The 68,230-nt window shown below is 38.1% G+C and overlaps 3 protein-coding genes across 4 annotated transcripts; all 3 read left to right on the forward strand.

Moving 5' to 3' along the window:
- Positions 1 to 27,362: 27,362 nt before the first annotated feature.
- On the forward strand, positions 27,363 to 33,252 carry zgc:113276 (uncharacterized protein LOC553748 homolog). The gene is made up of 10 exons (XM_056251351.1): positions 27,363 to 27,406; positions 27,541 to 27,717; positions 27,827 to 27,996; positions 28,317 to 28,532; positions 28,805 to 29,099; positions 29,218 to 29,351; positions 31,397 to 31,636; positions 31,815 to 31,976; positions 32,677 to 32,766; positions 32,957 to 33,252. The coding sequence occupies exons 2-10, from the start codon at positions 27,543 to 27,545 to the stop codon at positions 33,122 to 33,124; spliced, it is 1,650 nt and encodes a 549-aa protein (XP_056107326.1). The 5' UTR covers positions 27,363 to 27,406; positions 27,541 to 27,542; the 3' UTR covers positions 33,125 to 33,252.
- Positions 33,253 to 33,418: 166 nt separating this feature from the next.
- On the forward strand, positions 33,419 to 45,827 carry pir (pirin). The gene is made up of 9 exons (XM_056251352.1): positions 33,419 to 33,718; positions 33,803 to 33,895; positions 37,021 to 37,101; positions 38,918 to 39,124; positions 40,542 to 40,626; positions 41,490 to 41,534; positions 44,705 to 44,787; positions 44,889 to 44,955; positions 45,385 to 45,827. Exons 1-9 carry the CDS (start codon positions 33,626 to 33,628, stop codon positions 45,501 to 45,503), a joined length of 873 nt encoding a protein of 290 aa, XP_056107327.1. The 5' UTR covers positions 33,419 to 33,625; the 3' UTR covers positions 45,504 to 45,827.
- Positions 45,828 to 46,608: 781 nt separating this feature from the next.
- Positions 46,609 to 59,466, forward strand: vegfd (vascular endothelial growth factor D). Of its 2 annotated transcripts, XM_056251353.1 has the most exons (7): positions 46,609 to 47,063; positions 52,085 to 52,283; positions 52,420 to 52,610; positions 53,762 to 53,898; positions 54,263 to 54,366; positions 54,593 to 54,714; positions 59,340 to 59,466. In XM_056251353.1, the coding sequence occupies exons 1-6, from the start codon at positions 46,974 to 46,976 to the stop codon at positions 54,688 to 54,690; spliced, it is 819 nt and encodes a 272-aa protein (XP_056107328.1). In that variant the 5' UTR covers positions 46,609 to 46,973; the 3' UTR covers positions 54,691 to 54,714; positions 59,340 to 59,466. The 2 variants fall into 2 exon arrangements, with proteins under 2 accessions (XP_056107328.1, XP_056107330.1); XM_056251355.1 differs by lacking the exon at positions 54,593 to 54,714.
- The last annotated feature ends 8,764 nt before the right edge of the window (positions 59,467 to 68,230 follow it).

Raw genomic sequence — 68,230 nt, forward strand, 5'->3', positions numbered from 1 at the left:
AACAGAAGTAATAGAAGTAACAGGTGAAAAACCTTTAAATACAAAAATAAGCATTTTGAATAAACAGGTATTATTCACAGTTACAGTAAACACATGTCAAGGTAAGTATTTCAACAATGTAAAATATTTTTAGATGAAGTATAATGTCCCACAAACAATTATATTTTAACAGCATTTACTAATATGTATTTTAAGCATTAACAAGTCTATTTAAGTATTTACTCACAAATATAAGGTAAGAAGCCCACATTTAACCATATACATCCAAGCATTTGGTTTTAGATTTATTTCTTTAACTATGCAATGACAACTCTTAACTCACACCCACATTAACACATTAGCTTATTAAATACATTTCTGCACCTAAACAGACAAAGATCTAAATGACAGTCCATGAGCTTACCGATAGCCCGTCACAATCAAAAGTCTCATTCCTCACAGTGGATGCACAATGCTTCTGCCGTCCTCTCAGTCCATTTCATTACAACCAAATGATTGCATTGTGTATATGTGCTCCCGCTCATTGAACTGAGCGCGAGCTTCTGATTACCCCAATTTAATTCACCTGGTCGCGAGTGCCAAGGCGCGCACAGTCACGTGCGCGCTACCAATGCAGAGCGGCACGCAGATAAGACGTAATGGAGGAGGAGGAGGAGAAGAGACAGGCTCACGGGAGACAGACACACAGCGCGACAGTTAAATAGTTATAAGTAATTATTGATGAATAAGTAATTATTTACATAAATGAGATGCTTAAGTTATCCGAGTTTCACTCTACACTAGGCTACATGCAAAATAGTTAATTTTACAACATTTTAAATCACATGATTTTAAACCTAAATTTGATAGATTAATAGCATGTCCTCACCGCAAGTATTTTTTTTTTTTATGCGTGTATATAGAACATTTTAAAACAAAGCCCATTTTATTTTATTCAGGTCATATTTGCTGTTGAGTGGAAGCAAAAACGAGTCAAGTAGCCAATTGTCTTTGTAATTTTAAAGGTACAATACAATAAGGTCTGTAAACATCTTAAAATACCAGCACACATTCAATGGAAAATGCAAAAATAATAACAGCATCAAGAAAAAAAAACTTGTCAGATGTAAAAAAAAAAAAAAAAAAAAAAGTGCTTATTTGCCTGGTAAGAGTTCCTTCTTTAATGGCTATACTAATTTTTCCACAGTGATCTGTAGCATAAGGTTCCTCTTAATTTGCTGTTCAGTGTCTGCAAGACATGTCTATGGTATGGAAGCTTGTTTTCGCCACAGAGTGAGAAATAAAAAAGGTAATGGCGACTTTATCTCACTATTCTGACTTTTTATCTCAGAATTTATATAAAGTCGCAATTGCATGTTATAAAGTCAGAATTGCATGATATAAAGTCAGAATTGCGTGTTATAAAGTCAGAATTGTGAGATATTAAAATGTTCTGAGGTAAAAAAAAAGTCATTTTTTCCCTTAGAATTTGACTTTATAACTCGCAATTGCGAGTTTATATCTCACAATTCTGAGAAATAAAGTCAGTATGCGAGATGTAAACTCACAATTGTGAGAAAAGGTCGAAATTATTTTTTTAAATGTTTTATTCTGTGGCGGAAAAGAGCTTCCATACTCAAGTGACCATTTATATTTAACTTTATTCTTCTTGGAAGATCAAAGCACGTGCGATTGTTCACCAACTCTCCTCTCAACTCTCTACTCTCTAACTCTCTACACCTACTCTAACTATAGAATAAATTCTTAATGCGCATGTGAAAGCCATCAGGGTTTATCACAGGTTATCGTTTAAAGTCTGTTTAGAGAGAACGGTGTCGTCTTAGCGGCCCCTAATTTAACAATAAATGATAATTTCGACGGAAGTGAATCAACCAAAACTAACTTTAGCTGGAAAATAACATTATTCAAGAACCGCTATAAAGCCAAAACAATCTTTGTTACCTTAAATTATATGTTTATCTCTGTAAAGCTGCTTTGAAACAATCTACATTGTTAAAAGCGCTATGTAAATGAAGATGACTTGACTATATAGTGCGCATGCATATATGACGTCACCAAAACACACCACCGCGCATGCACGTAACAGCGTCCACTACGTATTGGACCATCCAGCTACGTCATCTTGCTACAGGCTGCAGCGAGGACCTCTTGGAAAATTCAGTCAATGTTGCAGTAAAAAGTAGAAAGAAAGAGATTAGAAACTCATGAAAAACTTATGCTAATTATCTGGGAAACATTCTCTAACAGCAGTCAATTGTCATTGTTTGTGTCCATCAAGTTGGGAATTTGTTGTAACATTAAAACAGGAGATAATGACTTACTCTGTGCTCAAGAAGTGATGCTCGGAGCTCCGGTGGTTTCCTCTGTGGGTGAACGAAACTTTCGGAAGATGTTGTAGCAGAATCACGCGAACAATTCCAGGAAATACTTTTTTCTTTTCTTTGGTTGTTGCGTTAAATCTTACCCAGATACAATAGTGCTATTTTCTGATTGGCTATTGTGTAGCCCCTTTGTTGGCTGATAAGTGTCAGGAGACGCACTTGATTCCTGCCGGTTCCATATGAGAGTGGCGCGGCCAGAGAAATTTGGGCCGCTGCGGCATATTAAATATAAATAGTTTTTCCGCGTGAGAAATACAATGTGTGGCGGGAGTGCGTGACAAAAGACCGAAAATGAGTGACACTTGGGAGCCTAGTTCTTGGAGCAGATACAGTCTAAAATTTGGACTCAGAAGAAGAAGAACAATAAGTACAATATCAGTAAGTTGGGTTTTCCAAGCCAACTTATGACAGGTCTGAAAGTAAAGTTTGTATGACATTTTGATTCTGTGGTTTCCTGCCAACAAGACACCAGACAGTTTTACTCTATTCCACCACACTCACACACACACACACAGACACACAGACACACACACACACAGTGGAAAAAATAGAGCCTACATGGCCCTCTGAGTCTGACTCAAACCAGAAAGTAAAAACTCAAACCTCAAAACCTTTAGACAGACTAAAGGTAATACATTGGAAGAGCTAACAGCCACATTTTTGAAGTTGACAGAACTTGACACACATACACAAAAACATACTCACTCATGTTTGGCACATCAAAATAGAGGTTCCTCTCTGAATTGATGATCATGTAGTCCATACATGATACATCTGTACAAAACAAACAGATAGATACATATTTTTTATTTTTTTTCAAAGACAAATGCTATTGCTTGTACAGAGATTGTTTTCTTTACATTTTCAATCCCTCCCCAACCAACCCAAAACAACCTGCCTTAGTTTTATTATAACCTGTTAATTAAACAGTAATAGTACAAAAGATGATGAAGATGATAAATAATAATAATAATAATAACAATATTAAAATAAATAAAATAATAAAAATATGCAACCGTTAAAGCTGCAGTCCGTAGCTTTTTTGGGGTTAAAAATTATCCAAAATACATATTTGAGAAAATATATAACCAGCCAGTGTTCAAAACTATCTGCTTGCCTTAGCTCGATTCAAAGAGGTAAGCTTGTAATAATGTTTTTAATTCCAGTGGTACTGGTGGATTTCCGTGGGAGATTCGAGCATGTCTTTGTGTCATTACGTCACATCTGTACACATAAAGAAGGAGTCTCGGCTAGTATAAGCTATATTGCATGTGACGATGTTGGAGGTGGAGATTTATAGCCTTTTCTCACTGCACTTGATATAATTAAACTTATCAATTTGATGGCGGATCCAGAAAGGTTCAAACGACAATCACCAGTGACAACAGATTCACCCGCTCTAAAATGCAAAAGACTTCATTCGGACTTCGGAGTGGCTACAGAAAAAAAGAGACTGCAACCGGACCCATGCGGAAACAAGAATACATATCAGAAGGACATTACATGTAGTCACGCAATGCTTGCTTACGTTGTTAACATTAACAATTTGAGAACAAAGTATAATTTGCACGGTTTTGCTTGATATGATAACTTATAAGCGATTGTTTTAATCAGCTTGATTTACTGCAATGTCAGAACCAGAACAAAAGTGGATGTTTCTTACTAGTTCAGATGACATTTTCCGGTGAAAATACTTATGTTGGTCATACTTCCAAAAAGAATAATCTGTGATTCTGAATGGCAGTATCCACACCGCCGCGGTGACTGACGGCTGCACAGCACACTCTCCTCAAACACTGTGTTCATCCGCACGGTGCCGTGTCGAGGGTGTTGAAGTATAACTCACGTAAAGTTGATAATTCCACGAATGACTGCAATTGCAGATTTCGAACAGAGATGGCGACAAAGAGGAAAAACGCCGGACTGCAGCTTTAAACAATGGCAATGTTTATATATACAATAAATACATTTAAATAAAAAGAAGAGAGAGAAAAACAGTTGGACACCACAATCAAAGGTGTAACAATGATACATCAATAAACACAAGCCCTACATATTTACACATGTAAATACCTGGAAAAACACCTGGAGCACATGTACCTGAGCATCACGAGATTGTCATATAGTGAGGTTTTTGTAAAGGAAAAAGTTACAATACCAATGTAAATCCCACTACTCCCCAGGAAGTACATTTATGGCAGAGAAATAGGATCATAATTGAATTGAATTGAAATTTCTTTAATGTCCCCTAGGGGCAATTTAGTTCACAGCTGATAGCCAACATATACACATTCACACACAAACAGATAAAAACATGAGATAATAAATAGATAAAAACATAAGGACATATACCTATAGGTTGTTGAGAAACCCAACAGCTAATGGTACAAATGATTTTAAATATCTTAAAATATATTTTAAATAAGGGTTGTCAGCAGGGCTTGACATTAACACTCGCCATTTGCGGGTGGATTTCAGCAGTGGCGTGTAATGCAGTCACTCCTGCCACGTTGGCGGGCTGAATTTTAGGCCTAATATAAATTTTTCAATTGTAGTCTTTTAAAAAGGCATCCGAAATAATAAACTAAGTGCAATCTAGTGTTGTCAAAAATATAGATTTTTCGATACATATCGATACTGAACTATCTGAAACTCTTCCACAGAATGCACCAGCAACGCGCTCCGCAGTGAAAATGCGGAGTGGCTAGTAACGTTGAAAAACCACTAGCCACAGTGGCTGGTGAGCAAAAAAGTTAATGTCAAGCCCTGGTTGCCAGACATAAGAGAATTTATGGGAACCTCTAAATTGAAGCTGTAATAACACCCATCTGCGAGCCAATAAGGATGCAAAAGCAATAATGTTTAGTTGTCTTTGAGTCAGATTCGATTCATCACCTGGAGCACCAAATATAGCAAATTCAGCACATGGCTTCAGTTGTACTTTACATACAGTGTATCAAATATGGTTGACCAGTAAACAATAAGTGTGGGGCACGTCCAACACATGTGAGTCAGATCCGCTTCTCCAGTGTGACATCTTACAGGTCTTTTCAAAAGTAGGATTAAAAGAAGCAATCCATGTTCTGCTTAGGTGCACACGGTGCAAAACCTTAAACTGTAGAAGACTCAATCGGGCACAAGAGGTACTACCATTCACTCTATGGAGGGCATTGCTCCAGAATTCCTCTGAAAATACTGTTCCAAGCTCTTTCTCCCATCCACTTTTAACTTTATCTGTTCCTACACTTTTTAAAGACATGAAAATTATGTATTCTTGAAATGAAACCTTGTAGATTGAGGGAAGCTTCAAACAGAGAGTCTGCAGGAGACTTAGATGGAATATGTGGAAATGATGGGCTTTGCGCATTCACAAAATGTCATATCTGAAAATAACGAAAAAAGGTCAGCTTGATTAAGATTGAATTTGGAACGCAAATCATTAAAACTAGCAAAAAGACCGTCAATATAAAGATCACCAAATTAAACAATGCCCTTATCTTGCCATTGTTTAAATGCTGAGTTTGGCAGGGAGGAATGCATGATTAGTACATATTGGGCTCTGAAGCAGAAGTGCTTGTCTTAACTGCAAATGTTGGCGTAGCTGAGTCCATATTTTAAGAGCAGAATGAACAACCGGATTTGATGTATAGGCCTAATCTGCTATTTTAATAGGTAGGCTAGATGTTACTAGAGCTTGTAAAGAGGTTGCTGTGCAGGATTTAGATTCTGTTTCACACCAATCAGTGGTGCCTGATGAGTGTATCAGTAGACTATCTTTTGAACTTGAGCTGCCCAATAATAATATAAGAAATTAGGGAGAGCTAAACCTCCATCACTCCTATTTTTCTGGAGAAACTCTTTCCGAATCCTAGGGGTTTTCCCATCCCATATAAAACTGGAAATACGTTTGTCTAATCTGTTGAAAAATTTTTTGGATAAGAAGGGAAGGCATTAATAAATATAAGAATCTCGGAAGAACTGTCATTTTAACAGAGTTCACCCTACCAGGCAGGGTTAGATGAAGAATCCTCCATTTTTGAAGATCAGATTTGAGTTTAATCAAAAGAGGAGTACAATTATTTTCATAAAGTCCCTTAAAGTTATGTGCAATATTGATATCCAGATATTTAAACCCATATCTTGCCAAGAGAAAGGGGAACACAGAATCAGGCATATGCCTGGCAAGTGTGTTTACAAGCATATATTCACTTTTAGAGATATTCAATTTATAGCCTGAGAAAGTTCCAAAATTGTGCAAGATTTTGATATCATTGATACATGATAAAGCATCTGAGATGTAAAGAAGCAAGTCATCAGCGTATAATGAGAGCTTATGTTCACAGCGAGCAAACAGTCGTCTATAATACGTCTAAAAGACGTAATTGTTAGACATCCAAAAGACGTCCTCACAGGAGCCAGAATGAAAGTTTTTTATACGTCTTTTCAGGACGTTGTTTAGACGTCAATTAAAGACGTGCTACAGACGTAATTTTTAAACATCCAGAAGACGTCTTCACAGGAGCCAGAATGAAAGTTTTTTATACGTCTTTTCTGGACATTGTATAGACGTAAATTAAAGACGTGCTACAGACGTAATTGTTAGACATCCAGAAGACGTCTTCACAGGAGCCAGAATGAAAGGTTTTTATACGTCTTTTCTGGACATTGTATAGAGGTAAATTAAAGACGTGCTACAGACGTAATTGTTAGACATCCAGAAGACGTCTTCACAGGAGCCAGAATGAAAGGTTTTTATACGTCTTTTCTGGACATTGTATAGAGGTAAATTAAAGACGTGCTACAGACGTAATTGTTAGACATCCAGAAGACGTCTTCACAGGAGCCAGAATGAAAGTTTTTTATACGTCTTTTCTGGACATTGTATAGACGTAAATTAAAGACGTGCTACAGACGTAATTGTTAGACATCCAGAAGACGTCTTCACAGGAGCCAGAATGAAAGGTTTTTATACGTCTTTTCAGGACATTGTTTAGACGTAAATTAAAGACGTGCTACAGACGTAATTGTTAGACATCCAGAAGACGTCTTCACAGGAGCCAGAATGAACGTTTTTTATAAGTTTTTTTGGACATTGTTTAGACGTCAATTAAAGACATGCTACAGACGTAATTGTTAGACATCTAAAGGCAGCCAGAATAAAAGTTGTATTAGTCACGTTTTCTGTAGTAGAAATGTCAAAGAAGACTGTTAAAGACCCATATTGAAACGGAAATCCCATTTGTGCATTTTGCAAGGATCCAACTTTAAAAAATCTTTACTTCAAAACAGTGGCAGTGAGTTAGTTCTCACTGAGAAAAACCCAGTTACTCATTGTTAATGGTTGTCGTGTCATGAAACTGCAGACACACAGACCTAAATAAGATTTGAAAGAATTTTAATAATATTGAATACTCAATTGAATACGGGAACTGTGTAGTGTATATACAAGTCTTGCATTTGTATGTTTTATCAATATAATTGTAATAAACTGCTTACCATTTGCCTGTAAACCAAACTGATCACTCCAAGAAATCAACTATTTAAATCTCAAAATATATATTTTATTACTATTTTGTTCTACTGGACCAAAACTTAAAAGCCAGAACAGTAAAGTTATAAATTAGCGCAATTTCCCTTTAAATAATCTATAAAATGTTGTTAAAACAGTATAACATATCAATTAACAAAATGTGGCTGCTATAAGCTTCAAAAGCTTCATTTATAGCGGCAAGCCCCGACTCTCCCGGGGGCATGTTTCAGATGATCGGCTGCAGACTTTATTTGGGCCTCTGTTGCAGCTGGGTCCCATTTCATGACAGCAGCTACAATCAAAGCAAAAAAATACACATGTAAAATAAATAAATACAAACGCCACTGTTGTGGTTTAGCTTGCAGCAGAGATGCATAGAAAATTTTAGTACTCGAATCAATGAAATGAAATAGTTATTAAATCACAAATCAAGTAAAATTACATCAAGCCTGATATAAAGCATTCCACACACACATACATATATATACACACACACATATACATATTCGTATTGAACCGTTCGGTACGAGGCTTTCGGTTCAGTGTGCATTACAAACCGAACGGTTTGTTGGACCATTTTTCCTGCTGACCAAAATTTCGTTATTTAAAATGTAGGGGCATGGCAAGCGTGCTCATAATGTAAGAGACGCTGCCGCGACCACAACATTGCCCAACATCAAATAGCAAACGTAATGTAAGCGGAACGAAACTGCAGCTGCGCTACTCGTTATTGTGTGGTTGACGGATCGTTTATCAGTTTGGACCAATCCAGCGTCTTGATCAAGCAACACTGTTATTACACAGCACTAAGAGATCCAGTAAAGAAAGCAGTTGAATTTGCCACTGAAGTAATAATATCGCAGCGAGATCTAGTGAGAAACATTCACATTTCTCCGTTATTAACGGATCAAACAGCGCTGACGTGGAAAACAGGAATAAACATTGTGCCATGACTGAACTATCCAGTGCAGATCAGCAACATTCACCATGGATTTACTGTAGTAACACTACTAACTGTAACCATGGAAGTTTGGCAGGAATGGTAGGCTATAATGCTTTCAAGTAACGTTACGTCGGTTTTATTTCGACATTATGAATAAAATTGCTGCCCTCAAATGTTAATCTGAAATAAAATAAACCTTTGTTTATAACTACTACAATATTACAATTAATTTTTTTCAAGGAGCAAGGAGCTGTTTTTGTTTTATATGCTCCTAAGAAGAGTCAAGTGTAGCTCCATCACTGCTCAAAGTAAAAAATTATCTTACTTTATGATGAAAAATTATTAAAAAAATTAAATCAAGGAAATTTCTCTGGCTTTTCTTTCTTTTTGCTGTATCAAAAACGTACCGAACCGTGAATTTTGTGAACCGTCACACCCCTAACATATATATTTATTTACATTTGAATACAGTTATTAAAGACCTGTTTGTGAAAGGTTTTTTTTATTTGTATTATTGTTTATGTTAAAACTAGGGGTGTGACGGTTATTATATAACCGTGAGACCGACGGTTATAGTTGAACACAGTCATTCGAACTCTATAACCGCCAAAACCGTGTTATTAAAATATATTTCAGATAAGGTTATACTAATATCAGTGTTGGGGAGTAACGGAATACATATACCAGTGTTACGTATTCAGAATACAAATTATGAGTAGGCCTAACTGTAGTCTCCACAGAACAAAAAAAATTGTAAAAAAAAAATTTTGTGTTCGCATTTATGAGGAAAAAACAATGTTACGGACATGAGCGCTCTGAACGCGGCACTAAAAGATGCTTTAAAAATTTCACAGACACATCAAACAGAAAGCACAAAACCTTTCTTTAAAGTGCATTTAGTTTTGTATTAATTGTATCTTAATTTTAATCAATGTTTCATCAACCAATTGCCTGGATTTAATAAATAAGAAGTAAATATAGCAGACGATAAACACGGAGGCGCCGGCGCGTGAACTGGAGCTCATCTCATAAATGAACCGAAACTCAGCATATAAGGTAGCCTACTTGCCTCACAGACAGGTCTACTTTTAAACAGAACAATTCAAAACGTAAGAAAACAGACTGCAGACTGCTCTCTGCTTATGTAATAAGCAGATAATCCGTATGAATTGTGTATTTCTCTCTGGCGCGTTGACTACTGCGAAGATCGCGAGTCAGCATCGTCAACTTCATCTTTGCAGCCGACAGTGGCAAAGAAAACACTTGTTTATTAATAAACAATTAAAATATCTCATTGCTATATTTTACATATTCATAATCATTACTTTTGCCAGTTCTTTGTGACAGATTTTAGGTGCTTATTGGCAGCACCAGCCTTACATGTTACACCACCGCATCACCGCACCCACCAGAATAGGCCTGTTTGATTTTTTTTTTGTTAAGGATTTGTTTACTGTGTGTGATTCATTTAATGGAAAGCTCAAGTCACTGCTAGTTGTCTGGCTGTTAATTTTAAATAAACGTAGAGCAAGTAGCAGTGTCTGCTCGTTTATTCAAACTAAGTTGTCCTATAACAGACGAACGTTGCAACGCTATGTTTTGTTGTTGTTGTGAAAACCAAATCTTTTGTATGTGAAAGAGCCATGCGTTAAAAGTCAGATGGCACAAAATATGAACAAAATAAATAAAAGAATTATATATTGAATTGCATAGCATCATATTTTTCTCCATTGCATCGTATTACATTGAATCGCATCGCGTTGAGTTGAAATCGAATCGCACCGCATCGTAATAATAGTGAATCGCATTGCATTGCATCGGTAGCTGCTTATATGTAGCCTATCTTTAATGTATCGTATCGTTGGCTAAGCATCGACATGCGTATCGCCTCAGTTATGGAGATGCACATCCCTAATACCTACATAGGAAAAGTAACTACATTTACATACTGTGAATGGTTTTTTTTTATCGAGAATCGTTTTTGCATCGAAAATCGCTATTGAATCGAATCTTGAGCCTAAAAATCGGAATCGTGACATTTTCTGAATCGTACACCCCTAATATAAACACACATAGCTGTTTGCTTGGAACACCCCTTTAATTGTAAATTTATTAAATCACATGTAAGGTTTATAAATAGTAGCTAAAGGAGAGTAAACTGATACCCCCTTTATTTTCCCTACCTTATGCCGTCCGAAAGGGTATGTGATTTTCTTTCTTCAGATGAACACATTTTAGAAAAAATAAACTAGACTTTTAGAAAAATTATCCATCTCTTGTGTTTGTGTTAAATACTGCAAGTGAATAGACACCAAAATGCGGAAGGTCGAAAAAGTCCAAGAGCATTGTAAAGCTCACATGATAAATCCAGAAAACATCTTGTGTGAACAACACAGCAGGCTGTACTGTATGAAGTTTCTGGTGCATGCACTTGCATTATATTGGCTTACAATAATGGATAATTTTTCAAAAAATCTTTGTGGAAAGAAAGTCATATACATCTGGAATGGCACGGAAAAAAAGAGATTTTTTATTTTATTTTGGAGTGCACTGTGCCTTTAAAATTGACTATGGTTTTAGATACTGCAGTGGATACTTACTAGTGATGGACTTGTTTCTCTGTTGGTGCCTGTTTATGGGATTAGATTTCGGTCACAATTCTGCGCGCGCAAAATTACATTTTGAGCGCGCAAAAGGGCATTTCGCACGCGCGTGAACTGAGTTTTGCAGAGAAATGTTCGTCTCGCAGATAAGAAAATATTTCGAGCGAACGAAAATCAATTTTGCATTTAAAATAAGTATTTGGATGTGCACAGACGTTCTCTTTCGCATGTGCAAAGTTTCACTTTCTTGCTCCTCTCATACCAGCCATAAGCGCTCTCGAAGCGCAGACGGCTCGCGTGCTCAACACAACCCAGCGTTACAATATGCCATAATTCCAGCCAATCAGAGATGAGGCTGCTAAATTATGATTGGCTGGATTGAAAACCAATCACAAGACTCCCTGCATCACCTACTGTGGACGAGGAAAAATACATGGTGGAATATGTTTATGTTTAGCTTGAACACTTATATTTAAGTTCAATTGTCTACCACTCGATGATCACAGTTTATTTTTTAGCTTATTTTAAGCTAATTTTCTTTAGCTTATTTTTAACCAAAATCAAATCGTACTATTACTGTACATAATGGCATGTCCCAGTGTTTGCTACACCTCAAGAGGTAGTTCTAACTTCTAATGTAATTAACATTAGTGAAATATGAATGTGACCGAGCTGGGGTCTCAAATGTTACACATTTTCAGAAATGAAGAGACTTTTCCCCTTTTAATGAAATAAGTGTGTAAAAACGGTAAATCACTCACATCAGAATAAAAAAAAAGCCATCAAATAAACGTAGAAATGCAATGTAATAACGTTAAAATAATAATCAATCTACTTCATATCCTTGGAATTATTTAAACAAAAACATTCACGTCATGTAAAAACAACTATCATACTAAAAAAAATATACTGTATTTTCTTATATACAATTTTAAGATGTATAGTGTGCACATTGGGATGCAGGCTTGTTCCCCTCACTGCAAAAAAAATAAAAATCTAATTATGCAAGTAATTATATAGAAATCTTGTGGGTCACACATCCAAGATTTTCACTTACAGTTATATTTGCATATATGTTTGCATTTTTACCCACGTCTTTTTTTTTTTTTTTTTTTTGCAGTGAGGGGAACAAGCCTGCATCCCAATGTGCACACTATCCATCCTAAAATAGTATAAAAATACAGTATATTTTTTTAGTAAGATAGTTCTTTTTCCAGAACATCTCTGCTGTTAATGTTTTTGTTTACTTGAACTTAAATTGAAGTGTTCAATCCATTAAACAAATTAAACATAAATATCTTCCACCATGTATTTTTCCTAGTCCACAGCTGCAGGGAGTCTTGTGATTGGTTTTCAAGCCAGCCAATCAGAATTTAGCAGCCTCATCTCTGATTGGCTGGAATTATGGCATATTGTAACGCTGGGTTGTGTTGAGCACGCGAGCCGTCTGCGCTTCGAGAGCGCTTATGGCTGGTATGAGAGGAGCAAGAAAGTGAAACTTTGCACATGCGAAAGAGAACGTCTGCGCACATCCAAATACTTATTTTAAATGCAAAATTGATTTTCGTTCGCTCGAAATATTTTCTTATCTGCGAGATGAACATTTCTCCTCAAAACTCAGTTCACGCGCGTGCGAAATGTCATTTTGCGCGCTCAAAATGTGATCTTGCGCGCGCAGAATTGTGAACGAATTCTTACCCCATACCTGTTCTGCTCCGTAAACATTGTTCCAATGCTTGATCTAAAAAAAAAAAAGTTAAAAAGTGTGTTAATAGATTATTGATCTGGGTGACATAGGACCATTTTGAATGTGTTCCTTGAATAAATTATACAGGTTATGTGTTATATAAATCTGGAGAATCCTTACTAAAATTAACAATGTTTTGTGACACTAACCAAATGGTAATAAATTATTGTAATCAATCCACCATAAAAAACATGGTTTCTACACCTTTACTATAATAAAAACCGTGGTTAATTTAGCAAATGTCCTTAAAAGAACAGCTCATCCAAAAAAAAGAAGAGTTCTCTCATTATTTAGCCTACTCACCCTCATGTTGAAACTGTATGAGTTTCTTATGTAGAACCATAATTAAGATATCTTGAGAAATGCCTTATTTGTTTTTGTTTTTCTCATGCAATGGAACATACAGTTGTTTTATTCCCAACATTCTTGTGTTTCACAAAAGTAAGTTAGACATTTATTTTTGGGTCAGCTAGGCCTGTATAAACTCAAGAAGATAGAAGATAAAACATTGTCTGGAGGGTTTGAACCAGTGTGCCTTTGAGCAGAGTGTACATGTTCTGCCTCTATTTCACGTGTATTTTATGACAATACTCACCATCTGAAGATCGTGTGGCTGGATAATATTTAACGTTACTCCCAAAATGCCTGGATCATGAAGGAAACACACACAGCAATATTAGCTATTTGTTTTTTTACTTAGGCTACTAACAGAGACATTTGCAAAAGCTTGCAAAATTGACTCACCAGCTCCAAGACATATAATAACGTTAGGCCTAACTTTAACGTTAAATCCCGCGATCAACAATTTAAAAGCCTAGTTTGCAGATTCTTCTAGACTCGAGTAAAGGAGTGTGGTTCGAGTTCTTCTGTCTAAGAGACAATGTTCTCAGTTCACTCATTGTAAAGCTCCAATGCTGAGTTTTATTTTATTTTTTATCATAAACTAAGTTAGCTGACAAATACACATGCTAGCTCAGCACATAATTAGCCTAATACATTGGAATACCGTACTAATATCAATATTTCTCTAATCGCGTTTAGATTCTCAATTTAATACACTATGTTTTGATGTATTAGAATTTGTATAAAATAAAAAGTTATTTACGTTACCTTCCGTAGATTGCAATATGTCCGTTGTTCGTTGTCCATATTCCTTGTTTGTTCTTCATTTACATCCCGCAACTCGCTCAAAATAAACATTTAGCAGTCCGATGTAAAATAATCCATGTTTTAAACAATGTAAAAGCCACAAAACCGAAGTAGGTCCCGAGCAGCAGCACACACACCCACTTACTTCAACTGACGTATTCAAACTTGACTCGTAAAGGCGTGCATAGTTGTCATTGGCCAGATTCCTGGATGACAGTCAGAATAACCAATCATGCTCAAAACAACTCGGAGAGACAGCCAATAGTGTGAAAACATTGCAATAACAGGACAATATGAAATGTTTTAAAAGAAAGAATAGGAAAAAAATATACACGTGCTATTTAGTTGTATTTGTAGGCTGGCTGTTATATTTAATCAATTGTTTAAATGTGCTTTCATTGCAGTGCATGATTAAAAATGAAAGATAACAAATGAAAGATAAAAAATGAAAGATAAAAAAATGAAAGATAAAAAACGAAAGATAAAAAATGAAAGATTAAACATACAGTAACTTGTATACCATATATAATAACATTTATTTATCACTGTTCTGATAAACAGCTATTTAATAGAGCAAACAGTATAATTAAACAGAGCAAACACTGCATATCTATTCATATACAATTCTGTATGACGTATGTGAAAAACTAATGGATTGGTATCATGGTGGTGACATTAGAGTTACATTCATGTGACCCATAATGACCCTTTTGCACTTTCACAAATTCTTGACCTTTCCTTTAGAAACACTCTAATGCCTAATAATGTCAAAATGCTTTGTGGTACTGTTACACAACATGTTGGTTTAGGGTTAATCCCTCTGTCCAACGCAACACTTGCTAACATTGGCATAATTAAGTTACAACATAATACCCTGGGTTTCACAGGCAAGGCTTAAGCCTGTAGTCCAGACTAAAATGCACGTTTGAGCTGTATTACCTGAAAGCAACTTGTAGGCTATACTGACATATCTATGTCAGTGCCATTGTTTTGTCTCAAGATGCACACCAGTAATGTTTTTTTCTTCTAAGGTACATTTTTAAAAGCTATAATTGAATGCCCAAATTTAACTAAGGCCTAATCCTGGCTTTATATCTAAACCATGTCTGTGAAACCGGGGGTTAGAAATTAAGGGGTTAACCCTAACCTTAACCCTTGTCTACAGACTTTTATTTAACAGCATGGATACTCCAAGGTGTTGACTGCAGTGTTTAGGTCTTTAGCATTGATAAAGGACAAAGATCTTCTCACTGTGACAGTCTGTAATGTATTTTAGCAATGATTGTTTGTAAGGAGTGTCCCTAAAATAGAGCTATTGATGCATTCAAGACATGTCATAAAGATCGTATTTACGAATTGAACACACATGAACGCCACCACAATGATGAAAATAGGAAGTTATTTACTGTAAAATTAGGATTTTTTTTTTACAGTGCAGTATGAACATCTGTTCTGAACTAGTTCTGGCTGTCAGTGGACGTTTAGATTATGGCCAGATTGGACATCTTTTATTTACGTAATTTATTGACTGTTTCTGGATGTCAACGGACGTCCAGATTATAGTCAGTATGAACGTCTTTTCTTAACTAGTTCTGGCTGTCAGTGGACGTTAAGATAATGGCCAGATTGGACATCTTTATTCACATCATTTATGGACCATTTCTGGATGTCAACGGACGTCCAGATTATAGTCAGTATGAACGTCTTTTCTCAACTAGTTCTGGCTGTCAGTGGACGTTTAGATTATGGCCAGATTGGACATATTTTTTCAAGTCATTCATCGACTAATTCTGGATGTCACCGGACGTCCAGATTATAGCCAGTATGAACGTCTTTTCTCAACTAGTTCTGGCTGTCAGTGGACGTTAAGATAATGGCCAGATTGGACATCTTTATTCAGGTCATTTATGGACCATTTCTGGATGTCAACGGACGTCCAGATCATAGCCAGTATGAACGTCTTTTCTCAACTAGTTCTGGCTGTCAGTGGACGTTAAGATAATGGCCAGATCCCAGCAAACATTTGGACGTGTAATGACCGTTGAAAAGACGTCCGTCCGACACGTCCCGTTATGGTTGAAAAATAGTTCCAAAATGGAAGTTGAACCGACGTCTTTTCTGGCCGTGAATTCCACGTCTTTTCTGGCCGTGAATTCCACGTCTCTTCTGGCCGTAAATTACACGTCTTTTCTGGCCGTGAATTACACGTCTTTTCTGGCCGTGAATTACACGTCTTTTCTGGCCGTGAATTACACGTCTCTTCAGCGCGTCCCTGGACGTCTAAATGCGTCATCATTTGTGTGTTTAAATGTGTTGCTGCATAATTTAAGTGTATATAAGCCTGCATTTAAAATAATCACACACATATTGTGTAACATCGTGAAAGGCAATCAAGTCTTGAGGTTTACACATCTTGACAAAGGTTTTAAAAAGTTCCAAAATTGGTCCAGTCAGACGGACCTGACCGTCAATAAAACGTTTCAATCACGTGTACATCACAAACAAGAACACATTATTTGTGGACATAAGAAAAAAAAGCATGTTCTGATTTAGCAAATTTTATTGATCTTGAACAGCGAAAATGTCTCTTAATATTTTTTCAATGTTTAACATTTGTTAACCAAACTAAAATACCAATTACAAAATACTGAATTATTATATAAAGGGATAGTTCACCCAAAAATGAAAATTCTTTCATTTACTCACCCTCATGTTCCAAACCTGTATGAGTTTATTTCTTCTGCTGAACACAAAAGAAGATATTTTGAAGAATGTTTGTAACCAAGCAAATAGAGCAACCATTGACTACCATTATTTGAGAAAGATTAATGGGAAGCGATATCTTGGTTACAAACATCTTTGTGTTTAGCATAACATAGAAAGGTATACAGGTTTGAAACATGAGGTGGAGTAAATGATGACAATTTTCATTTTTGGGTGAACTATCCCTTTAAACACATTGTTTGGCTCAGTTTTTGTATCCACCAGCTGTTCCTGGAGCGTGTTTCAGGTGTTCTGCCATTGCTGCATCAATTTCAGAGTCTGTAGCATTTGGGCTCCACCTCTTCACAGCATCTAAGGGAAGAGAAATATATATATATTAATATATAATATATATAAATTAATAAATAAAATTATAAATTTGAGGTAAATGATATGCACTTATTTTCAAAATATTTTTATGGTCTACTACAGCTAAATAAAAAAAAAAAAACATGGAACAAGATGAATGAATCATGAATAAAACATTAGAAAAAGGTAATCAACATGCATTACATTTTATTTTATTGTATAAAATATGTTATGCTTTATTTTTAAAGCAGTTACTGGAAACATACATGTTAAAATCCAGCTAAACATTTCATTCCATTTCAGATAATTTACTTTCTGAAAGAAACTCTCAAAAGGCTACATTAATAAGTTACAGTAATAACTTTGACTGTATCATTAAACAATATACTTGGTATACCGTTGTTGTATACGTTCAAAGTTAATATTAGCCTACTGGCTACCCAGCAAACATTTGGACGTGTAATGACCGTTGAAAAGACGTCCGTCCGACACGTCCCGTCATGGTTGAAAAATAGTTCCAAAATGAAAGTTGAACCGACGTCTTTGACGTCATCTGGCCGTGAATTCCACGTCTCTTCTGGCCGTGAATTCCACGTCTCTTCAGCGCGTCCCTGGACGTCTAAATGCGTCGTCATTTGTGTGTTTAAATGTGTTGCTGCATAATTTAAGAGTATATAAGCCTGCATTTAAAATAATCACACACATATTGTGTAACATCGTGAAAGGCAATCAAGTCTTGAAGTTTACACATCTTGACAAAGGTTCTAAAAAGGTCCAAAATTGGTCTAGTCAGACCTGACCGTCAATAAAACGTTTTAATCACGTGTACATCACAAACAAGAACACATTATTTGTGGACATAAGAAAAGAAGCATGTTCTGATTTAGCACATTTTATTGATCTTGAAAAGCCAAAATGTATCTTAATATTTTTTCAATGTTTAACATTTGTTAACCAAACTAAAATACCAATTACAAAATACTGAATTATTATATAAAGGGATAGTTCACCCAAAAATGAAAATTCAATGAAGAAAGGTATACAGGTTTGAAACATGAGGTTGAGTAAATGATGACAATTTTCATTTTTGGGGAAACTATCCGTTTAAAAACACATTGTTTGGCTCAGTTTTTGTATCCACCAGCTGTTCCTGGAGCATGTTTCAGGTGTTCTGCCATTGCTGCATCAATTTCAGAGTCTGTAGCATTTGGGCTCCACCTCTTCACAGCATCTAAGGGAAGAGAATATATATATATATATATTTAAATAAATAAAATTATTAAATTAAAATTTGAGGTAAATGATATGCACTTATTTTCAAAATATTTTTATGGTCTACAGCTAAATAAAAAAAAAAACATGGAACAAGATGAATGTATCATGAATGACACATTAGAAAAAGGTAATCAACATGCATTACATTTTATTTTATTGTATAAAATATGTTCTGCTTTTATTTTTAAAGCAGTTACTGAAAACATACATGTTAAAATCCAGCTAAACATTTCATTCCATTTCAGATAATTTACTTTCTGAAAGAAACTCTCAAAAGGCTACATTAATAAGTTACAGTAATGACTGTATCATTAAACAATATACTTGGTATAACGTTACCGTTGTTGTATACGTTCAAAGTTACTTTTTGCCTACTGGCTAATTTTAGCCAAACTCAGTCAATTTCAGTTGACAATGTGGGCATAATTTCTTTCGGTTCATTCATGTCACACAAGTAAAACTCAAGCACGTTAATCTAATACAAAATGTACTTACCCAACAGTAGATTTTTAAGAATATCGACACAACTCCCTCCTCTCCTCGTGTTTGTTCAAGTTCCAGAATCTATGGGGAGAACGCGTTAACATCTCGCGAGATAATCCCATCGCAGGATTTTGTAATATCGCGAGATCTTTTGTTACATCTTGGCAGCACAGTTTATGGTTTGGGCAGAGGGTTTGGGTAATTACATCCAACTCAGACATAAATGGTGACCGGGTATATTTCTGTTTTACATGTATATACATTCCATAAAAAAATAACAACGAATACATCAGGTACAACAGGTTAAAATAATGACTAAAATGCAGTGGCTTTGCAATCACTTTACTGTGCATTTTGTGATTATAATTTATAAAAACAAGATAAAGTAAATATATATTCATTTGTATATAAATCGTGTATTTTATAAAGAATTATAAATCCTGATCATTTTTTTCTGTCTTGCTAGACTAGACGTGCAAAAGACGCCAGTGGACGTATAGTATTCACAGCCTGACTAGACGTGTAAAGGACGCCAGTGGACGTCTTCTTCACAACCTCTTAAAAACTTCATGGGCAACAACATTAATTATTGCAGTATTAACCATGCGAGGATTAAGCGCAGCTTTTGCATATTTAACAAGGATTTCATAGAGGGTCATGATGGACTATAAATGCACGTGTAAAAGACGTCGCCAGGTGACGTCCTCTCACCCGATAAACTAAACATAACTACACGAGCTAAAAGTTAAAATAACAATTATACATGCAACTGTAGACATGTACAAATGTATCTGAATGCATTTTTAGGAAATGTTCTGTGTTACATTTTTTACCGATTTATGACGTCCTGGCCGCAACTATTTTTGGCCAGGGACACGACGTTGCCGTCGGACCAATGTTTGCTGGGATGCCACTGTAGACATGTACAAATGTATCTGAATGCATTTTTAGGAAATGTTCTGTGTTACATATTTTTACCGATTTATGACGTCTGGCCGCAACTATTTTTGGCCAGGGACACGACGTTGCCGTCGGACCAATGTTTGCTGGGATTGGACATCTTTATTCACGTCATTTATGGACCATTTCTGGATGTCAACGGACGTCCAGATTATAGTCAGTATGAACGTCTTTTCTCAACTAGTTCTGGCTGTCAGTGGACGTTAAGATAATGGCCAGATTGGACATCTTTATTCACGTCATTTATGGACCATTTCTGGATGTCAACGGACGTCCAGATCATAGCCAGTATGAACGTCTTTTCTCAACTAGTTCTGGCTGTCAGTGGACGTTAAGATAATGGCCAGATTGGACATCTTTATTCACGTCATTTATGGACCATTTCTGGATGTCAACGGACGTCCAGATTATAGTCAGTATGAACGTCTTTTCTCAACTAGTTCTGGCTGTCAGTGGACGTTTAGATTATGGCCAGATTGGACATCTTTATTCACGTCATTTATGGACCATTTCTGGATGTCACCGGACGTCCAGATTATAGTCAGTATGAACGTCTTTTCTCAACTAGTTCTGGCTGTCAGTGGACGTTTAGATTATGGCCAGATTGGACATCTTTATTCACGTCATTTATGGACCATTTCTGGATGTCACCGGACGTCCAGATTATAGTCAGTATGAACGTCTTTTCTCAACTAGTTCTGGCTGTCAGTGGACGTTTAGATTATGGCCAGATTGGACATCTTTATTCACGTCATTTATGGACCATTTCTGGATGTCAACGGACGTCCAGATTATAGTCAGTATGAACGTCTTTTCTCAACTAGTTCTGGCTGTCAGTGGACGTTTAGATTATGGCCAGATTGGACATATTTTTTCAAGTCATTCATCGACTAATTCTGGATGTCACCGAACGTCCAGATTATAGCCAGTATGAACGTCTTTTCTCAACTAGTTCTGGCTGTCAGTGGACGTTTAGATTATAGCCAGATTGGACATAATTTCTCATTGTCATTAATCAACTAATTCTGGATGTCAATGGACGTTCAGATTATGGCCTGGACGGACGGACGTGATATCAACCTGTTTTGTATGTCCACAGACGTCGCTTGCTCAGTGGCTGTTTATGCCATGAAAAGAAGGTGTGGATTTTAATACCAGAGAGAGTCAATTGCAATTGTAAACAAAAGGGGGCTTAATGGGCACCCCTGCCGAGTGCCCCTTGATATAGAATTTTTTTTGGATCGCCATTTATTAGTAACCACTGAAGCAACTGGGGAAGTATACAGAAGACGGGTCCACTCTATAAATGTGGGGCCGAATCCGAACCTATCCATATAGCAAAAAAAAGATAGTCCCGACTCCCATTCCACCCGATCAAATGCCTTTTCGGCATCTAGCGAAACTACAATTTCAGGGGGTCCTGGGATGGGGGGGTGTAAAGAACATTCAAAAGTTTTGACATCTGCATTTAGCAGAGATGGGACCAAGTCACACATGTGCAAGTCTCAAGTAAGTCTCAAGTCTTAACCTTCAGGTCTCAAGTAAGTCCCAAGTATTTTTTTCCTGGGCAAGTCAAGTCACAGGCTATGTCAAGTCAAGTCAAGTCAAGTCTTGTAGTAGGTCAAGTCAAGTCACCTTATTATTGTAATTTTACCAGCAGAATTTGATCTATGGGCGTCAGTTTGGTTTGAAATGAACAGAGGCGCATTCGGAAGTGCATTTGGGAACAATGACGCATTCATTCACTTTTCTCTTTCGCGCAGGTCATGTTTTGAAAGATGGTGTCCTGTAGCTTACTAATTTAAAGAAATAAAAATGTATACAAAAATGTGATGTCCGACTTCTTTTATGAAGAAGAAAGCATTAAAGGGGTCATATAATGGTACATGCACTTTTACAAGTTGATTGTACTGAAATGTGTGTTGGCAGTGCCTGTACACAACCATCATATAATGATAAAAATCCATCCAGTGGTTTTGTTTTAATCTCCTTATATGTTTTCCCCTGCCTCAAATCGAGCCGTTCGAGCCTGTGACGTCACAAGCTCGCACGCCCCTCCCACGATTGTTGAATGACAGCCGTGTTTCAACACAGACCCGCCCTCGCTCGTGAGCCAGCTGTCAATCATAGTCTGCGCGGCGCGGACCGGCGCGGTCATTGTTGATCTGCTGGAGCACTGTCTATGAGCAGAATGGCGTCTAAGCGATTGTGGTGTTCTGTTCTTGGGTGTAATAACGAACACAGCAGTCATTTTAATGTTCCTAAATCCGAACCGCTGAAGACGCAGTGGCTGAGTTTGTTTTCGAAGGGAATATTCCCCACGAGCAACGTCAATGCTCTCATGTTTGCGCGAATCATTTCACACACCAGTCTGCTTTATAAATGAGGGTCAGTATAAAGCTGGATTTGCTAAGAAGCTGCTCATGAAAAAAGATCGGTACCAGATATTCGTGTTCCAGCTGAATCTCCAGAAGAACGGAAGTGAGTGTAACGTTTTATTAAACTTTATATTAATATAATAATCTTTGCAAATCGCTAGCTGCACGCTTCACAATGAATGCGTCTAAGGTTTACACTCAGGGTACATTACAGCATGTTTTCTATGTATGACGTTCTCAATATAATTCATAATCCCACGTTTATACTGAACAACGCATTATGGTTATTGTGTTACAAACGGTGTACGCACAGAACAGAGAGGCGGGGTGAGCGAAGCTCATGATCATTTAAAGTCATATGCACTGAAACGGCTTGATGAAAACAGAGCTGTTTTTGACCAAGTAAAATAAGTGTTTTCTTACAATACTAATGAGAATTTTTAATTAAAGTATATTACAAACTTTTAATTTAGACCCTAAAGAATCATATTAGCTTGTATAAAAATGGCATTATATGACCCCTTTAAGTTTTCAAAAAGCATTAGACATATGACCCACTATTCTGCTTCGTGTAAGTTATTTATCAATGAATTCAAACGCGTTGGCTGGCGCTGAGCCAGAGACATACGCTCTCAGTGCTGTCATATATCACAACTGTTCAGTGTTTTCAACCACATCATTTTTATTTTAGGTTTCAGACATTTAAATACACATAACTACTAGCAAAAAAATATATTTGTAGTTTGTAAAATATACACTGATGTCTATGGAAGCGTCAATAATAATCCTTTCCATTATAATAAGACGCACGTTTTATTCATATCAGATACACATTGTGTAAGTAGCTTTACATTTTACCCTATTCTTCTCCCAGTTCACCGGTCACTTACTTTCATGTATTTCGTGAGAAGTTGAGAAATTGACGTGTTGTAAACTAACGTTAACATGGCACCGCCCATTCGCACATATAGCTCAACTAACGCGATCATTATAAAGGTGTTTAAACAACAAAACACATCCACTTGCACATATTTGACAATCGGAATATCAGTGTTGCATGTTATAGCTAATACATTTGTGAACATTTTGAATAAAACAGGAAAAATGACATAAAAGCAGATCATTCATTCAGCGCTGTGTTGTGGTTGCGCTGTGTCACGTGACAAGCAATGACGCGTCACCATGAAACATTAAAGTGAGTGACAGGTTCTAAATAACGGAATCAGTTAGAATAGTTTAAACTTACTTGTGAAAGGGTTAATGGCTACTTTAGCTATTACATTAGCTAACTACCAACTAACATTAACAAATTGACAAGCACTTACTGGGCAGAATGGCTCTTCAAATGACGGACGAAATTGGAGGTTGTCGTCTGGCTGTCCGCAATGTTAATGTTGTATGTCTTGCAAAGCGCTGTTCGTCTTTTGCCATCGTGTGAATAATTCTTGAAGCCGAAAGCAATGACCCTCGGTAGCCCTCCGGCCGACATTTTGATGTGATATCTGATCTAAGTGGGCGTGGTGTGCGTAAGGTAAGAGAGGGTATGACTGATGATGGTGTCGTGATCAACTTTAAAAAAAAAATATTTATATATTTTATATTCAAACTGAAAACATGATGTGATTAACACTCAAGTCATTCAAGTCTTCGTGTCTCAAGTCAAGTCAAGTCCCGAGTCTTTAACTTCCAAGTCCGAGTCAAGTCTCAAGTATTTCATTTTATATCAAGTCAAGTCACAAGTCATAAAAATAGCGACTCGAGTCCAAGTCACCAAGTCACAAGTCCCCATGTCTGGCATTTAGCAAAGAAATTGGTCGATATGAGCTACATTGTGTTGGATCTTTCTCAGGCTTCAATAGAAGTGTAATCAGGGCTTCGGTAAGGGACTTTGGTAAAGTTCCTTGAGACAAAGAATATTTCAAACATATTGAGCAAGAGTGGAGATAATTAAGTAGAAAACTTCTTATAGAATCTGATCGGAAAGCCACCGGGTCCTGGGGTCTTGCCGCTTTGCAACGCTGATATGGCCACAAGTATTTCTTGCAGCTGAAGGGTATGATCTAAGTCCTTTTTATGTTCCTATGAAATAGTGGGGACATTTATGATGTCAAAAAACTCTACCAATTTAGACTGATCCTTAGGGGTTTCTGATTTATTGTAAGGGGATCAATAGTTAAATCCCCAGCATTTTCTGTAATTTGAGAAATATGTTGTGCTGACGACCTGGATTTAAGTTGATGGGCTAAAAGTCGACCAGCCTTATCACCGTGTTCATAAGAAACCTCGCGACCGGAGAATAAGCAGTTCTGCGTGACTTGATGAAATTAAATTATATTGGGTTTGAAGATCAATCCTTTCTTTATAAAGTTCTGGTGTAGGAGAAGTAGAGTATTGACTGTCAGTTTTTTAAAATTGTCAATTTTAAAAGATACATGTTGGCAAAATGAGTCATCTGACAATAGCGATGAATTTAATCGCCATATGTAGTTGGTAAAATTAGATGGAAAGGAGAGATCTAGTAGTAAGGGAGCATGATCAGATTCTACAATAGCAGAATATTCCACTCCCTTTACTGAAGAAAGGAGATTTTTGTCGATAAACAAGTAGTCAATTCTCGAATAGCAATGGTGTACATGTGAAAAAAAAAGAATAAACCTTATTATGGGGGTTGTAGAAGCGCCAGGGGTCTACGCAGACAGTCTCGCTCAAAAAGGCTGAGATTTCATTTGCTATTTTAGAAGGGGCCTGCGGTTTTGGCTTGGAGCGGTCCAAATTTGGGTCCATTACACAGTTAAGATCACCACCTAAAATCAGATAATGTGAATTAAAGCTAGGTAACGCAGCAATCAGCTTATTTACGAAATTCTTATCATCCCAATTAGGGCCGTAAGCATTCACCAGCAAGACCTGGGTATGAAATAGTTTTCCAGACACCATGATATAACGACCTTGAGGGTCAGCAATAACGTATTTTTTTTGTGTGTATTATTATAGCTGCTCCTCTTGCCTTAGCATTAAATTTAGAATGGAAAATGTGTCCCACCCATGGTTTATGCAACATAAGATGATCTGAATTGAGTAAATGTGTATCTTAAGGAAGATTATTTTGGATTTAAGACGTTTAAGATGGGAAAACATTTTTTACCTCTTTATAGTACGATTAAGACCTTTGACATTCCAGAATGTAAACCTAATACACGACTTTCCTGTCATTCCTGTTTAAACATCGGATACAGTTCATATGAAAAGATAAACACTGCACCTGTGGCATAAACAAAGCTGGTACCCAGCTAAATCTCTCACCCCAAATGTGTGTCTGACCTGTTATAGATGACAATTACTGATATTTAATTTGAAGTTGTCTGGAGGCAACACATCTCACACACACCTCTGCCTACATTGCTCAAACCGGAACTCAATACATACATATTTGGCATATACGTCCATATTTTGTGATTTGGCATCACACCTCAATAATCAGAGGTCTGTTCAAGATTAAGTGGCAGGTACTAATTTTTGACTTTCTGTAATTCTCCATAATTTTGTCATGAAATAAAATATAATAACCTTAACATCACTATAATTTCCGAATGACAGAGGAGCAACGTAACTGACGCTACTAGGTCGTGTGATGTGTTGGAATATAGTACGTCCAGATTACATTCAGGCTACACACATGTATATAGGACATACTTTTAGTCATGAAGTAATTACTTATTCAAAATAAGTAGCCTACCTACCTCACAAGAGGATGCGATTTCGGACGCAGCCTAAGTCTATACCTCATAGCCTCATTTGCATCCGTTTTCAATTCAATATGGCATCTAACCTGACTAAGGCCTATAACATAGAAAAAAGCAGGGAACAGTTCTTAAAAGAACCCCCTTTTTTTCTAGTGTTAAGAACATTTTAATAATCTTCTAAAGAACCCTTTTCCACTATAAATAACCTGTTGTACAATGGAAAGGTTCCATGGATGTTAAAGGTTCTTCATGGAACCATCATGCCAATAAAGAATCTAGACTCTAAAGAGTCTAAACTTAAATGAATAGTTGATCAACTACCAACAATATTAAAGGTGCAATTGGTGATCTGGGAAATGCTGACTTTAGCCTGCTAGCATTGAAAGCATACGATGCCACCCTCCCATCAAATCGCCATCCAAAGCCAGGCCTCCTCCAAAACACATGAACACACAGACCAGAAGCGAGACGACCAGAGACAACGTTATTAGATTACATCATGTCATTCACTGGTGAGAAACTTTTCCACTAAAGTGATTAACAGTACTACAATAATGAACGTAAACAACTGTTTGCCTGGCATTCTCGCTCCTGGCATTCTCACTCTCGCTCTCGCTCTGGTTGACTGATAGGGAACACATGGTATCATTTCATATGGACCGAATGCAATGATTGAACAAACATTTTATGGTCCTACACCTTCCACAGACAATATATATTTATACAAATAAATTTAGACCACTTAACATTGCTATCAGGATATGAGGAGACCATTTACCAGCATAACAAAAATAAATTCTGTGGATAATCACCATATTGCACCTTTAATATATATATATTAACAATATTAAAATGTTAAATGGTATTTTTATATTTTGGACAATTTAATAACATTTAATGCAATATATAAAGTTCTTGCTTGTTTAGATAACAGTGAGGAGTGTGAGCTAAAATTAAGCCCCTCTGCTCTAGGACAGAGCTATTCTGAGACCTACTCCCAGCCAATCAGGAGCCAAAGTATCTGGAGTGGACAGCGCACCAGATGCCACACTACAGTATATCCGAACCGAAAACTGTTTGTCCAACGAGACTCTTTGTCAACCAACTGCTCTTCATCTTCAGAAAACAGACCTCATCTGCAAGTACGAGATTTTTCTACTTTCTGTCTTCTAGTAACAGTAAGATGATTCAACTAGAGGTGACATGTATTCTTCCTTGCTATTTGATTCTGCTTGCTTTTAGTATTCCTGTCTCTCTCTCTCTTTTTTTTCTTTAGTTATGTTGGATGTTTTAATAATTGGAGGTGGTCCTCATGCTCTAACCCTGGCTACCCTGCTCTCAAACCCTGACCAACCTCTCTGCCAATCTAGTGCTGACATTCTTCAGGGAATTCAGCTGAGCAAAACTAAAGCTAAAAGTGTACGCTACAAAAATAAAAAGAGACAACCCACCAGTAAGTTCAAGCAGTTTGTGATGAGGACAACAATTTGGTTTTGGTTTATTCTTCCATCCATCTATCCCTATTCTATCATCAGACAGCTTCATCTTCATTCCAACAGGAGCAGTGTTTGACACAGAGAATGAAGCCAAACGTCTGCCATGTCCTCTGCTGCACTTCAAAGTGGTGGACTCCTATGGAAAATGGACATCACTGTGGGAAAGCCAGTTTACTGCCCTGAACATCCCTCACCTCCGATCGCACACGCTGGTGCACACCGATCCATTTAATAAGGTAATAAATGTTTTGACATTTGCACAAACATTTGGATAATATGTGCTTTTGAAATACTGTACTGTTTGAAAAAGTACAAGCAGGATTTTTCAAATTTACAAAGTTAAAAAAAAAATCAATTCACCACCTCAACCGAATCAGAGAATCGTGTACATGTAGAATTGTGTACATTATTATTCGTGTAGTTGTTAAACTTTTATATACTTTGTTGTAAGAAGTTAAATTGCTCAGATGTTTGTACAAATAATAAATAATGATCACGGTGATGTTGCCTATCAAAGGACTGATAGTTCCTGGCCTGCATCTGTGTGCAATCCCAGAATGCCTTGCAGGACTTTGTGGTGGAGCAAAATCGGGAGGAGGAGCTGTACCGTCTACCTGAGCGAATTTACATTCAGGACGAGAATGCATTTTTTAACGACAGTCGCCTGGGAAAGAAGAACAAAAAGCTTCTTAGCGCAACAAACGGACTGCAGAAACATCTGTATTTCAGTCTTCCAGGAACACAGCTCAGTATAGACTTCTTCCAGGAGCAGGTCTGAACGTCACGCAGCATGTGAAATCAAACGGAATGCCTGACTAACAATAATTAAGAAACTAATTGTAAAGCATTTGGGTTTACCAGCTCTTCTGGTATTAGGAAACACTGTGTTGCATGATGCTCAGCTACAGATTTCTCATTTGGAATGCAACATGCAATGTGTGTTAATACTACACTAAATATAAATGTTGAATAATAAATTCACTATGAAATAACTTAATTATGGATTACATTGATTACATTACATTGAAAAGGACTTTCACCCAGGTACGCAAATATGATATGGACAGTGTCTTAATCAGAGCTACAGTGGACAGAATCATCCCAGTGTTAACTGAGGATGAGAGCAAGGTGAAGTTTTTCAAGGCGACGCTACACACTGGGGAAAACGTAGAGGCAAAAGCTGTTATTATGGCGACAGGGCCTTCGAGGGCGCAGATGGCAAACATCCCATGTTGGGTGCGGGCAATCCAAGAGAATTACCCAGAAGAAAGTCTGCAACACACAGTGCAGCTCATGCATTACTTCTGTACACATGAAGAGATGGGTGAACCCTCCTCAGGTGGGTTTCTAAACGTGATCAAAACCTGATCATCCAGATATCCAAGCAAACAAATAACCGAACCATGGCTTATTAGGAAATAATTCAGAGCAGGAAATGAAAACACTCTTGTTCTCAGGTTCTCCTGCTGTGTGTCAGATGGGCCAGAGAGTGATGGTGGTAGGTGGAGGTCTGACCAGCGCCCACATTATCTCAATTGCGCTGAAGCAGCGTGCATGTCATGTGACCTGGGTCTTACGTAAACACTTACAAGTAAGTTACACCCAATTTGAGTGTAAACAAACATAAGGGATAATGTAGAATAAGATGATAAAATAACCAAATAATCCCTGACAGGGTGGTCACGACCCCCAATACGAAGATTAGGGGTCTTGTATCATCCTGAAGGGATTTATTTTGTGATTAAAGACCTGCTACTTGCCACATAAATGAATATGGAATGATGATTTGAAGGAGGTTTAATGCCCACCACACACCAGCTTATTGGAGAGGAGACAGAGTGATGAAGTTAATCAGTATATAGCATATGGGGATGATTAAAGCCCTACTCTGTTTTCAAAGGACATCCTGGGATTTTTAGTTGAGCAGAAGGTCAGGTCCTCGGTTTAACGTTTCACCCGAAGGATGGTGCTTTTTGACAGTATAGTGTCCCAATCACTATACTAGGGCGTTAGGACCCACACAGACCACAGGTTGAGCACCCCTACTTGCCTAACTTTTCCAGCAGCAACCTATAGTTTTATAGCATAAAAAAAAGAAAACTAAAACCAAACTTATTGGTAAAACAAACGCTTGAACATAGGTCTGTGTGATGAGCACGACCTAAAAGGACTTTTTAGCTATAGCGTCCCATTCGATTACATGGAGAGGGCGGGGTTTAAGACGGTAAGACCTATACTGCAGCCAGCCACGGGGCTATCGAAATGTTTTATCGATGTTCACTCTTGTCTTGCTCTTTATTTTCTTCACCCTTTCTACTTCTAGGCTGTTTAAACCATTGTGTAAAAATGAGAAACTATACACATTTCAAACTACAAACATAGGCTATAATATATATATATATATATAAATGTTCCAAACCCGCGAACGTACTGAGCTTCCGGTTTCCCATAGATCAATATGTACTGCCAGATTTGAAGTTGAACACGTATAATGATTAATTGTCATGATTCCAATTCTGTGTCTTGTGTTTTGTAGGACTTTTATGTTGAAGTGTGTTCTCAGTTTGCTTTGTTTCTGTGTTCATTCCTGTGGCCATGTTTGTAGTTTTTCCTATTAGTCTTCCCCAGGTTTGTCTTGTTACTTGTTATCTTAGCTATCATAGTTAGCTTGTTTGCCCCTATATACCCTTGTGTTCAGTTGTCTTTTGTCAGTCGTTTTCGTTGCTTGTTCATGTGAAGCTGTGGTGGTCCTGGTCTTTGGATGTTATTCCTGTTCATGCTTAGGTCTGGAAATGCTGTGTGGATTATTTTGTTTGTGTTTGTAAATAAACTGTGCTGCATTTGGATTCTTGCCCCTTCTCGTCCCTTCGCAACCGTGACATAATGACTGACCAAAGACAATGAACACATATACACACAGGGGCAAACAAGCTTAGCAAGATAAGTAACAAGACACACCTTGGGAAGACTAATCAACAGGAAAAACTATAAAACTACAAACATGGCCACAGGAATGAACACAGAAACAAAGGGAACTGAGAATACACTTCAACATAAAAGTCCTACAAAACACAAGACACAGAATTGGAATCATGATAGGCAGAAAGCGCCTCAAAAGTGTTCTGATTGGCTAAGTAAAGAATTTGACCGTGGCATGGTCACAAATTCACGTTTTATAGTTGACATAGAGACCATGGGTATTGTTTTCAAAAACTTAAAACCAGTTTTCAAAAGTTTGCGTTTCAGGCCCCCAAAATGGCATTGTCAAGTAAATGACAATGCCAGAACGCATTAAAAGTATTCTATTTTTTTTCGGGTATTGACGTCACGCATGCAGCACTCTATTGCAACGACATCTCTTCTCTGATGATGTGTTTAAAACCTGTCACTCACATGAGATCACGGCTATGGCAAACTCCAATGATCTAATCAATTCCCAATGAACAAAATCAAGTCCTGCTCTACATTGTTTCTTGAAGAAGCCACTTCACTTGGATATACGGCACAATTTGATAAGAAAAATCTATCACAACTTCTGTTTCATGCCGACTTTAAAGTTTACAGAGGGGTTATCAGAGATCGATGTGATTTCACAGTAGTCATTTCAGTGATATTTACCAAATTTTACTCTCTCAGCTTAAGCAGTTTGACGTTGGGGATATAGAGAGTCTGATTGGACGCTATTCCCACGTTGAGCATGGGATCAAGATGGATGGCCTGGCCTACCTAAGGCAGTTCTATAATGAAAGAAGTCTTCACAAGAGGCTAGCAATGATAAAACTAGCCAGAAAAGGAGGAGCTGTGACCCCCGAGGCCTACTCACAACTTCAGCCTTTCATTCAGAGCGGCCAGCTCCAGATCAGAGCTCACTGCCAGGTGTGTCTTTATATTGTAAGGCTGCTATGCTTATGTGGGATGCTGTGTCAGGAGTCTTTGACAGTTGAGAACGAAGTTCATAGACATATCCAAGTTCTAGGAGAGTCCATAGCAGTACCAAAGTGGATTTCTTAACTAAATCATATCTATATTTTAATAATTAATATGTCTTTATAAGGTGACTGAAGCTAAATGGTGTTATGAATCCCAGCGTTGGAGGGTCTCCCTGTGCAGCGGCGAACAGTGGATTGGGGAAAAGATTTGGCTGGCAACAGGCTGCAAACTGGATGTTACCCAGGACCCTTTACTCTCTGACGTCATGTCAAAATTCCCCATTCAAGTGAGCTCATGGACATTTGTACTTATTACAAAAATATTATCTTTAAACCAGGGGGTCAGTAATTATTATTTGATCTCAAACTATTAAAATAATACTGGTCAAAAGTTTTAAATAATTATGACTTTTTTAAAATCAAAAATACAGTACAAACAGTGATATTATGAAATATTAGTGCAATTCAGAATAACTGTTTTATATTTTAATATATTTTCAAATGTAATATATTCCTGTGAAGGCAAAGCTGTATTTTACGATGAATAGAAAATTCAATGTATTTATTTGGAATATAAATCTTTTTGTCTTTTAAAGTCACCTTTGATCATTTTAACGCATCCTTGTTGAATAAAAGGATTAATTTGATTTTTACCCCAAACTTTTGAATGGTAGAGGATCACGGTTTCCACATATATATATATATATATATAGTTAAGTGAAATCATTACCAAAGTTAATAAGCTAATGTTCATAAATATTGAATAAATTTAAGTGAATTTATAATAATGTAAATGTTTATTTTATTGATTTTGCAATGTAAGCATCATAACAAAAATATGTAAATACATGAATACTATATACACAATGTAATATAGACCAGGGTCTTTAATGTTATTTCTCTCATACTGTCTTAAAACTGAGTTTTTTATTTAGTCATGTGCCCAACTAAGATACAAAAGTAAGTAAAGCATTTCCTGCTTGACAGGTCCTGGAGGGTTGGCCATGTATAACAAAATCACTGCAATGGACCGCAGGATGCCCCCTGTACCTGATGGGACAATATGCAGCACTACAGGTTCTGTTATGCTCTTGTTGTGTAATATAATGTGTCATACAAGGTCAAAACACCTAAAAGAAGTGAGTCATCACTGAGAAATTTTCTAGATAACACCTGCACGGCACCTTAACACTGTCATATTTTAGGCTGTAGATAGCATCAACACAAGCACTTACAGTAAATAGGCTAAATATATGACATTCCACAGGTTGGGCCTCATGCTGTAAACCTTGCAGGGGGTCAAGCTGCGAGTATACGCATTTTCAAAGACATCATAGCTCAGCACAGTGGATTGGATGAGAGTGCATCAGCAAGGATGGAGAAGACCCGCACTGAAGAGTACATATCACACATGCACGGCCTCATGTGGCTGTAAAATCCCCCTGCGAAGAGGGAGGGATGCGCGGTCTCAGGTGTTACACTGACCATAACAGAAGAGAATGATTCACTGGGGTAAATGCTGAGAGTGACAGCTTTGAAATGTCTTTAAGATGCTGCACTGTACAGAAGTTGATGAATAAATAAATTACAAGCATTTTTATAAATCTGCTAGTCACATGTAAATGCACGGTCACTAGTTGTGGTGCAAAATATTGCATAGTCATTGTGACTTGCACTGCGCCTTTAAATAATCAAAATCTGGCATTGTGACTGATCTGTGTAAGGAAGCCTTGGCAAACCCAGAACGTCAACATAAAACAAACACCTGTCATAGGTGAATACAGATAATCTGACAGCGAATGAAATTACAAAGTATAGAGCTTTCTTTTAAAAATAAATGTGCATCTTAATAAGCTTTTGACTTCCGGTGCACATGGGCGCTCGCAAACAGAGCTGAAGCAAAATATTGTGACCATAAGTAGATACCAAGGTGTTTATGATGATGAGAAGAGTTTCTAAGGTGGTTTTGAGTGTCGAACAGTCTGAAGGCGTCGGAGCTCGAGTTCGCAGAAGCATTGGACGGAACGAGGTGCTGGTTTGATCACTTTCGTATGACGGAGTTGTGTTTGCTTCGAAATGCACAATACATAAACTGCATTATGATTGATTTCAGCTGCAGAATCTCGACCCTTTTTTGATGCTGGATGAATTCTGTATCGCCAAACCTGCGGGTTTTCCTGATCATCCTCACCGTGGCTTTGAGACGGTAAACGCTATTAAATCGTGTATTTTAAAACTATGTATCATTGCATTGCTGTCATGGAAAGGGTGACACTTGTCAAATCCATGAATTCGTGCAGTCAGATTAAATCAACTGAAATTATTAGTGGATTAATGTAAACCAATTGTTGCTCCCGGCCAGGACAACACGGATCTTCCGCCAGAGGGCGCATGACGGCTCAAAAAGCTAAATCCTGGACTTTTATTTTTGATTTACGAAGTGCGTTGGTACACTTAAATGTGTAACTGTTTAATTCTACTAAATAAAAAATTAAAATTCTGGCAAACAACCGGAAATCTGTTTAGGCCTACTGTGGGGCATCTAAATAGGACTCATGTCCTAGGTAATGAATGAAAAACGGTTATGATTAGTCCACTCAGAGGATCGCTGATAAAAGTAACAGGTACAACGTGATAACACCGTTCTGCGTGTTTATGAATGATGGTCCTGCAAGCCGTCTGAATTAAGTATTACATTTCTCCTTAAATAATGAGAAAATTTTAACAGTTTTTTCAAAATACACTATGCAATGAGTTAAAATAGAAGAATGTGGACCCATCAAAATGACAATTATGACACCTCTTGACCACTAGAGGGCTCATATTCTTAATATTTTATCACAGCACAGTCGCCCAAACTGGCTTTTAGTTCATGTATGTTAGCGATGAGGTCGTCTATTTGTTTATGTACTCCCAAAACATGGACAAAATTAACTAAACATATAAATACTTGGGAATTGAAATTCATTCGAAATTAACTTTTAATGAATGTGCACTGAATAAAACTAAGAAAATGCACCAACGGATGTACTTCCTTAGAAAATTTCATAATTTTAGATTAGAAAGACACATTCTTGTAATGTTTTAGAAAAGTCTCCTCCAGAGTGTTCTGTCCTTTGGCCTTATCTGTGTGTTTGGCAACATGCATGTTAAGGACCAAAGGAAACTGCAGCGCATGATTAAGATGGCCAGCAGGATCATCGGAATTGACCAGGTGTCGGTAGCTCAACTATACAAAGAGCTTATTTTTTTTTAAAAACTGATCAAATCCTTAAAGATCCTACTCACCCTCTACATCATAAATTTATGAGAAGCAATAGGTCAACTGGTAGAATTTTACAACAGAGAATTAGAACAGAAAGGTACAATTAAATCATTTGTACCTACAGCGATCAGATTATATAATGATCAAGTACATCGCAAGTTATCATAGTTTTAGTCACTTGATAATATTATACATTTTTTTTAGCGTTAAATGTTGGATTGTGATTGTCAATTCTGCAGTATTGTCATTTCTTTTTGTGTTTGTGTTGTTTTTTATGTTTTTAGAGAATGTGTTGTGACAAGGGCGCGTAATGAATGACCACATGAATTTCCCCTTGTGGGATAGTAAAGTTTACCTTGACCTTAAACTAAACAAAAATAACTGAAGAGATATGCATTTAAAATGTAACAAACCAACAATATTGATGACTCATCCTGCACTACATAGACTTTTGCCCAATCAGATGCTTTCTAGAATGAGAATTCTTTTTATGGAACAAGTCCTTTGAAATGCAATGTCCAAACACAGAAAAGAATATGAAAAGGCAAGCTGGCGAGAATATATAGATCATCCAGTAAACCACTCCCATTGTTTTTGGCAGTTTGAGTACTCAAGTTCTGCTCACTCAATATGAGAGGATGTATGGTCATTAAAAACGCTTCCTTCAAAATTACAGTGTTTTGGCCAGATCTGGTCCTGAGAGTATTATTTGAAACTTGACTAAAGAAAAGCTGACCAACTCACTTAGCCTCTGAATTTGTCTCCTTGATTTTTTATTTACAACATCTGATGTACTCATTTGTTTACTCGCAGTTTGGCAACATGTCTAGCATAAACTGTTTCTATGGAAAGCGGTCAATGCGGCTGTGGAAATCATTTAGACTTGTTTATGAGTGTGATGTCATCAATTGCCATCTGCACAGATATACTCTCATATCATTTCTTATAGAGGATGAGTCACTCTGTGTCACCTTCCTTCACGAATGGATTTGTCTTCTAATATTTGTAAGACTTGCTGGAAATGACTATTTAAGAGAGCCCTCTAAAGCCAAATCCTGGACAAAATAAACATTATTCCTTCTAAAGAGGTAATTTGTTTTGCAGGAATATATAACACAGACAAACGCTATACAATGGACTTTAGTTATAGGATATACACAAATTAAAACGAGGCTGTGAAGCACAAATGTCCAGGCTGTTCATCGGGTTATCTATGTTGCTTGAGACACGCAGGTGTGTTTGTTCGCGAACTGTCACGTGACCATCAGATCACAGCTGTGCTTAGAGATCACAGGCTGCCTGTGGCCACAGGTCAAGCAAGCCTCTGAGGGGTCAGATGTTGACCTCTTACCCCGCATCCCGTATCCTGTTGAGAGCAACGTTGTCTGTGTGGGAGATGACATGCAATCCCTCCAGGCTGTATGTCGGACCACCTCAGCTGACCATGGAGATTCATTTTTGCTTTTTTTCAGTGGACAAATGGGAAACGGCTGCAGGCAGATTTTGTTGAAAACATGCTTATGTAATATATGCAAATTTTAGATAATGACACATTAGCATCAAGCCTCTATCTCTATCTTGGCTTGGAAGAACTATGTTTTAGATGGTGCGTGAAAGACCTTTACTGGGCATCCATAAAACATGTATATTTGTATTTGTGCTAGAATTATTAACTGTAAGATTTTGATCAAATATTCATCGTCAACTTCACTCACTAACAATTTTAATTTTCCATCTTACTGCGTGGGATATATCTGCTTTTTGCATTTAACTTTATAGTCCATCAGGGCTTTACCAAAATCCCATGAACATAAAATTTTGTCTACTCTGCAAACACAGCCCTTGAAATATGTTTCACCTTTCACCTGTACGACTTTTGACATGTTTATTTTTCTCTAAATGAACATCAAGTGGATGACTTTTCCATACTTTCTGTCTTTTGCGAGAATTTTTCCCCAAGAAACTGCTTCATTTTCAGAAAACTAGAATCTTACACCTCATCCCTCTTTTTAAAATACTTCAGATGTGAGGGGTTTGTTTTCATTTGTGTTAAATTTGTTTCACAGGTAACCTACTTGTTGAGTGGAGTAACAGCCCATGAAGACTTCTGTGGTCACAGTGGGAGGTTGGAGCCTGGGGACCTTCAGGTAGAACAACATTGAGACCTCCTTACCATCTCTCGAAATGATGAAACACTCATTACTTAAGGTGCTGTCATATTTACCATTGTTTAGCGAATTTGTGCAGATGAAATGTAAAAATTTTCCATGAGGGTGAAAAATTTTCCCAAGCAGACTTTTCGACGGGTTCAGGTTGGTCACATGAATTTGCAGTGTTGACGCCGTTTCTTAGTCTGAAAGAGATTTCTGTGTGAGCTGTGCTTCATTCATCACTACACTATTGACAATAGTGTGGTGCAGGAATGACGTCAAAACCAGACTGCAGGTAAATGTGCCCCAAATCAGTTTTTTTTTTGTGTGTGACTAATATTCTCATGACAGTGTGAACAGCACAAACCACATGGAATTCAGATGATCAACATTCGTCACAATTCTGCACTCACGGGAATCGCTTCAAAGATCTTACACACTTGTTATCAAGAGCTGCGAAAGGTAGTCTGTGGAAGGGCAGTCATGTGTCAGAACTCATAAGTATTACAATGGCAGCTCAATGCAAAACATGAGGGCCCGTATCATAAATGTTTAAAAACTCTGCTCTCTTTTTTCACATCATCCTCTTTGTTTTTATATTGCCTGTGTTTAAATTCGCTGGCTTCGTGCCAGATCACACAATAAATAAATGTGCAATTGCTTAGTTTAATTCCGTATGACAGCTTGCTGCGTAAAGTCTTTTGTCAATTGGCGGTTTTATCAATTGAAATTGACCACTGCAAACCTCAGGAAATCACGTTGCATGATTCATTTAAATATTCTCCGCCCATAAATTTAGCGGTCTGATAGGGAAACTCCAACAAATGCATATGCAACAAGGTCAGATGCAAAAATCGATGCCTTTTTATCGCTAATTTCTCACTGAGTGTCTTAGTAAATCCTGTCAGTCGTTTGTATAACGCCAAAAGAGGATTTGCGCTGGCGCAAGCTGTTAGTAAATCTGACTCTTAATATCTAATGTTGTTTTAAAAGGACCTTTTACTTAAAAAAAAAAAGAAAAAAAAGTGAACCAAAAGTAAAGTACACCAAAAGTATGTAGTTACACTTGGGAAAGTCTTTCATAGATAGAATGAAAGCCACCATTTTTATTTTTTATATGCATGCTGTAAAAATGCAAGTTCAAATGAATTAAAATGAAAGCTATAACAAAATGTATTTACATTTAATAGGATTTTATATCCATGCACACACGCTCACCAAATGGACTAAGAGCTCGTATACCCGTAGGGCACTTCCTATGTTTTCCTGTGTCGTAAAGCTGTCTCACTTTCTCCCGGATCAGTGAGGGAATTTTAATGGGCCTTTAATAGGTCTGTAGCACTCACTACTTTAACTACAGCTCGCACCTCACCTCCAGCTACCGGGGCTACTGGCTCACCATCAAACATAAGGGACTCCCTCATAATACCAGGAGAGCAGTGAAGAAAAAAACTGCTGAGTGTTTCACGCTATAACTCAAACCACCTATTGCACAATAGCTACTAAACCTCAGAAGGAGTGGAAACTTTCACTAAGAGAGAACGAGAAAGGAAGAGGAGAAAGAAAAGTGCGCCATTAGGCATATTAAGCTGTTGTCGTAAAACTGGAGTGGTTCATTTTTACGTTGAAATATAAGCTCATAAACATCTCTCATGCTCAACATGAAGATGACATTAACCAGTGTAAAAGCCACTAAACCAAGCGGTTAGTCTGTTTATTGGTGATTACAACCAGATAAGTCTACCATTAGGAATAGAATAAAACATTAGTTTTTGTTCTTACTTGGCTATGTATTTGTTCTCTGTTGTGTTAGTGGATGACGGCAGGTCGTGGGGTGGTTCATGCTGAGATGCCTGTGTCAGACGGACGCATTCATGGCCTTCAGCTTTGGGTGAACCTGAAAAGTGCAGATAAGATGGTGGAGCCTCAGTACCAGGAGCTGAAGAGCAAAGAGATTCCCAAACCCAGCAAAGATGGAGTCACTGTGAATGTCATCTCAGGGGAAGCTCTTGGAGTTAAGGTAGGTGTTTTATGGTCATAGAAACATCAGAGATTTCCAATTAATAAAATCTTAAAATTAATTACAAGTTGTGCTTGTGTAGAATCAAACTAGCTCACAAGCTAAAGTGATGTCTGATTAGTTTGTGAATCATTTATTAGAGTTATGCCCGGTACACATTGAACTGTCCAAGATGAAAGATGACCAATCGTGACCATCCTCCTAAACAGTGGTCCTACAGTGAGAGATTTCAAAGACGAACATTGCCACGGTCTTGCGACCAAAGATAGCCTGCGATTAATTTTCTGACAGCGTCAGAAATTTAGCATGATTATCTCACACTGTGTTTGCTGCTACGACCTGTTTCTACTGACTAGCCAATAAAAATGCAACATGAAATGGCGTATTGATCCACGCGACATGGTGCTCATGTGCTTTAATGCATATGAAGTGTGCCATTTGGGACAGGGCCTCAATCCTGTTTGTCTTTCTTCACATAGTTTCCATTCATATCTCTCTTTTCACTATCAAAAAATGTTAAAACCTCCAAAAATGATTTAAAAAGTTGTTTATTGGAATAAAAAGGTGGAGGTTGGAACTGTCTCTGTAGTTTTCTGATATACTGAAACATTAATCTGAAGTATGGATGATTTTGCCAGCCATGAGGACTGCTTGTTTATTAGGTGATTAAAAACATGCTCCTCATAATTATTCTAAACTCTATGAACCAAACCACTAAGTGAAAAAAAGTAGTCTGTGCGCCTCCATCTCCCTGACACTTGCATCTTTTTTTTTTTTTGCAAACATGTTCATTTGTCCATCCATTTATCAACACATTGAAGCTATTACCCACGCTTCTGTCTGGCCTTTCTCATCTGATTTAAGGCAAAAAACAAGACCCTTTGAGTCACAGTGAGCAGCTATCACTGAATGTTTGATCCAAACGTCCGACTCCTTTGTAAATGTTTCATCCAATCGGAACGTCCGAATTACAATCTGATACTGGGGTTCATCACGCTAACTGCTGCTGCAAGGCCATCCTCTGCCGGCTCTCTCAGACAACAGCAGGAAATTTGGAGCAGGCTTCATTGGAAGTGGTTTTTGCGAAATGTTTTAAATGTATACTGTGGTTATGGAGGGTTTCTCTAGGGCAGAGGGGTGGATGCGGCGCTGAAGTTAAATGTGGGTCAGCCAAATACTTGGGCTTACTGGAACCAGATATGCACTGGAACTCACACACAATGTTTTTACATCTGTTAGAGCTCATAATTTAAACAATATTGAACAATTTATCTAGTTTTTTTGTCTTGTAGCAATAAAGAAATCTGGTAAAAATGGATATGTTATGAATAAAGAACATAAAATGTTGTTGTCACAGTAGTCTTCTGCTGTAATAAAGCATTGTGTTGTGGTATTTACATGTTATTTCTGTTGTCAGTCAAAGGTTTACACGAGAACTCCAACCATGTACCTCGACTTTATGCTGAAGGAAGGTGCAAAGCATGTGCAGCCTGTTCCTAAAGGTAAAAGATGATTATCAGATGTATTTTTTAATTACATGTGTTTTCCCCCATGTTAGGGAGAGTTTTCCAGTAAATCCCAAGTTACTTACAGAGCAAAATTAAATGGCTTGTTCACAATTTTGTCATAAATATGGTTTAACAGGGAAACCTTGTAAAGGCAAACACATTTTGCAAGAAATGAGTCTTAATTTTCCTTAGAAATTGCGTAACTGTAAAACATCATACCTCACTCAAAGTTCTGGGAAAAGACAGTATTGTTTAATTTTTGCTCAATACAAAAGTGGCAAGATGTCAAGTAACACAACTAATCCAAATGTATGAAGTGTTCTTGTATACATGGAACAGTTTGACTCACACTTAAAGTGTTCTTAACGATACAGTTTAGCCGACTGGCATCAGTATTGAGCATGCTGTACATCATTATCAGAAACTGACCACAGAAAATCACTCAAGGACCCCCAAAAAACTGTTGGAAAGGTTGGGTCAGGCTTTTCAATCCTGGTCCCGTGTGCATCCACATGTAGCCTCAGAATGGCCTAAGTCACATCAAGAAAGAAAATGTTATCATATAAATGGCTGTGTGCATAACGTTATATTATTTAATGGATACATGTTATTCATTTTACTTTATATTTGGTTGTTTTAAAAATGTAAAAATCTTACATCTTCCGATTTTATTACGGGTTTAAATCTCATGGTTTCAGTGTGATCTTAGACTTTTGGACCCCACTGTATATTAACGTATTCATGTAAATTGAGTCACTTTTTGACAATTATCTCAATGTCAAAAGTGTATTACCCCTACACTTATTATTTTATAATGATATAGTTCCATTGTTTTAATTATCGTATTCCTTTCTCAGGTTGGACCGCTTTCATCTACACCCTCACAGGTTCTTTATGCACTGGTGAGTTCAAATGAAGACCGCATAAAAAGAAACTTTGTCCTCCTGCAGGCAAATCCACTACCATAGCAGCTTTCTGACCTTGAAATTCGAGCAGGTGCTTTATGATTCTTTTTCTCTTCCTCTCTCTCTCTCTCTCTCTTGGACATCTGACAGACATTTAGACTATTCCTATGATCTTGTGCCAATGGCAACTCTAAACTCTCACATTGAGAAATGAGATTGCCAAAGCAGTGTTTGATATGTTGATTTATCAGGTTGATTTTGATGATTTCCAGGTTGTAGGAAATTAAACACACAATCATTAAGAGTGAACACTCCACCTGTGACTTCAAAGGAGTTTCTAAATGAATCTTGTATTTTCATTTTTCTCTGAAATGCATTTAGCATAAATTGAGCAGCTGTTGAGAAACAGACCACAAGTGGGTGGGATGCGATGCGTGACCATCTTTACCCTACAAAGCACATCTCTTGCATACATTTTATCTTATTTATTCTGGTTTGTGGGGTATTTGTTCTTCAACCACCTTGAATCAGCCTTGAGCTGTTATGTCAAATGATTTATGGTGTATAAAAGCCTAGTTCTGTCATAAAACTCTAGATGGCATAGGCTGATGGGTCCTTAATGCAAGCTGATGATATTTGTTGTTGTTGTTGTTGGCATCCTTCTGTCTTCGAGAGACAATGGTTTAGAATCTGCACCCACGTCAGTCTGTGGTTTGGTTGCAGACTCTACTATGACTGTAGAGTCCGATACGGGAGCGACAGCACCGCTGGCACTTGCTACAGGTGTAAGCAGTGGTGATGTCAATGGGAACAGGCTGAACGCTTTGCTGCCGGCGAGTCCTCTTCTCCTCCCACTGCATTGCTCTTTTTTCTTCGGCTAAAAGGACACCAGTCTTAACGGTGGATCGCCAATTTTCGCGGTCCGATGTCACTGCTTCCAAATCAGCCGGACAGATGCTGCACGATTTCAAATCTCGCTTGCAGGCGTCCTTATAGCGCAGGGTCGGCCGTCCAGATGGTCGTATTCCTGTGGCAAGCTCCCCGTACAGAACATCCTTTGGGATACGACCATCATCCATCCTGCACAGGTGACCAAGCCAGCGCAGTCGCCTCTGTGTAAGGATGGTGAACACACTTGGCATACCTGCCTGGGCCAGGATGGCTATGTTTGTGATACGATCCTGCCAGGTTATGCTCAGGAGTCGTCTGAGGCAGCGCATATGGAAGGCATTCAGTCTTTGCTCTTGGCGAGAATATAGAGTCCAAGCTTCACTGCCATAGAGTAGGGTGCTCAAGACGCATGCTTGATACACCTTCAGTTTTGTTTTGAGTGTCAATAGAGTGTTATCCCAAGCCCTCTTTGCTAGTCGAGCCATGGCGTGGCTGCTTTGCCTATCCTTATATTGAGCTCAGTATCCAAGGATAGGTTGCTGCAGATGGTGGAGCCAAGGTATGTGAAATTCTCCACTACCTCCAGGGTGTGGTCGCTGATAGTGATTTCAGGAGTGGTGTTGACATCTTGCACCATTATTTTGGTTTTCTTGATACTGATGGCAAGGCCAAACTCTGTGCATGCATCTGCAAAACAGGTGATAAGTCGCTGGAGGGCACCCTCAGTGTGTGCATCCAATCCTGTGTAGGAGAGTGGAGAGGCCAGTCCGACTGACCATGTCGAACGCCTTGGTCAGGTCTATGAAGGCAAGGAACAGAGGACGTCTCTGCTCACGGCACTTCTCCTGTAGCTGCCTAAGGGTGAACACCATGTCAATTGTTGACCGTTTTGCTCGGAACCCGCATTGCGACTCAAGGTACACACGATCGGCGGGCAGTTGTAGGCGGTTAAGGATGACACGTGCAAAGGCGTTCCCCACAACACTGAGGAGGTTATTGCAGTTGTTTTTCCCCACAATAGTTATTGCAGTCACTGCGATCGCCCTTGTTCTTATAAAGCGTCAGGATCTAAGGGTGTACTCACACTAGGCACGGTTGCCATGAACCGGGCCCGAGTACGATTGTCCCCCCTCCCCACTCCCCCTCTGGCCGCCACTCACATAGGGTTTCAGCATTCGTGCCGGAGCACGCTTACGTCATTATGGTGCGTGCGACGGTTTCGGGATAAACAAGAAGAGCGGCGCTCTCTGAACACAATGAAGTCCATCGCTCTGTTTTCTTTGTGGATAATTTTGTGTCGTTTGGTCCACGGTGGTCCACAGCCTGTTGTTCAACATATGCGTCGCCTTAGTGGGGCGAAAATTTACACGTAATCGTGCTGCTCGTATGAGGAGGTTTGCAAGGTACCAGCTGAAGTGCAGCAAGGACTTTGCAGCTTTGATTACGGACTGTGTTGGTTTTGGAGCGTGGCAAAACCATGACGTCACGCGTCCTGTTCCGTGCTCCAGCACGGTTAGCGCTCACACTGCATGCGAACCGCGCCCGAGTCCAACTGAACCGTGCTCTGGCCCACCTCTTCCAAGCGGGCCAGGGCCGGCTAATCGAGCCGCGCCCGGGCACGGTTTGGAGCACTCACACTAGTCAAACGAACCGCGCTTTGGTGGTCAAACGCACTCGGGCACGGTTCAAACTGGCTAGTGTGAGTACACCCTTAGTGTCTCGCATATCTTGCGATATAATGCCCCCTTCCCAGCCTTTGAGCAGGAGGTTGTGGAGGTGGCCAAGAAGAGACCGATATTTACAGCGTTAAATACGTGACACAAGCTGATTGGTTCATGTCGCATCTGCAGCCAATGAGCTTGCTATTCAACATTTGAATGGCTGGTTACCATTCACTATAGCAGTTTGCAGCACACTTTCAGAGTTCTTCTAAAACCCTCCACCTTCCCCAGCTCCACCTGTATAGATCTGCTATGGGTAATTGATACATGCAATTTGTGCAGCAGCAGTGTGTCTTACATACTCACAGCAGCGTATTGGCATGTGTATTGGCAGTAGCAAGTTCCTGTACTTGCTCTGCAGCAGCAGCAATAATCATCATCAGCAGCAATTCAGCAGTAATGTGGCAGATCTATTCCGCCAAGACCAAATACATTAGCATTGTCATATCCATTACCATGCTAAAAATCATGCAGAATTGTCATGATAGAACTAGTTTTATAACATAATTTGTATAGGATTGTGAAATTTATTTTGGCTGTTTGAATTCCCCTCAGGCCCCGAAGACGATCTGCGGACGATTGAAGCACACCACACGGTGGTTTTGGAAGATGGTGAATGCGTCAGAGTGGAAAACAAGGTTTTCTTTTCCTATTGTTCCTGTAAAGCTACTCTGTTTTTTATACAAGTTCAGGTTAAGTCTAAATTCAGTCTCTTTATTCCCTTCATTATTATTTCTAGGCAGAGGAGGAGTCTCACTTTGTGTTAATTGCTGGTGAACCAATTAATGAGCCTGTGGTTAAGCATGGTAAGTTATAATGGTAGAGGTAGGTAATATTCCACATTTTAATGACCAAATATTTGAATTCGGGGTATCAAACAATTAAATATTTGTAATTGATTTTAAATGCATGATTTGATGATTAATCATTAATTAATCATTAATCAAATTCAATTTGTTGCATAAATCAGTATTTGCTGAGAAAAGATCCCAAATAAAGATTTTATTTTTAATTATACAAATATTATTTACATGGATGAAGGGACAAGAATGCTTTTTTTAATTTACATTAAATTGACAGTGTTAATTTGCATATACTGTATATTGCTTATACATTTATTTTATTTACATTAAGATATATTTGCTTATTTATTTGTTATATAAAAATAGATATTTGTGTTATGCAATTTTTAGATTTTTCTAAATACAGAGGACTTATTTATTTGTTTGTTTCAGGGCCCTTTGTCATGAACACACAAGAAGAGATTGATCAGGCCATCTCAGATTTCAGATCAGCCACTAATGGATTTGAGAGGGCAAAAGTTTGGAAATCAAAGATTAGTCAAAAGTTCTAAAGTTTGCATAAATATCCCCTTCTATAAGTATATATCCAGTATGTGCTTTGTTTTTGTTTTTTTGTGCCTTTAACTTTAACTGGGCAGCCTCAAAAAGTGGATATTTAAATCATACTTTTGAAATACAAAGTGGCACTTATTTTCAAGCAGAAATTCCAACTAAAAGATTTATATATTTTTAAGGGTGCAAATACGTTTTGTGGCCACTATATGCAACATGTTACACAAATTTCTGATGTAATTCTGATTGTAACAAAGGATTTTTAGTCTGATGTATCACCTAAAATCTCTGTAATTCTTATAATTAAAAAATATATCATTTGACTATTTATTTCTGTTTTTATTTTGCATCTGGCTCTGGTTCACATTGTATCTGGTTCAACGTGATTTCCTTTATCTAATATCTGTGGCAAGCTTCCTTTAACCCTGAGGATTTCCTTATATTTGACCACATTTCATCCACATTTTATTAAAGCGACCATGTCCGATCTACGCAAACAATCGGGTAATAGATTCCTTTGACCGCTGATAATAGATTCTTCTGAAGCTTTTAAAGTAAAAGCATTTAGATGATCCGATAGAGCACGTAGAGTGTGGGTGCAGAGAATGGCACTCACAGCCCATTACGCTGCAGTAAAGCTTCCTCTAATTCCCGATTCGTATTACAAGCTCATTGTTGGATCTGCTTGAGAGTGACGAGTGCACACAGAGATCGAGAGAACGGGCATGTCGGCTTAGCTCCCCTCCTTTTTCATCCCGCCACTTTGCTGCATTTAAGTGGGATATTGGCTGGATACAGTCTCTCTTCTCCTCGCACTCTCTCTCTTCTCCCTTCATCCCTCCGTTCCCCCTTCCCCCCTCCTCCTCTTCCCCCTCCTTCACTCCTTGTCCTCCATAGAGGTCTGGATCACATTTAAAACCACATGTTCCTGTGTGTGAGCAACTGAGCCTGGAAGTCTGCAAGCAGGAAACGTGACAGTGGAGTGGGACTGGAGCGCACATCGACGGGACAGACATGCACGCCTCCCAGATGGCCTTGCACGCACTGGCGGCTGGAGAATACTGGATGTGAGCCCGTGGCGGATTTTGCAAACACACAATCTGGGTCTGTGGAGACACTGGGCCAAATTTGGCCGGTCCAAGACGGATGACAATACCAAGGGGTCGTCCTGATCAGAAAGAATCATACAAAACAGAAGGGAAAGACTGAGAAGTTCTTCCTCAGCCAAGTTCTGTCCTAGACCAGCACTGATTGATGCCTCTTTCTCCTCCTCTTTTTTTTTTTTTTTTTAAAGAGGAGATCCCATTTGGCTCCGGAAAGCTCGATTTCACAGGTCTCTCTTGGTGCGCCTGTGTGGTCCTGTTTGAGAAACCTGCCGCGTGATTTGTGAGTGTGCGTGAGTGTATACGCAGACTGGCTTCCCCTCGCTGCTTAATTGCTGGACGGTACCCTGGAGAGTAAGTAGCAGGATGAAGACACAGAAATGTGCTGGATTTCACATGTTGCTACTCCTGTATGTCAGACTGATGCTAGCAGTGGATGCCTACAGACCCCTAAGAGTGAGTATAGCATATCTCAGCATACATTTAGAACACCAAGAGCTGCAAAAACTACAGGACACTTTTTGTTCACAGTAGAATTTGAATGGTACTGAGGTTTAATTCAACATAGTTTTCATTTATAATTGTTATAATGTCCATATTTAGTTGTGAATCAGTTTGTCATCATTTATACTCTCAAATGTCCCGAAAGGCTTTTTTTTTTGTGCTGCGATGTCGTAGAAGAACCATTTTTGGTTCCCCAAATAACTTTTCAGTGAACAGTTGTTAAAATATCAATTTTTTTCTTAGCTCTAAGAACATTTATAAAAATGTAAGTTGTTTAATGAAAAGATTCCAGTGATGTTAAAGGTTCTAAATGGAACCATAAATGCTAATAAAGAACCTTCATTTTTAAGAGTATACTCACCTCAATGTCATCCCAAACCTGTATGACTTTCATTCTTCTGTGTATATATTCTAAATAATGTTTTTATTCATTCAATGAAAGTCAAAGGGGTCTAAAACAATATTTGACCCCACTGACTTTTTTTTTCTTTTTTCTTTTTTGGGTGAACTGCCCCTTTAAAATACGTCAATTTGCGCTGACTCACTGAACAGGGACCTGTTGCAAGCTCAGAAGGGCCGGATGGGCCCTCCTGCTGTGACCTTCGGGTGACTTAATAGCAAATTTGATCATTTTCCTGAATGTTACCTTGGGAAATGAGGCTTGAATCAGTCTGAAGTCAATGAAAATGTTTGGAATTGCAATTTTTGTGGTAAGATTTATGGTTCCCCTGGAAGCACGCTGGGGAACCATATGGCTACTATAAGAATTTCCAAAGACAAGCTGTTAAGGCCATTCATCTGTTTTTCAGTGCGTGTATGTCTGTGAGTATATCAATTATAGGTTACATAAGAAGGCAAGGGTGATGAGTTCCAAGCAGTGGTGCAATAGCATAATATCCTATTAGTTTTTACATATACTCTCCATAAAGAGGCAGTGTTAGTATGTGTGTGTGGCATGTCGCCTAGTATCCAAGTGGAGCCTGAGGCGTCGTAGGGTCTTTTATATGTTCAAACTCTCACTGTTCTCACCCGTTTAGTTTATTCTTCCTTGTTAGGGGCCTCTACCTCATTAAGCTTGTCCAGGGAAAATTCACAGTTGTAACTCATATTCTTTCTTTTAAACCCCTCCTCATTCTCTCGCTCTTTCTGTTTGTTGTTGCATTGTCTGTGTGGGTAAGTGGAAGCAGACGTCTCCGCCCTAACATACTGAAGGGATCATAGAAGATAATGTCACTACACGACAGCAGGATGCGAGACTTCTCTTATGATGACTTCCATATCGCGTGTCAACCCTCTCCATCCCAGCCTCGGCTGTTTTACTTTCCGCCCGCTTTGTGGCTTTCCCGTCTCATAAAAGCATGATTGGGATTTGGAAGTCCTTTGGCCTCTATTGCTGTTTTTTTTTTTTTTTTTCAGCCTTTTTTTTTGTGGGACACACCCGGTGTGTAGTAAACAATCAAAACCAAGCCAGTGCTGGTTTTTGCCTGCTTAACTCAATATTCTCAATAACTCATGTGGTATTGATTGAGAGGTGGTAGACTTTGGGGTTTGTGTGTAAATGCACTCCAGCAAACCATGGGCATAATCTTCTCCATAAACTCTGTCCACTTGCTCTTCTGTTTTGTATATATATATTATATATATATATAGGGTATAGGTGACTGATGTATTTATCAGGCTGGACAAAAAAGTACCCATGCATGTCCGATTAATAAGTACTGCAACATATATATGCCTATTAGGGGTGGAACGGTACACAGAAGTCACGGTTCGGTTCATACCTCGGTTCAGACATCACGGTTCGGTACGATTTCGGTACAATGGAGGGAAAAGCAAAACAAAAATGCAGAAGGCATTGTATTTTTTAAATAAGTTTTATTAATAAAGGCATTGAACCAGTTTATTTGTAGTGCACTGACAATAGTTTTATACAATTAGTTTATTAATTAAATTAATAAAAAGACAAAAAGACCTTGCGATATGTTTGTTAATTGTACCTGAATTAATTTTAAATTAATTAGCTATATTTCAGATCAATATATTTGTTTTCCTTAATTTTAATTAACATTATTAATTAACAATGTAACATTATTCTCATCTGAATTATAAATAATTGATTTCTGTATAAAATAATACTACCATTAAAAACACATTCGATTTTCTTTTTTAATCAATGTAGAATGTGTAAGATTAGTGCTCCGAGGACGAGAAATGAAAACCAATGCGATATGATGAATGTCCAAAAGATGGGACCCACAGACTGTTTTGAAATGGAGTTGGATAAATATGTTTTGCTTTTTAAACAGTGTGTGTGTGTGTGTGTGTGTGTGTGTGTGTGTGTGTGTGTGTGTGTGATTTTGGTTGGGTGACAGTTGTAGGTTACAGTTTGACAAGAGTTTAGAGTGTGACAAAAGCACAATGCTGTGTTTTATTGCGAGTGTACACAAATATAAGTAAACACTTTGCAGGTTTAATGATCTGTATGAACAAAATGACGGAGTAGCCTATGTTTATTATGTTTCCACTGTTCGGTCGCGCCCGCGCCTCTCTGTCTCTCTCGCGCGCGCACACACACACACACACACACACTCCAGCATTGCAATCTTTACATCGCAGCCTGTTCATTTTGCGGTCACACCAAACGCGAATAGAGCGTCAAATTCGCATCTATCGCGTCTAGTTCGACGCTAGTCCAAAGCGAATAGGACGCGCGTTAAAGCCAAGTTAGCCAACGTTTGAAGTGAACGCGCGTTCAGAGCTAAGCCGATGGTACAGATTATGTGTCCCTAGAGAACCCGCGTATCTAACAGTAGTTCCGCATTACATTAATTAATTTCCACGCGAGTTTTATTTATTTTTATACCGTGTAGGCCTATTCTCCGTGTAAATTCGTGCACCGAACCGTGACGCCCGTACCGTTTCGGTTCAATACGAATACATGTACCGTTCCACCCCTGATGCCTATATATTTAATTATTAATGAGTTTCAAGCTAATATTGTATAAAATAAATGCTCATCAAATCATTTGTTTTTTATGATTTGTGTACATTTTATTCAGTTTTATCGAGGCCTAAAGCTCCGTGGTAGCCTATCTTTTGCGATTGGCTCCTAGTAACTGTACATTATCACCCTTATCACTTGACTACTCACAAAATAAATAAATGCGTGGAAATGAAATACTGATTTGATTTGAAAATTATGAAGTTATTTTATAATCTTATTTGAATATAATTTTCCGCTTCTGTTAAGAAAACAAATAGTCCACCACAGTGTACAAAACAATTGTCCTAGCAACAAGACGAGGACTGTAACGAAACTTACAGCGAAACTAAGTTTTTCTGCTTCAAAAACCGTGCCGTTTTTAGTGCTAGTGAATTGTCATGTAACTTAACTTGCTTAACTATTTAGTGATAAAATCATCAGAGCTTCGCTGACAACACGTTTCTGTGCAAGTGTGTCGGTGTCCTATATACTATGTGTGTGTGCGACTGTGCATTTGAGTGGGAGAGAGAGCGGGGGAAAGATAGTATGTCCCTTCCATACATAATAAAACATAATTTTGTGGCAAAAACATGGAAATAATTTTTTCGTTTTTATGTTTACTATATTTATTTGCTTGGTCAGTGTCGTTGTGGGTTTTGGTTCTTTTGCTGTTGTTGGCTGTAAGGAAATCATTTGGCGAAGTGATATGGAACTGTAATGTGGCCAAGACCTGTCTGGAACTACTTTAGCCATGTGTTTCCCTGAAAATAATTGCACACCTTAAAACGTTCATCAAGCCATCAGATTCAAGCATTCAACAGCCCCGTAGTATAGTAGGAAATATCAGATTGAACCCCACATTTGACCAGTAAGAAACATCCAGACAGAGCTGTGGTGTAATATATTATTGGCATTATATTGACGGTTTGCCCATTATTTACTTGACTTTCTAGGTATCAATATCGACATTGGTCATTGCAAGAGTGACCACTGGTGACTTTGTAAAGGTTTTTCCGCAGCTGTCACTAGACACTTAGTAGGCTAGTTATTCAATCCATGTTTTGCAAAACAGGCAGCCATGATCTTCTGTTCATATTGGTGGCAGGCGTCCCAAACTCCAATCCCTGGGATCTGTGTCTTCACTGAGCTTCTAAACAGGTGGTCCATACTGAGCTAATAGAGTGTATGTTCCAGTTGTTTAGAGTGGGCCTCTGCCAGAGGGTGTTCCGTGTGTTTGGCTAAACACGTTGGTTTGAAAGCAGAAAATCTGAACTTTATGGCCTGACAACAAACATAGACTGAACACAAAGTTCTAGATAAGTTCTAAAGAACTTAAAATTCAGTAAGCCTTGCAAAGTCGTAATTCTGTATGATTGTCCATTTAGAAGAGCTTTAGAACTGCTTCAGATGAATCAAGTTCATTCAGCCATCCATGCTGATGGTTGCATAGTCATGTAAAATTATTTTATAGATCTTTTCAGCAAGTTGTGCGGGAACACTCTGTGGATTATATTGCAGTTGTAAAACTAAGGCGCCGTTTAAGGTCTGATGCAACCCTGGTATATAAGTCATGACGTTAGGAACAGCTGCATCCTTTCCCTAGTGTAATACTGATTCTTTACACAGCCAAAAAATGCTGAGAAATTCAACATTATCAATACTGCCCTCTAGTGGACAGAATTCTCATTTAAATCTATCTCAGAATGGTGTTGATGGTTATATCCTACTGGTTGGCCCTTTTATCGTGGCAGGACTTCACATACCTCACAGACAGCAGGGAGTTTGTATGATGCAAGGGGAAATAATCTGTTTCTAATTTGAGTAGAATTAGAGCACTCATTTTTCTAATCCTTTGATTTATCTAACTTCTGCTGTGCTATGGCTGATTTTTGCTCAGCATGGCTCAAACATATTCTTCGGAGAATTGTTCGCCTCTGTACTAAAATCAGCAGCCCCAATGTCATCATTCAAGATTGTGTTTCTCTCATAGGACATAAACCAGGAGAAGTGGGAACAAGAACTGAGGGAAGCTGGGAGTCTGGATGAGCTTCTGATGTTGACCGAATACCCGGACTGGAAGCTGTGGAGATGCAGACTCAAGCTGAAGCACTTTGACGACACCTCTCCACCTGAGAACCGCAGGTCGACTCGCTATGCGGCCGCATCTTTCAGCCCAGAGATGCTAAAAGGTTGAGACCTTCATGCAAACACAATTGAGAATATGTGTTGTCTAAGTACACAGATTTGTGATTAGCAATGTGAAGGCAAATGTACAACAAGTATAAATATACTTTTGTATTTGTATTTTTTTTTTTTTTTTTTCAGATATTGATGATGAATGGCAGAAAACACAGTGCATGCCCAGAGAGACGTGTATAGACGTGGCTAAAGAGTTGGGCACCAATACCGCAGTGTTTTTCAAGCCCCCGTGCGTCTCTGTCTTCAGGTGTGGCGGCTGCTGCAACAAAGAGGGAGTTACCTGCCGTAATACAAGCATGACTTATGTCAATAAAACTGTGAGCACTACTCATTGCATTGCGTGGGTATTACCAGCTCGTTCTCATCCTTTGGCGTCATACATTGTGACGCTTTGTACATTTCGTTGAAATCTTACGCACGTGGCATCCTTTAGCATCAATATGAGACGCAGAACCCAAGGCGTCATACAGGTGACGCGCGTCTAAATCCAACGCACATGGCATCGTTTTGCGTGAATATGAGACGCAGATCCCAAGGCGTCATAACCGTACCCTACCCTAAACCTACCCATAACAGTGCGTGTTATATTGACGCTAAAGGATGCCATGTGCGTAAGATTTCGACGAAATGTCATATGGCGTCACCTTTATGACGCCAAAGGATGAGAATGCGTTGGTATTACATAAAAATTAATGTTCAATATAATCTGTTTGTACTTGCTTATTTATATGGAAATGTGCAGTTCATTCAACATATTAAGAATTTGATATAGAGCATACTCAATATGCAATCTTAGGACCCATTCACACAGAAAATTTTTGCATTGAAAAAAAACCCCCAACAACATAAGGTCTAGAGACACATTTTTTTAAGTAGAAGCTTTAGTTAGAGCCACGTTGTTAGAAAGCACGGGACGCTGCAAAAGATGTAAGCGCAAAGCTCAAACATGTCCGTCTAGCATTTAGAAAAACAATGGAAAAGCAGTGCAGTGGAAAGCTGTGTCATGTGTGAGACGCTGCAAAAGATGCGAGTGCAACAGTCAAACACGTCCATCTCTCGCATTTTTACATAGAAATACAATGGAAAGGCAGCACAGTGATATGCAAAAACGTGTTCTGTGTGAATAGCAAATTACACAGTCTTAAAGGGACAGTTCAGCCCCCAAATTAAAAGAATTCTGTTAACATTTACTTACCCTCATTTTAGCCAATTTTATGTCCTTTTTGCAATTTTAAAGCATTGGTCGCTGTCGATTATGATTTAAAGGAAAAGAGCGGCCAGTATCATTCTTCAAAATTTCTCCTTTTGTGTTCCACAGAAGTAAGTTATGCAGGTTTGGAATGACTTGAGGGTGAGAAACCAATGACAGAATTTACATTTTTGATTGAACTATCCCTTTAACATGTGTGTTTTATGTGCACATACTGTTCCATTTGACTGTTCGTAAAAGACATCCTCTTCCTCACAGATATTGAGTGTGAGTCTGGCGCCTTATAAATCTGGACCAGAGCCTGTGCTGGTGAAAATAGCCAATCACACTGAGTGTAAGTGCCAGGAACACGCGCTGATCCGCAGACATGTTCGTGAGAAGTACAGGAAGAACGGGTCAGTACCAGAATCATTTGTAACAATATGAAACTAGGTCAATTGCACAAGCTTAATTAATAGTAAATGTTTCTCCAGTTAACAGTTTTTTTTAGAGCTTGAATAAGTTATCAATGAGGCAATCAACATTGCCCTACTCTTACATTAAGTGCAATATATTTTAATTTAAATTGGCTGGGTACCTCTTGTAGTGTATGATCAAACTCTTTGAAACGTTAGACCCAACCCTTGTTTTTCCAGTGCCACACTGTTTATTCACTGTTGATTCAACAGTGTTGCTCGAAGAGAAATTACAGATTGTGCCTTGCTGAGTGTCAGCCATATGTAGGAGTGCTTTCTGGCATAATAATGTGTTTGTGTGCAGTTGCTCTCCTACACGTAAGCCAGAAGACAAGAGGCTATGCAACAAAGGTTTAATATGGGACTGGATGGCAGAGCGATGTGTGACGTACCCCTCCAGCAAACAAGGTCAGTGAGGAATTGATTTCAACTCCCGTAATGCCAATTCCTGTTCTGGCCTAAAGCACGAATGACTCAGTTACTTTTTATTTACTTATTTACTATATTGCAGGGACTTTAATTTAATATAGGCCCAACAAGGCACACACAACAACATGATTTATATATTTTTGCAATTTTTATTTACACCTGCGATAACACATTTATTTTTTATTTTTGCAAATTTTTTTACCAGAACCTCCATCTTCCGTCAGTGAGGAGGACTGTGAGATTGATGTAGAGCGATGTGAATGTATTCCAAAAGTATGGACAGACAGATTACACCATACGTGACACAATTCAACAAATCTTCTAAAGGTAGAATGATTTTCAAAACTATACATTTAATTTATCTCACACTATTATAACTAATTTGTAATGTTTGAATGAAAATTACATTGCTTGATTTACAGTTTCTTTGAGTATTTTTGGATGTCACTGGACATGTTTTTTTTAATTATTTTTATCGTTTTTATTTCCGTTACTGTTTAATACTTGATTCTGATTGGTCAGTCGCGCCATTCCGCCGCCTGGTATTTTAGTGCGCTCTTTCAGTCTCATATTGCACTCACTGAAATCTGTGTTGCTTGTGTGTCTCTCGTATTACCCTGCGTACTCGCTCTCTTTTGATTCAAACAAACGCAACTGCCGTTATCTTGCGTCTCATTTATCAATTGCAATATACAAATCACCTCAGAGGACTTCAGCATTCATATTGTAATATTGTTGCAGTTTTCTTTTTCTTGTTTAAATGAAACTTATCCCATAATTTACTCTCCTTCAAGCCATCCTAGGTGTATATGACTTTCTTCTCTCAACCGAAAACAATCTGAGTTATGTTAAAAAATATCCTGGCTCTTCCAAGCTTTATAATGGGAGTGAATAGTAACTGAAATTTTGAAGCCCAAAAAAGTGCATCCATCCATCCATCATAAAAGTAATCCATACAACTCCAGTGGGTTAATAAAGGCCTTCTGAAGCAAAGCTTCATAAACTTTATAAACTAGAATCACTGGCTTCCGTATGCGAGTCGTATGAACTCTGACCTAACGCATAATGTATTGACAAACACGGAAGCATAGAGGATATAGCAAAACAAAACACCGGTCACGAATTAGAAGTCTAAATCGAGAATTTTTAAAAAGAAATGTCGGAGGAGCTTGAGTTTGTTTCCCAGCCCTTTTAGTTTGAACCACTAGAGGCGTCTAAGCTTACGCTACTCCTACATCCTACGTCATACGTACGTTCACTCTTCCGCCGGAACTCGGCTTGCGTACGGCCGTTACCGGAAGCTAGTGATTACAGTTTATAAAGTTATAATGATGGATATTTTACTTACAAAAACACATCACTTCACTTCAGAATGACTTTATTAACCCCCTGGTACCATATGGATTACTTTTATAATGGATGGATGCGTTTTTTTGGGCTTCAAAAAACAAGGTAACATTCACTCTCATTATAGCTGGGAAGAGCCAAGATATTTTTTAATATAACTCAGATTGTGTTCGGCTGAAAGAAGAAAGTCATACACCTAGGATGGTTTGAGGGTGAGTAAATGATGGGATAATTGTAATTTTTGGGTGAACTAACCCTTTGAGCCTAATATATGCATAACATTATAAAGTAATGTTAGCGCAAATTAAGGTTTCATGTCCACGTATTTATTTATTTGGTAGCTGTGCCACTCCACGTTGGGATCTGATGACCCTGTCAAGCTTTATTTTGACTCACTTTAAATGATGCCTTAAAGTTTTTCATTCTGATACGCATAGCCTGTTATTCAGATTCATGTCAAATATCAAACTACCCAGCTAACATGAATATGCTCCTAAAATGTTTTAAAGAATGTTCAAAATCTTGGTTAATTTAAATGTTCTTGGCTATGCTAACATTTAGGTAATGTTCTAATTTGTTCTGTTTTCTATTTTCATTATCATTTTGCAAACATTTGTTGGCCTATACTTTTAAATGTTCTCTGGATGTCCTGAAACAAGTAGTAACATTTAAAATCATTAGACAAATGTTCAATTGAAACATTACAGACAAAAAAAGTTAAATAACCTTTTTGTGCTAACGTTTTGAAAACATTATTTAAGACCAGATTACTTTGAATTAACATTTAACGGGGTCATCAGATGCAAAATTCACTTTTAAATGGTGTTTGCATATAAATGTGTCTTTGCAGTGTGTGGACACAGTGTTGTAGTCGAGTCACCAACTGTCGAGTCCGAGTCGAGTCTCGAGTCCCAGTGTTCGAGTCCGAGTCCAAGTCCGAGTCACCAAAGAAGAGTCCGAGTCGAGTCCAAGTCGAGTCACCATTACCTGAGTTCAAGTCCGAGTCTCGAGTCCCGTGTTCGAGTCCGAGTCGAAATTATATACACTTAAGCCAAATCAAGCAACATTTTTCAGGCACTCTTGTTGCAGCTAAATGTGTATGATAGCCTATCACTAGAATTGCCTTTGACCTTAGCAAATCATTGTCAACTACCTGTGGCACGATTAGGCTATATTTATTTAATTGTTTAAATAAATTTTTGGATGATCAGTCAACTGGAATGGATAAATAAAACAAAAAGGAAAGCCTAATTGGACAGAGGAGGAGAAATGCATTCTTCTTGACGAATATGGTAAAAGAAAAACAATTTTAAAATTTTGAAAAGCAAACTAAATCAATGTAACTGCGGCAAAAAAAAAAAAAAAAAAAACAGAAAATGCAGTGCTATAAGCAGTTGTAACTCCGCAGGAAAAGAGTGGTTGCAATGTGTGACATAGTCAAGGTCGCCGTCTAGTTTGTTAGCTAAAATAAACATAATTGTGCTATTGTATGATAAGCGGGATTAAGCGCTGAGCGCGTCCGACTTTGGCTCAGCGCCAGCCATAGCACGAAAGCACAGTTTAAATATGGCAGTTATGTCACGTCACTGTACGTTCGCTCCTTAGTGGTCAGCTCAGCTGCTGCAAAGCGTGCCAAAATCGAAATTGCTGATTAGATGTAGAGGAACTTATCTAGTGTTAAATGAGTGTTGCGTTATCTCTCTCACGAGAATGCAGCGTAAAGTGAGTGACGTCAGTGAGTGTGTTGTCAAGCAAGGAGAGCGAGCGGTAGCGTCTGTGAGGGAAAAAATAGATCACGGCCGGTCTTGGACACCGAAACAGGAAAAGTGTAACATCTTATATCAATTTTTATAACCTATTTAGTCAGAAACAACGTCATTCATTTGATGAATGCTCAAGTCCGATTTTATATATTCTCGAGTCCGAGACCAAGTATAGTCATCAGCCCGCGAGTCCAAGTCGAGTCACGAGTCCAGAGCATGGAGTCTCGAGTCGGACTCGAGTCCAGAGAATAAGGACTCGAGTCGGACTCGAGTCCGAGTCCAGGACTCGAGTACTCCATCACTGGTGGACACAGCACCATACAATGAAGAAAATCCATTTGCTCCTTTTCTTTTTAATCCTCAAAAAGTCTAAACACTCTTAATAATCAAGCAGTTTGGATTTTCTGAACAATATGATGTCATATTGCTCATCCTCCGCCCACGACCACTGACTCATTATCATTTAAAGAGACATGCACCGAAATGGTTCGCTGTGATCAGAGCAGTTTTTGAGGAGGTAAAAAGGGTGTTGTTTTACACAACCATTGAGGAATTTGAACCAAAGTATGTTACAAACTGTACATGAAGATCCTAAAGAATCATACCAACTTGTGGAAAATGGGCATCCGATGACCCCTTTAACCCTCAGAGCCCGACGGCATCGTCCACGACGTCACACGGCACCTCCGATAAATATTTATATAATTTGATGAAAGTTTTATCGATTTTCTTACCGTTTTTTCCAGCAGAAAGCTAACGAGCTAGCCATCACAGGGGGTGTCTCTGGTGTCTTTCTAGCCTTTACAGAAGGTTTTCTATCCAGCCTGAAACTTGTGCATCCTTTTGGAGTTTTTCAGCAATAAATCCAAACGCTTATATCCAAGTATGAGCCTCTTGATGTCCATAATTTATAAATATTCCGTCATTTTTGCCGCTAGCTCGATGCAAGCTGCCATTTTGGATATCACGTGATGTTTTCACGTGATGGTTGTTGACCAATTACAGGCTGATCCGTCGTAAACATTGTTGTGCGTCACGAATGCACGAACCAAGCTCTGATATTATTGTGGAGAGAGAGACGCACAAAGAGACGCGCGTTTCACAGAGAAACACAAAGAAAAATGGATGTAAATCAGCGCTGGCCTTTTTTGATGCCATGCAGGATGATGGATTTTCAGGAGAACAGAGCTTTTTGACCGATGAGGAACTAGATTAGTGATGTGGCCCTCTTTGTGATTGCTGATAGGAACTGTTTTGGCTTGGCACCAGTGAATTTCATGAGGCCCAAAACGCCTGGAATTCTTTTGGAAAAATGTAAATAGCTTTGGTTCTGTACAAGTTATAATGTTTATTCCTGTGCTCCAGGACTCCAAAGACATGAACAAACTGTTTTCCAGAGGAAATTTGCTTAGCTTTTATTTATTTGTGTGTGATTTCAAAAAATATTTGAGTGATTCAATTTCCGATTTATTTTTTCATTTGTCTTTGTGGTCCCATAACTTATTTTACATTCAGGTGACATCAATGCAACACAAATATGCTGAAAGTTCAATTTGTCCTGAAAAAAAAGAGGTGTGTCAATTGTCTGTGCACAAAAGGGTTGATGTTTTACAAGCTTTTTTAGTGAATAACACCAGACGGAAAATTTATTGTAAAAATACCCTTAGGTCTCTGAGGGTTAACATCACTTACAAAAATTGTTTGTTTATAGCATTGAGTGAACCTTGCCAGAACGTTAGCCAAAGTCCTGAGAACGTTCCCTGTTAGCTGGGTATGGAGGCAGGTTTGAGCTATTTCTCACCATCTAATCAATGACACTCAGTTTCATGTATTCTTTCACAGCTGCAAGAGAGAAAACAACGATGAACACGACGCCCTGACGATCTGCAAGTGCCGAATGCAGAGACTGCAAAATACCATTTAATTTATTTATCTCTCTATTTATATCAAATAAAAATACTTTTATTAACATTTATTCAAACATCTCATCAGTATCATGGCAGCGATAGCTTTCTAAATATAACAACAACACTGCTTTTCCTGTCTGAACACAATGAAAAATGATATCTGAGTTATATGTCTCTTTTGCACTGAAGTCAACATTTCACCCTAAAGAATATCTGTGGAATTTCTTAGATATAATTTATATCTAAAATAGTTATATTTAAGTATAACTTATATTTTTCAAAATGTTTCCAGATGGACTAATATGGTCATGTTTCCATTCCACAAGAGGACTTTATGCAGGATGGTAGCCTATATACATAGAGAAGTACTTCAATGACTAAGCCTCTTTTTAAGTTTTGTTCACCACTGAGCATGCTGCCAACAATAAGAAAAATGTACCGAAGATAAAATGCTGTTCAAATAAAAAATGGCAAATTTAATAAATAGGCCTATGATTGTGATGTTTTCAAGGACCATTATAATGCTGTATATGAAAGCATAAAAGAGGGTCCCTGTCATGTTTCAAGGACTTTTCATTTATGTAAAAGGCTAAAAGCCCATAAAATCTTACCAGAGCAAATTGTGCTCATATAATTCTCTTTCCAACACTTTGTTTTGTAGTTTTTGGTCTAACCTAAAATCAATATTAATCCAACAGTGAACATGGTTCTTTTCAGTATTGAGTTATTAAATTGATATGAAAAACTGGGGTAGCATATCTCTATATAACTATGACACAAATCCTTAATTAACTAGCCTATGAAAGACTATAGCTGGGAGTGTTGGGGGTAACTCATTACAGGTAATGTGTATTATGTAATCAGATTACTTTTTGGATGTAACAAATAAATTAACGGGTTACACTTTTTTTAAGGTCCCGTAATTGCATTGTACTTACTCAGTACTGAGTAATATTAATTAATGTTCTTACTATAGAGTTACGGTTTGGTTAAGGGTTGGTTACTTGTAATTATGCATAATTTACACTTTTTACGTAACGTGTAACTACGTCATCTTAAATTTTAAAGTGTTACTAATTAATGCATTACTTAATAAATTTACACATTTTAATTCATTTGCTTACACATTTTTTAAACTAATGAAATAAAATTCTCTTCTCCATAATATAGTCACATATAAATGTGCATTTGTGTATGCGTGGGAACGGACAAAAAGTTCAAAAGTAACAAAACACTTTAATTGTAACTTTTTAAAAAACAGTTGTGCTGTATATAGGTATATAACACATAATGTTACGGATTTTTAAAACGGCATATATAACTTTAAGAGTCAGGTAATATTCTAAAAGAAAAATTAAGGTGCATGTTATATGGGCTGTTGAATGCATTACTGCGTTAAACACTTGCAAAAAAGGGTAACACTTTATTTTGATGGTCCTCCAACAGACATTCTACTGACTATAAGTAACTTTGCAAATACATGTCGACTTATTCTAACCCTAACCCTACTAGTCTGCTAATTCTATACTAACACTCTACTGAGAGTTAGTCGACATGTAGGTGCAATGTTACTGATAGTCAACAGAATGTGTTAAAGGGAAAAAAATGTCTGCAAGGCCTAGAGGAGGGAGTATGCCTGGAGTATGCCTCCCAAATGCCTGGAGTATCAGCAAGATGAGAAAAACTAAAGCAAAAGCAACATACAGCATTACTTTCCATAAAAAGTAACTTAGTAACGTAATTAGTTACTTTTTTAGGGGGTAACACAATATTGTAATACACTACTTTTAAAAGTAACTTTCCCCGACTCTCATAGAAGGACATCTTGTCACATTGGAAAACTGCTAAATAGTCATGTGTGTTTACTGAACTGTATACTATCTTTCTTACTGTACAATAATGGTGGAAAGGTGTGGTTCTATAGAAATATAGACTACGTCCAGTATACTTTTTTTTTTTTGGAATGTCAGATGAAATTTCCTGTAGATTTTTGTTCCAGATCTCCATTTGTTCTTGTCTACACTTATACACACAACAATAATTTTCCTTGGTGATCTTTCTTTAAATATCAGTAGGATATGCCCATCTATAAGAGACTAATTTTCTTGAACAAATACATAGTGTTCATGCTGGTTTTGCTTGACGTATTCTTCATCCGGTAAGATTTCCATGGAAACTCTTCCATACTTACAGTAATACCATCATAGCCCTGATATTAATAATAGGTCTCAGCCTGGGGGCAAACGTGAATAAATTATTATTAGCACAAAACATTTGTAGGAGCACCATGACTCATTGTCTGATGTCTCACCCTGTTTGATGATTATAATCGACCAGTATAACAAACAGATGTCAAAGCTGACTCCACACGAAACGGAAATGACATATAGTTAGCTCAAACATAAAGGCAGCAGCAGTCAGCTCAGCTGTTCTCAACACCTTTTCCAGTAATTATCCTGCTTTTCCAAGAAGTAGAGATTTAGCAGATAAAATGCTATTTTCTGCCACACTGTATTGCAACCGCAGCTTCATACCGATGCAAACAAATAAATATTAACTAACTCTCTTAAAATATTTGCTCGGAATCGTACAAATGAAGCATTGAAATGTCGGACTCATTTAGTGAATCGGGTCATTCAAATGCTTGATTTAAGTGAACAGATTCACAAAACTCACCTTTGTAGCTGCGCATATGGCTTTTTTTGCAGTTTATGCATTATAATTTTTTTTGCAGCAGTAAACAAAATAATATGATGGATATTACAATAATTATTATGTTAATATAGGCATACAAATATTGAATTAATGAGAAAGATACAGTTTCAATACATGTATATTTTCTAATAGAGGGCTGTGACGTGTGGTTGTGATAAGTGAACGAAACCTCCAGTATTTTTGCACTAAAAACTTTCCACATCAATTCCACAATAAAGGCAGGCAACCTGTCACTCCTGACATTTTCATTCAGAAACCTATTCATCTCCTCAAGCTCATCCTTGACATCCTCTTCCTCCAGGTTGCGGCTTGCCCACATGCTCTCTGTCCATTACTGTTGAAGGTCACACAGTCGTTGCCCCCTGGAGTGTTAAATGCCTGAGTTGTCCAAGATATCTTGACCTTTACGGATCACTTTGCAGCAAAAGCACAGTCCAGCCTTCACGTCCCCATGCACTCACTGCATCCCTACTGCACTCAGTTGCTCTGTTCCTCTCTTCACTTAAGGGTTGTAAATCTTTCTGTTCATATGACCACTTGAAAACATTCATCATTATGCCCCTTAAGCAATGATGGGACATTTTATCTGGGACATGTCTCTCCATTTTACCTGAAATGCAATTTTTACAAATCCGTTTCGAGCTACATTCATATGTGGTTTGAAATCCTATTCAAATCGTTTCAGTCTGACCGCTCTGATCAGATTTCACGTGGTTTGTGTGAATTTCTCAAGCCATGCAAAACTTAAACGTCAGACGTTGTAATAGGAAACGTGCTGAAAGTGCAGACGAGCAGAAAATGACAAAAATCAAGCGTAGCGTCAGTTCTGGCAGGTCACGTTAGTCAAGCTCGCATCAGCTGACTCTCAGCTGATCCACGTCTACCTATAGGAATACGACGCCTATCACTGTATACATATATAAGCTCCTTCAGTATTAACTGCAGCTATCGCGTTTCTCAAGAGCTCATTACCCTCCTCCATCCCCAGCTCCTCCTCTCGTCCAGTCAGGATTTGGCATTCTGATTCCACTTGAATCAGAATAAATTCTCGAATTATGTTGTACTTTAAAATCTTGAATTAATGATATCTGCATACATTCATGTTGGACTCCATGCAAATACTTTTCTGTTGAGTTCAAGTTTTTAACTGCACCATCATTCATAAGCAGATTCATAAAATAATGCATGCTGTAATGAGCCGCACGGAGTCTGAAGGTCAGACTGAAACTATCAGAGAAATTTTTAATTGAGTTCATTTCTCCTGAAAGTTCCAACATGATTATAGTACAACAATGAATTATTCGAGTAAAGGGAAATTTTAAATTAAATGTCTCTTTCAAACTGAGCTTTTATAAATAAATGAACTTTTTAGCTTGAGCATTATTTCGAAAGATGAAAATCAGAGAAGACAATGGGAAAAAATAAGGTAATTTAACTTTTATTTAGCTAATGTAGTTTTTTTGCTAGTTTCTTAAAGGTGCTCTAAGCGATGTCACGTGTTTTTTAGGCCAAAACATTTTTTGTCACATACAGCAAACATCTCCTCACTATCCGCTGGCTGCCTGCCTGTCCCCTGAACACACTGTAAAGAAACGCGATCTCTGTAGACAGCCCAGGCTCCACAAACAGCAACAAAAACAAACTGGGCTAACCCGCTCCACGAAACATGACAAACAGTTCCAGCCAATCACCGACAAGAAGGACTTGGGGGCGGGGTTTGGGGGGTTAGTGCACGGATGAGGAGGAGGGAGGGTCTAGCTAGCCTCCGTTTTGTTTGACAATACTTTAAACGTCAACAAGAAGTGACGTCACCCGACATCGCTCAGAGAACCTTTAACTATTTAATTTCATATAATCAGGTTTATTTGTTACAACTGGATTGGACAAATTAAACGCTATTGTTTGTCCAGTGTTTTTAATCAAAAATAAAAGCCCCAAAGCAATCAAAATCACATCCATATGCTCAAACTGTCAAAAGAACTGATTAATTTTGGCTATTTGCTACTTTATATTAGAAAAGTGTATTGGATTTGAGAACACAATTTTAGGATACAACAAAAACCTCAAACTGTTCAGTATGAAACAGTTTTGACAGCAGACTGACCTCCTTTTTTTCTGATGGTCTTCGAAATCATGCTTCCCGTAGAGAATCAATTTCATCTTACAGTTTTGAAGCTCCAGTGTCGGCATATCCACACAGCATTCTCGTCGGCGTGCGAATGGGAGGCAAGTAACCTCATAGCATGAAAGGGTTCCAGGGCATAGAAGAAGTGCAGGGCACAACAAAATATGAAAAATGGGAAAATGGGTGTTTATGTCTGCGTTCCTCATACTGAAATATCAGTGTCCAGAACCTGTCTCAACTCTGTGTACTTTCTAAGTTAGAAGATTATGATATAATAAGCTCTGATCTTGTTTAGATATTTCTGTCTGGCTCTGATCTATTTTTCTTAGCCCCAAAGGGGAGTTCAAAAATGTACAGTCCAGTAAAGCTCATAAGAACAAGGAGACGCGTATAATGAGTTTTAATCAAATTATAAACAACAAAAAAGTTTACTTTTAAGTTTTCAAAAATGGTGTCCAAAGGTCTTGAATTTGCCTTTAACAGTTATTTATTGGTGACATCATGAACTTTGTCGTAAACTTTGACTGACTTTCAGTACAGTAGATTTTTAATAGATTAAATCCTTGCAGAAGAAAACAGAAATATTTCATCGTTCATTTCTGCTTTGATATATACATTCTTGAAAAGAAAATGTATGATGAGTTATTGTCTTTTAACCCGTATAAAAAAAAGTACACAAGCAGATAGCAAATGCTAAAGCTATATTTTGTATAGCGTAGGTTGTGCTTTTGGCATGAGTGGAAATAAATTGAATTACTTCTAAATTTTCCAGTGTTTATGAAATGCAATATAGGTGCACAGATAAGGTGGATCGTATCTGCCTTCTTAAACTTTCATTTTAGTGTGCGTGTTTGAAATATTTTCAGATTAAGAAGGTTTATATTAGCTATGCTGATAATACCTCTGAACTAAACAGTGTTTGAACTTTGTATTTTTTGTTCTTAAAAAAAAAAGCTTTGTCTTATAAAATATCATGCCTGTCGCATGCAATTCTTTATAGGCTTATAATTTCATGCCAACAACCTACCATAATATGCCTAATACTTTCAATGGAAAAAATAAACAGGTTGTTATCTATCCACTCAGTCATTGAAATTTCCATATAAACAACATGCAGGCCTGTTTCAGAAATGCCATCCCAAGGATCTTTGTTTCCAAGGATCTTTGGCTTTCTTTGCAAAAATTGTAAAATTAAAGGTTGTAAAAAAAAAGAACACCTTATTCTCTGCGACTATACTGGTGGAGATACCTAAAATAATTAAGGTAATTAATACAGCATTCTTTTTTTCCCCATTTCCTGATCCTATGCTTTTTCCCATTTTTTTTTGGCTGGCGTTTTTATGCTCTTGCTATTTGCACTGCATTCACCCTCGTCTCTACAAAGAGAGCGGCCGACAGAGGGCGGTTTGCACGTGCCCTATAATTGGATGTGCATTTTAAGGTATTTTCACGCCATGTCGGAATTACCATAATTATGAGATTCCAACTTGTAAGGGCCATGACACACAAAGCCAATGATCGGCCGTTGGTGAGTGTCTGTTGGGCTAGTTTTACAGTGTGTTTCACACCTCGGCAGCAATCCGTCTGATTTAGCATAGTGAATCGGGGTCGGGGCCATAAGGTAGAGACACACCAAACCAACACCAAAGAACAAGCACTGATGAAAGCTTCCTTTTTTGCCTGTGTCGGGGCAAAAAAGCTGCGCTTGAACACACCGAAAGGACTACAGGTGAGGTAATTTCTGCAGATTTGTCTATATTCCTCAAAAAAACACACAAACCATAAACAAAGAAGTGTGTGCTTACTGTTTTGAATATCAATCATGCTGATTACATTATTTATTCCACTTGCCTCATTTTATTATAAAAATATTCACCAGGAACGCTCAGGTAAAGATGGTGTAAAATTAGAACAGCCTTCTGTCTGTACCATCTGTGGACTCTCTCTAGACTCATTTACAAAACTGAACAACCAATCAGAGTTCTCTCTCTCACCGACAACCCGACGTCAATTCTAGCCTACATGATGAATCTTCCCCCCAAAAAACCTGACCCTGTCCGACTAGACCCAACGGTGCAGAACACACCGGAAAAACCAAGTCGACCGAAGCTTAAAGGCGCTCTAAGCGATGTTGGGTGACGTCACTTCTTGTTGACGTTCGAAGTATTGTCAAACAAAACGGAGGCTAGCTAGACCCTCCCTCCTCCTCATCCCGACCCCTCCCCCTGTAGTTTTACTGATACTTCATTCAAGGTGTAATGTCGCCAAGTTAGATAAATGCTTTCATATAATGCAGAAAAAGAGAAAAATTACCAGAAAAACACGATAAAACGTTTCGGCACCTGAGGTTATAACTTTAGCTCCCATACAAGGACGCAATAATAGCAAGATAACGTTAGCTTCGCGTTTCCCAGTGAGCTTAAACAAACAACGGCTCCATCGTAAACAAATTTAGTCAAAGTTGTCAAAAGCTAGGAATGAACATTCAAATTCATAACAGTATTGTTGGTGAAAACAATCATTCACACAAACCGCCGCCCTACTGAGTTTGCTTGATCATTTACAATAGAGATCGATAGCTAGCTGCTAGAAACCTATATGTTGTATTCACCAAAGTTAGCGCTGACTGCATTGTTCTAGCTAATTATATCCTTGTGTTTGTTTGGCGAACATGAAAGTCCATTTATAAAAACCAAACTGGATTTATCCACCTGTCCAGCAAAAACAGAGCTACCTGAATGTCTGATTGGAACCCCTTCTGCCGGCGGAGATCTCGCCACCTTTCAAAGGCTTTTCCAAAGTAAACTTGGGACTTCTCGCGTTCCTTCTCCTTTTCCCTCTTCTTTGCATTTTTGCAATCTGTTCATCGGAACGTCGTCTCTTTGGTAGTGTGTCGGCCATATCAAACTTAAAGAGTTATAATTCTAACTCTTCATGCTTCTCTCTCCTCCACGCCCCCCTTCATGTGTACGCGCACTAACCCCACCCCCAAATCATTCTTGTCGGTTATTGGCTGGAACACTGTTTGTTTTGTTTCGTGCAGCGCCTTGCCCCAGTTTGTTTTTGTTGCTGTTTGTGAAGCCTGGACTGTCTACAGAGACCGCATTTTTTTTACAGTGTGTTCAGGGGACAGGCAGCTAGTGGATAGTGAGGAGATGTTTTCTGTATGACAAAAAAATGTTTGGCCTAAAAAACGTGTGACATCGCTTAGAGCACCTTTAAAAACAGCCTGACATTGCCCGACGGCCGATCGTCGGCTTGGTGTGTCCCGGGCTATAGAGTGATGCAGGTATGCTTCACTTTGTAGGCCAAACGGCACAACAACAACAGCAACAAAAAAAGCTCTCTGATCAACAAAAGTGTATGATACTTACACAATTTGTCCATTAATATAATTATCACAGTTGAACACAACTTTTATGAATTTAGACCTTATTTCAGCCATTTAACCAAAATCCCATTAAAAAACCCCATTTACCTAGGGACGATGGAGACAGAAGTGCTAAAATCCTAACTATAGTAAATGCTAACTATTTTCATTACAACGTGAGATGGCTGGAATGAGTGATAAACATGATTGATATTCAAAATGGTAAGCAAGCTTTGTTTACATTTGTATATCTGCAGTTCAAGTTTCAGTTTCTCTTTTTGAATGATGAATATAGGCTATTGATACCATAAAGACAGTTATTTCCTTACACAGTTGTTCGAACGCAGCTTTTTGGTCAAGACGCAGCCAACGCAAAGGGACAACGCGGTCTGCCTTTGTCGCCGCTAGTCTTTAACAGCCTTAAAAAACTTTCACGTTCTCTAAAAAGCAATAAAGAAATGATATATTGTGTCAATTAAAGTTTGCTTTTTGTGACTAATTATCACATCTTGGTTACACTCTGCACCTGATGCAGATGGACTAATGCACAGTCATTAAGTGCTATTTTTGTATTATTTTATTTCTCACTCACAAGAGAAATGCGAGACAAAATGTA

Source organism: Rhinichthys klamathensis, unplaced genomic scaffold (genome assembly GCF_029890125.1).
Source record: "Rhinichthys klamathensis goyatoka isolate OS25496 unplaced genomic scaffold, OSU_Roscu_1.1 h1tg000082l_1, whole genome shotgun sequence".
Classification (NCBI taxonomy): domain Eukaryota; kingdom Metazoa; phylum Chordata; class Actinopteri; order Cypriniformes; family Leuciscidae; genus Rhinichthys; species Rhinichthys klamathensis.

What these genes read in the sequence shown, in the direction of transcription:
- zgc:113276 (XM_056251351.1), top strand. Translation starts at nt 27,543, where the DNA reads ATGTTGGATGTTTTAATAATTGGAGGTGGTCCTCATGCTCTAACCCTG. An exon ending in TAGACTTCTTCCAGGAGCAG is followed by an intron (nt 28,533 to 28,804) that starts GTCTGAACGTCA and finishes ACTTTCACCCAG; the next exon opens with GTACGCAAATATGATATGGA. An exon ending in TGTCAAAATTCCCCATTCAA is followed by an intron (nt 31,977 to 32,676) that starts GTGAGCTCATGG and finishes CCTGCTTGACAG; the next exon opens with GTCCTGGAGGGTTGGCCATG.
- pir (XM_056251352.1), top strand. Translation starts at nt 33,626, where the DNA reads ATGATGATGAGAAGAGTTTCTAAGGTGGTTTTGAGTGTCGAACAGTCT. An exon ending in GAAGCATTGGACGGAACGAG is followed by an intron (nt 33,719 to 33,802) that starts GTGCTGGTTTGA and finishes GATTGATTTCAG; the next exon opens with CTGCAGAATCTCGACCCTTT. An exon ending in TGTGCAGCCTGTTCCTAAAG is followed by an intron (nt 40,627 to 41,489) that starts GTAAAAGATGAT and finishes TTCCTTTCTCAG; the next exon opens with GTTGGACCGCTTTCATCTAC.
- vegfd (XM_056251353.1), top strand. Translation starts at nt 46,974, where the DNA reads ATGAAGACACAGAAATGTGCTGGATTTCACATGTTGCTACTCCTGTAT. An exon ending in CAGCCCAGAGATGCTAAAAG is followed by an intron (nt 52,284 to 52,419) that starts GTTGAGACCTTC and finishes TTTTTTTTTCAG; the next exon opens with ATATTGATGATGAATGGCAG. An exon ending in GAGAAGTACAGGAAGAACGG is followed by an intron (nt 53,899 to 54,262) that starts GTCAGTACCAGA and finishes GTTTGTGTGCAG; the next exon opens with TTGCTCTCCTACACGTAAGC.